We start from the raw sequence: 70825 nt of genomic DNA, 5'->3' as shown, positions 1-70825 counted from the left end.
CAGGTCTTCAACTGATTGGATGAGGTCTACCCACATTATGGAACATAATCTTCTTTACTCAAACTCCACTGATTTAAATATAAATCTCATCCCAAACACTCTCACAAAAACATTTAGAATAAAGTTTGACCACGTATCTGGGTACTGTAGTCCAACCAAGTTGACACAAAAGATAAAATATCACAAGTATCTTCCATACTGAAATTTAGATGTTGGGCACAGTGGTTCATGCCTTGTAATCTCACTACTTTGGGAGGCTGAGGCAGGAGGATCACTCGAGCTCAGGAATTTGAGATGAGTCTGGGCTATATGGGAAGACTGTGTCTCTATTAAAAACCAATAAAATTAGCCAGGTATGGTGGTATGCACATGTAGTCCCAGCTGCTTGGGAGGCTGAGGCAGGAAGTTCATGGCATCATGCATTACTGCAGCCCCGACCTCGCTTGAGGCAGGAGCTGTAGGATGCAGTGAGTCATGATGGCGCCACTGCACTCCAGCCTAGATGACAAAGTGAGACCCTGTCTCAAATTTTTTTTTTTTTTTTTGAGACAGAGTCTCACTCCATCGCCCAGGCTGGAGTGCAGTGGCATGATTTCGGCTCACTGCAACCTCTGCCTCCCGGGTTCAAGCACTTCTCCTGCCTCAGCCTCCTGAGTAGCTAGGACTACAGGCGCACACCACCATGCCCGGCTAATTTCTGTATTTTTAGTTAGAGATGGGGTTTCACCATGTTAGCCAGGTTGGTCTTAAATTCCTGACCTCAGGTGATCCACCCACCTCAGCCTCCCAAAGTGCTGGGATTACAGAAGTGAGCCACCGTACCCAGCCTCTAACAAGTCCCTTTCTTTCTCTAAATCTCAATTTCAGTATGTAAATTGGAGGTTTTAATACCCATCTCACAAAATTATTGGAAAAATTAAATGAGACAATGCAAGTGAAAAAATGGCAGATGCACTCTATAGCCCAAACAAATATTAATTTCTTCAGTCAGTCATTATGCATTTTTTCCATTTATTTATTTTTCACACAGATGGGATCTCACTATGTTGCCTAGGCTGCTCTCAAGCTCCTGGGCTCAAGCAGTCCTCCCGCCTCAGCCTCCTAAAGTGCTAGGATTCACCATGCCTGGCCTTTGAGGTGAGTATTTTATTTTATTTTTTGAGACAGAGTCTTGCTCTGTTGCCCAGACTGGAGTGCAATGGCCACTCTCGGCCCACTGCAACCTATATTGTCTATGCCTAGTAGTGTATCTACCATACAGTAGGTATTCAATAAATAGTTGACGAAAAATATCATGAGTTCAGGAGTTCGAGACCAGCCTGACCAACATGGTGAAACCCCGTCTCTACTAAAAATACAAAAATTAGCTGGGCATGGTGGCAGGTGCCCATAATCCTGGCTACTCAGGAGGCTAAGGCAGGAGAATCACTTGAACCCAGGAGGCGGAGGTTGCAGTGAACCAAGATAGCACCATTGCATTTCAGCCTTGGCAACAGAGTGAGGCTCTGTCTCAAAAAAGAAAGAAAGAAAGAGAGAGAGAGAGAGAGGGAGGAAGGAAGGAAGAAGGAAGGAAGGAAGGAAGGAAGGAAGGAAGAAAGAGAAAGAAAGAAAGAAAGAAAAGAAAAGAAAGAGACTTGTTTGAATGTGTAAACTCTAGTTCATGCTCCAGAGCTGGGCTTCACATTTTTCTGTTCTGACGTCCAAACCTCTGCTTAGTCAACTACACCAAACTGTAAAAATTCTCTCTCCTACCAATTTTTTTCCAGTATGACAATAAGAGGAAATAAAGTAATAATGCCAAGTCTCAGATCGTCTCATATCTTTTACATTCTGCTGCGTGTTAAAGAGGATACACAATGAGTCAGGGGAATATTTGTGCAGCCCTGCCCAATGTTAACAGGCAGTTGTGATCAGCAAGGGGAGGTGTCAGAGAAAGAGCTTCTGCTTTAGAGTAGATGGTCATTTCAGGGAGGCACTGAAATACTCTGCAAGGAGTGTCACTTGTTTCTCCAATCCTGGGAAAAAAACTGTTATTAAAACACTGGAGGCCGGGTGCGGTGGCTCAAGCCTGTAATCCCAGCACTTTGGGAGGCCGAGACGGGCGGATCACGAGGTCAGGAGATCGAGACCATCCTGGCTAACATGGTGAAACCACGTCTCTACTAAAAAATACAAAAAACTAGCCGGGCGAGGTGGCGGGCGCCTGTAGTCCCAGCTACTCGGGAGGCTGAGGCAGGAGAATGGCGTGAACCCGGGAGGCGGAGCTTGCAGTGAGCTGAGATGCGGCCACTGCACTCCAGCCTGGGCGACAGAGCGAGACTCCGTCTCAAAAAAAAAAAAAAAAAACACTGGAGAGAGTCTATAAATACAAAGACTTTGCTTTGCACTGCAAGTCTTTCAGAATTAGTTTGGCATACAGGGATTGAGGAGATTTGGGGGCCAAATTGTGGGCAGCTGTTGTATAAGGTAGTGGTTTTTTGTATGGTAATTGTGACATATACATTCACTTCCCCCTCTTAGTAACCAGGTTCTTCCTTTTTTCTCAGGTCTTCCTTTATCAAGTATAATGATTGACTTATCTTTCTTGACATTGATTAGAGCATATTCAGACATTATTGATTCTTAACAATAATATATGCGATGTTATAGTATGGTAGAACCATTTTAATCTCTGCTAAGTATTAAAAACTACTTGTGGCCGGGCATGGTGGCTCACGCCTGTAATCCCAGCACTTTGCGAGGCTGAGGTGGGTGGATCATGAGGTCAGGAGATCGAGACCATCCTGGCTAACACGGTGAAACCCTGTCACTACTAAAAATACAAAAAATTAGCCGGGCGTGGTGGCAGGTGCCTGTAGTCCCAGCTATTGGGGAGGCTGAGGCAGGAGAATGGCTTGAACCTGGGAGGTGGAGCTTGCAGTGAGCCGAGATCGTGTCACTGCACTCCAGCCTGGGCAATAGAACGAGACTCAGTCTCAAAAAAAAAAAAAAAGTACTTGTGCCAGGAAAGGTGTCTCGCACCTGTAATCCCAGCACTTTGGAAGGTCAAGGTGGGCAGATGATGAGGTCAAGAGGCCGAGACCATCCTGGCCAACATGGTGAATCCCCATCTCTACTAAAAATACAAAAATTGGCTGGATGTGGTGGTGCTCACCTTTAGTCCCAGCTACTCGGGAGGCTAAGGCAGGAGAATCGCTTGAACCCAGGAGGCGCAGGTTGCAGTGAGCTGAGATCAAGCCACTGCAGCGAGACTCCATCTAAAAATAAAAAAGTACTTGTTTAAAGAAAAACAAAAATAATTACTTAGAAGTAACAAGCCAGGCCAGGTGTGGTGGCTCACACCTGTAATCCCAGCACTTTGGAAGGCTGAGGTGGATGGATAGTTTGAGGTCAGGAGTTTAAGACCAGTGTGGCCAATGTGGTGAAACCCGTCTCTACCAGAAATACAAAAATTAGCCAGGCTTGGTGGCATGGGCCTATAATCCCAACTACTCAGGAGGCAGAGGCTCAGGAATTGCTTGACCAGGGAGGCAGAGGTGGCAGTGAGCTAAGATCACTCAAGCCTGGGCGACACAGCAAGACTGTGACTCAAAAATAAATAAATAAAATAAAATAAAAAGAAGAAACAACGCATGGGAAATAAAATGGCTAGGCTTGGTGGCTCACGTCTGTAATCCCAGCACTTTGGGAGGATGAGGCGGGTGTACTGCTTGAGCTCAGGAGTTCCAGACCAGCCTGGGCAACATCTCTGCAAAATCCCTATCTCTACAAAATATTAGCTGGGCGTGGTGGTGCACACCTGTGGTCCAAGCTACGCAAGAGGCTGAGATGGGATGATTGCTTGGCCCAGAAGGCGGAGGTTGCAGTGAGCTGAGACTACACAACTGCACTCCAGCCTGGGAGACAGAGTGAGACCCTATCTCAAAAAAAAAAAGAGAAAGAAAGAAAGAAAAAGGCGGGGCGCCGTGGCTCACGCCTGTAATCCCAGCACTTTGGGAGGCCGAGACGGGCGGATCACGAGGTAAGGAGATCCAGACCATCCTGTCTCACATGGTGAAACCCCGTCTCTACTAAAAAATACAAAAATTAGCTGGGCATGGTGGCGGGCGCCTGTAGTCCCAACTACACGGGAGGCTGAGGCAGGAGAATGGTGTGAACCCGGGAGGTGGAGCCTGCAGTGAGTGGAGATCGCGCCACTGCACTCCAGCCTGGGCAACAGAGCGAAACTCCGTCAAAAAAAAAAAAAGAAAGAGAGAGAGAGAGAAAGAAAGAAAGAAAGAAAGAAAGAAAGAGGGGAGGGAGGGAGGAGGGAAGGAAGGGGATCACCTTTTTTTTTTCAGACGGAGTCTAGCTCTGTTGCCCAGGCTGGAATGCAGTGGCAGGATCTCGACTCACTGCCAGCTCACAGCCTCCTGGGTTCACGCCATTCTCCTGCCTCAGCCTCTTGAGTAGCTAGGGTTACAAGCGCCTGCCACCACACCTGGCTAATTTTTGTGTTTTTAGTAGAGATGGGGTTTCACCTTGTTAACCAGGATGGTCTCGATCTCCTGACCTCGTGATCCGCCCACCTCAGCCTCCCAAAGTGCTGGGATTACAGGCATGAGCCACCGCGCCCGGCCGGAAGGGGATCATATTAATTGGCTTATCATGCCGCATCTACCTACATTCCTAGAAGGATTTACTTATCTAAGGGACATTTTTGACCCTTATAAAAATAATTTTATTAATGAATCTTTCCTATAATTATGTTATCTAATTAGGTTCTAGCTTATTTAGATATTAGCAGTCCTAAGGATATACTTTGGACGTGTTTTAGTCCCCTAATTAGACATTTTGATCACCTATTTATTAGGCACTCTGAATCTAGAGATAGGTAAAATCCAGTCTCTGCCCCTAGAGTGCTCACAGCTTAGAGAGGTAAGCAAATACTTGCCATGGGATTCAGTAAGTACTGAGTGACGGGTGTGTTTGAGATGGTTGGTGGCACAAAGGAAATCAGATCTTCTTAGGTTTTTCTGGGAAAGTTTCACAAATGACAAGAAATGCTGGTTATTGAAGTATGATCAGGAGTTAGCTGATTGGAAAGAATATTCCAGATGGAAGAATACAAAGGAGTGAATCTCCAATAACATGGTGTTATGGACTGAATTGTGTCCCTAAAATTCAATACTACTGCCCTATTCTGGGAATAGGGTTCACTAAAAACCCTGGTATTGGAGACTAGTAATATTAAATTATAGTATCTTAAATTTCAGCCTCTTAAATTTTATTTAAAGATGTTATTTCTTCTAAAGAGATAACTTTTTTTTTCTTATTTTTTTGAAACGGAGTTTTGCTCTTGTTGCCCAGGCTGGAGTACAATGGTGCAATCTCGGCTCACGGCAACCTCTGCCTCCGGGGTTCAAGCAAGCGATTCTCCTGCCTCAGCCTCCCAAGTAGCTGGGATTACAGACATGTGATACCACACCCAGCAAATTTTGTATTTTTAGTAGAAATTGGATTTCGCCATGTTGGTCAGGCTGGTTTCGAACTCCTGACCTCAGGTGATCCACCAGCCTTGGCTTCTCAAAATGCTGAGATGACAGGCATGAGCCGACGTGCCCGGCCTGCTCAACATTAAAATAAGTATCTACTTTAACAATTTCAGGCCATGGGTTTTTTTGTTTGTTTTGGGTTTTTTTGTTTTTGTTTTTGTTTTTTGAGACAGGGCCTTGCTGTGTTGCCCAGGCTGGAGTGCAGTGGCATGATCACGGCTCACTGCAAGCCTTGACCTCCTGGGCTCGAAAGTCTCCCACCTCAGCCTCTCCAGTAGCTAAGACTACAGGCACACACCACCACGCTCAGCTAATTTTTAAATTTTTTGTAGACACAAGGTCTCACTTTATTACCCAGGCTGGTCTTGAACTCCTGAGCTCAAGCAATGCTCCCACCTAGGCCTCCCCAAGCCATGTTTTAATACCTATGAGTGACAAAGATGGCTATTGTAAAACAGAAGAACCTATGACTGGCAGAATTGAAGTCCTATGGCAATTTATTATAAAAAGGAAGAAAGACGGGCGCCTGTAGTCCCAGCTACTCGGGAGGCTGAGGCAGGAGAATGGCGTGAACCCGGGAGGCGGAGCTTGCAGTGAGCTGAGATCCGGCCACTGCACTCCAGCCTGGGCCACAGAGTGAGACTCTGTCTCAAAAAAAAAAAAAAAAAAAAAAAAAAAAGGAAGAAAGATCCAGATTGTTTCTATACCCTCTGTAATTAATTCAACAATGATTAAGCCTATGTGCAAGAAACTTACACATTTCAAAAGTTTAAAAATTACCCAGAGAGTTGATGAGAATACTGTATTAATACAATGACCAGATGCCCAGATTTTCCAAGGCAATCCTAGTTTCAGTATTTTGTCCCAGTTTCAGACTGTGTGGAATGATATAAACATGTCAGTTATGAACATGATGAGTTTGTTGTTTGAAGTTTTCCAAAAGTCCTATATTATGTATTCAAGGCTAACATACAAAATAGAGTAAAAGTAAACTTCACATACTTGGTTATGGGTTAATGTACTCCTTGGCCAAGTGTGGTGACTCACACCTATAATCTGAGCAATTTGGGAAGCTGAGACAGGGGAATAGCTTGAGGCCAGGAGTTTGAGACCACCATAGGCTACCTAGCAAGTCCCTGTCTCTATAATTTAAAAATAAAAACAATGTACTCCCTAACCTTGGTTTCACTGTCAGCTGTGCCCTGTTTGTGTGGCCTGCAAGCAAGACTGTATGACCTTCCTAAACCAAATGCTTTAGGGGGAACTGAAGTGTTCATAAGTTTTAGTTTGTTCATTTGTTCTGAGAAATACAGTAAACTTTTGTTTTGTTTCGTTTCGTTTTGAGAGAGGGTCTTGCTCTGTTGCCCAGGTTGGAGCACAGTGGCGCAATCTCGGCTCACTGCAACCTCCACCTCCCAGGTTCCAGCGATTCCCCTGCTTCAGCCTCCCAAATAGCTGGACTTACAGGCATGTGTCACCACGCCCAGCTTATTTTTGTATTTTGAGTAGAGACGGGGTTTCCCCATGTTGGCCAGGCTAGTCTCCAACTCCTGACCTCAGGTGATCCGCCTGCCTTGGCCTCCCAAAGTGCTGGGATTACAGGTGTGAGCCACTGTGCCTGGCCGACAATAACGTTTTTCATCTGAGGAATCTGAACCCCCTTTAAATTACCAGGTCCAGAGAGGCATTTAAATGAGACTGCAGTCACTTCCCATCCCTGCTTGAGCCAAGTAATTACTTTGAAGTGGCCTTCTGTATGAACTCCAGATCAACAGCTATAAATTAACATGGGCATGGTGGTGCATGCCTGTAATCCCAGCTACTCAGGAGACTAAGGTAGGAGGATCACTTGAGATTGGGGTGACATAGAAAGACCCTGTCTAGAAGAAAAAAAAAATGAATTGAATGATACAGTATATTGGACACCATAACTCATATTCTGTAGTTGAACTAGGTGTAGCCAATCACTGATCAATGTTCTTTCTTTTTTTTCTTTTGAGACAGAGTCTCACTCTGTCGCCAAGCTGGAGTGCAGTGGCGTGATCTCAGCTCACTGCAACCTCTGCCTCCCAGGTTCAAGTGATTCTCCTGCCTCAGCCTCCCGAGTAGCTGGGACTACAGGCACTCGCCACCATGCCCAGCTAATTTTTGTATTTTTGATGGAGACGGAGTTTCACCATGTTGGCCAGGCTGGTCTTAAACTCTTGACCTCCGGTGATCCGCCTGCCTCGGCCTCCCAAAGTGCTGGGATTACAAGCGTGAGCCACTGGGCCTGGCCGATCAATGTTATTTCTGTAAACCTGTGAGAATTCCTGCAACACAACGTTGGTTTTCACCATTCTCCTGATTAATCCTTTTTTCTTTAAAATCTCAAGGTTCTCCTTTGTTCTCTGGAGCACTTCTTAGTGATTTCTAGGATACAATCTTCAACTTTGGCCCAAATATACCCTCTACCTATATTAATTTTGCCTGTTTCTTCCTTTAGGTCAACATGTCATTCAGTTGACGGTTCATTCACGTGTACGTCCAGGACTATGTGAAGTGCCTGCGAACAGAAAGACACAAAATCCCTGCTCTTAAGGGATTCACATGTGAATTAGGGTGACAAAGAAGACAATTAAGGTGAGACTCTGAGGAGCATGGAGTGTGCCCGTAGTCCCAGCTACCAGGAGGATCACTTGAGCCCAGGAGTTACAGTCCAGCCTGGGGTAACACAGCTAGATGCTGTCTCTTAAATTAAAAAGAAGAAGAAAATTAAAAGACACTGGCCAGGCACGGTGGCTCACGCCTGTAATCCCGACACTTTGGGAGGCTGAGGTGGGCAGATCACCTGAGGTCAGGAGTTCGAGACCAGTCTGGCCAACATGACAAAACCCCGTCTCTACTAAAAATACAAAAACATCAGCTGTGTGGTGGTGGGAGGCTGTAATCCCAGCTACTTGGGAGACTGAGGCAGGAGAATTACTTGAACCTGGGAGGGGGAGATTGAAATGAGTGTACCATTGCACTCCAGCCTGGGCAACAAGAGCAAAACTCCATCTCAAAAAAAAAAGAAAATTAAAATACATAAAAACAGGTTATGAGGGATCAAGTTCCTGGAAGAGATGATGTTTCATCTAAAACTTGAAGGTCGCCGGGTACAGTGGCTGACACCTGTAATCCCAGCACTTTGGGAGGCCGAAGCAGGCGAATCACGAGGTCAGGAGATCGAGACCATCCTGACTAACACGGTGAAACTCCGTCTCTACTAAAAAAATACAAAAAATCAGCCAGGTGTGCTGGCAGGCGCCTGTAATCCCAGCTACTCAGAAGGCTGAGGCAGGAGAATGGCGTGAACCTGGGAGGCGGAGGTTGCAGTGAGCCGAGATCGCACCATTGCACTCCAGCCTGGGCGACAGAGCGAGACTCCTTTAAAAAACAAACAAACAGGCCGGGCGCGGTGGCTCAAGCCTGTAATCCCAGCACTTTGGGAGGCCGAGACGGGCGGATCACGAGGTCAGGAGATCGAGACCATCCTGGCTAACACGGTGAAACCCCGTCTCTACTAAAAATACAAAAACTAGCCGGGCGAGGTGGTGGGCGCCTGTAGTCCCAGCTACTCGGGAGGCTGAGGCAGGAGAATGGCGTAAACCTGGGAGACGGAGCTTGCAGTGAGCTGAGATCCGGCCACTGCACTCCAGTCCGGGCGACAGAGCGAGACTCTGCCTCAAAAACAAACAAACAAACAAACAAACAAACAAAAAAACCTGAAGGTCTTCATCAGGTTTTTCACTACCCTCAACTTCCACATATTCCTATAACTTCTACATACAACCATTCATTGATTCAACTAACATGTTGTGGGTTTCCATTCTATTCTGGGCCTGCTCAAAACAACTAGGCCAGATTGTGCTCCCATGGAGTTCCAACCTAGATACCTACAATTCAAGATAAAATATAGTATTATAAGACATGCATGATCTTTGGCTGGGCACAGTGGCTCACACCTGTAATCCTAGCACTTTGGGAGGCCAAGGCAGGTGGGTCACCTGAGTTCAGGAGTTTGAGACCAGCCTGGCCAACATGGTAAAACCCCATCTCTACAAAACTTGGCTGAGCGTGGTGCCACATGCCTATAATCCCAGCTAGTTGGGAGGCTGAGACAGGAGAATCGCTTGATCTCGGAAGGCAGAGGTTGCAGTGAACTGAGATCACGCCACTGCACTTTAGCCTGGGTGACAGAGTGAGACTCTCAAAAAAAAAAAAAAAAAAAAAAAAAACACCACACCAAAAGATATGCATAATCTTCAAATGTATGTCCTTTGGCCAGGAGGATCTTGCATTAGAATTGACCCATAAAGGATGGGAAAGATTTGTACAAGCAGCAATGAAAGGGATTTATTTTTTAAGACACAGTAAGACAAAGTAAAAACTATGAGGCAGGGAATGGGGCCTGTTTGAAAACTGACAAATAGTTAGATTGGCTGAGGCAAAGGGTAGATAGTAAAAAATTACTTCTAATTTTTTTTCTTGGGTGTATATTTTAAGTATATTCTAAGCCTGGCATCCTAAGTTGGGATCATGCTGAAGAGTCAAGATATATCTCATTGATAATTATATATATTAATTTCATGCTGAAATGAGAATTTGGGGGTATATTAGGGTATATAAAGTATAATTTTTTTTTTTTGAGGCGGAGTCTCGCTCTGTCGCCCGGACTGGAGTGCAGTGGCCGGATCTCAGCTCACTGCAAGCTCCGCCTCCCGGGTTTACGCCATTCTCCTGCCTCAGCCTCCCGAGTAGCTGGGACTACAGGCGCCCGCCGCCTCGCCCGGCTAGTTTTTGTATTTTTAGTAGAGACGGGGTTTCACCGTGTTCGCCAGGATGGTCTCGATCTCCTGACCTCGTGATCCGCCCGTCTCAGCCTCCCAAAGTGCTGGGATTACAGGCTTGAGCCACCGCGCCCGGCCTATATAAAGTATAATATTAAAATTAATGTATTTCTTTTTATTTTCTTAATGTGGCTACTGAGTTTTTTTTGTTTTGTTTTGTTTTGTTTTTTGACTCAGGGTCTCACTCTGTCACCCAGACTGGAGTGCAGTGGCACTGTCTTGGCTCACTGCAACATCTGCCTCCTGGGTTCAAGTGATTCTCATGCCTCAGCTTCCCAAGTAGCTGGAGTTACAGGTGTGTGGACACACCTGGCTAAATTTTTGTATTTTTCATAGAGACGGGGTTTTGCAATGTTGGCCAGGCTGGTATTGAACTCCTGACCTCAAGTGATCTGCTCACTTCAGCCTCCCAAAGTGCTGGGATTACAACAGGTGTGAGACCCCATGCCCAGAAGAAAAATTTTAAGTGACATATGTGACTCATATTATATTTATATTGGACAGTACTGGTCTAGGCTTTATTCAATAATCATTGAAGATATTTGAGTAGGAAATTGATACAATTTAAATTTTGATTTAGGATAATTCATGTAGCACTGATGTGGAATGGATTCATTTTTGAAGAAGGGAGAGGGAGGAGGAAGGAAGACCTTCCTGAAAGTGGGACAGGCCTGAGAGCTGGGAGTAGGCCCTTCAGGATCGATGGGAGTGATGGAAGGATGATTTAAACCCAGTTTAGACAGGAAAATCAACATTTCTCAAATGTTTTCTTTCTTAATCTTGAGGACTTATTTTCTACAGTGTTTTCAAATTCAAGTGAACTAACCTAATAAAGGAAGATTAAAAAGTAACATGCTTTAACAAAAGTTGTTCTTTATGAGGAATATTACGGATACAAGGAAAGTTTTAGAGCAGTTACTAGCTTTTTTGTTTCTGTTTTTGTTTTTGTTTTTTTTTAGACAGAGTTTTCGCTCTTGTTGCCCAGGGTGGAGTGTAGTGGCAGAATCTCGGATCACTGCAACCTCCGCTTCCCAGGTTCAAGTGATTCTTCTGCTTCAGCCTCCTGAGTAGCTTAGATTACAGGCACGCACCACCACTCCCAGCTAATTTTTTAGCATTTTTAGTAGAGACAGTGTTTCACCATGTTGGCCAGGCTGGTCTTGAACTCCTGACCTCAGGAGATCCGCCTGCCTCCGCCTCCCAAAGTGCTGGGATTACAGGTGTGAGCCACCGCGCCTGGCCCAGTTACTAGCTTTTTAGTGTGTCTTGAAATGCCTCTTATATTGTTTTATGAAAGAGACAGTTTTCCCTGTCTTGACCTCAGTGCGTTTAAAGCCTTGTATTCCTTGACTTTAGATTTTATGTTTGTTTTCCACTTGGTTATCATATTAGCAAGCATCCATCCCACAAAGCTGAATGAAACTAGGATTGAGATTTACATTATGCAGATGTAGATTCTAGGATTGAGATTTACATCACAACTCTTCTCTAGTGACCAGGGTGAAGGACTATCTAAGCTTGGACATCTATGTTGCTTTGGGGGCCAGCCCACTCCAGAACTGGTTTTTGAGCATCAGCTTCCTCCTAGGTCCCGTTTGCTCAAGGAATACTTGTCTCAATACGCTCAACACACTTTTTTTTTTTGAGACAGAGTCTCACTCTGTTGCCCGGGCTGCATAGCTCACTGCAGCTTCTACCTCCTGGGCTCAAGTGATCCTCCCACCTCAGCCTCCCAAGTAGCTGGGTCTATAGGCGCCTGCCATTACCACACCCAGCTAATTTTTTTTTTTTTTTTTTGGGTAGAGAAGGGGTCTCACTGTGTTGTCCAGGCAATGCTTGATATACAATTTAAAATATTTTCCTGATAAACACAACTTTGTTGTTTTGGTAGGGCTACATATTGCTTTAATTTGTTTTTTGTTTTTTGTTGTTGTTGTTTTTTTTTTTTTGAGACGGAGTCTCACTCTGTCGCCTAGGCTGGAGTGCAGTGGCCGGATCTCAGCTCACTGCAAGCTCCGTCTCCCGGGTTTACGCCATTCTCCTGCCTCAGCCTCCCGAGTAGCTGGGACTACAGGCACCCGCCACCTCGCCTGGCTAGTTTTTTGTATTTTTAGTAGAGACGGGGTTTCACCGTGTTAGCCGGGATGGTCTCGATCTCCTGACCTGGTGATCCGCCCGTCTCGGCCTCCCAAAGTGCTGGGATTACAGGCTTGAGCCACCGCGCCCGGCCTTAATTTGTAACTTTAAAATATACAATATGTTTCAAAGACTTAGTACAAAAAAGTAAGCTATTAATAATTTTTATATTGAATGCATGCTGAAATGACAATGTTTTGGCTATATTGGGTTAAATAAAATAATTATGAAAAAAATTTCTCTTTTCTTTTAAAATCTTTAATGTGGCTACTAGAAACCATAATGTGACAAGCTCACATTATATTTCTGTTGCACAGCACTGCTCTTTGGGATATCCTTTTTCCTTTAGATGCCAAATTCAGTTGCTGTGGTGACTAAAGGGGCCTCTGGCTCAGCATTTCCTGGAATGCAAGGGTTAGATGGGGGAGGGGAGTTGTCATCAAATCAGATTTTAACAATATCCTCATTAAAGCAAAGGAAGCAAGAGTAATCTAGTTTTCTCGGGTACAGCAGTATCAATTTGAATTCTAGGCCCTCAACCAAAACCCTAAAGGAAGATGCACTTTCTCCAGTTCACCACTGGGAAAAAGTTTATCTCTTTACCAAGCTTCCTTCACCCAGCCTGCCACCTCCAGTACTGAAAGGGTTGTTAGCTACAAATAAATGGACATTAGGAATTTGATAGTTGATATTCCTCCTCCAAAAAAGCCTAGATACTATCTCCCACTTACCCAGCTGTTTAAACACAAACTAAATTGTTTTGCTTTGTTTGCTCTTACCCTGGAGCCACTCTTCTCTCTCCCCATTATCCCTCCCTCAATTCTCATTCCTATTTTCTTCTCCTACTTAGCTTGTTCAGTTTTCCTGTATAGCTTAGTAATCAGATACTTATCTCACACTTTTCTTTCAAGAAACTCACAGTCCATAACTACTAGGGTATTCATTATCTTTTCCAGTTATGTGAGAATTGCTTGCCCTAATCCCTTCTTATTAAATACAAAAAGGTTAGAAGGGAAACACTATAAATGCCTTGTGGGTCAGAACTCTTTTGTCCTATTATCATTGTTACTATTATTATTATTATTATTATTTTGAGATGGAGTCTCGCTCTGTTGCCCAGGCTGGAGCGCAGTGGCGCGATCTCAGCTCACTGCAAGCTCCGCCTCCCGGGTTCACACCATTCTCCTGCCTCAGCCTCCCGAGTAGCTGGGACCACAGGCGCCCACTACCACGCTCGACTAATTTTTTTTGTATTTTTAGTAGAGACGGGGTTTCACTGTGTTAGCCAGGATGGTCTCGATCTCCTGACCTCGTGATCCGCCCGCCTCAGCCTCCCAGAGTGCTGGGATTACAGGCATGAGCCACCACGCCTGGCCTTTTGTCCTATTATTCACTGAAGAATCACCAGCTTCTTGGAGAGTACCTGCTACATAGCATGTACTCAGCAAACATCTGCTTAATTGAACTCGATATTTATTGCATTTCTAGATGCTATAAGCTTGAGACTAGCAGAAAGTGATGCAGAATTCAGAATGGGTGATATGCCAAATACCTTATTAAAGAATATGGGGTCGGGCGCGGTGGCTCACACTTGTAATCCCAGAACTCTGGGAGGCCGAGGTGGGCAGATCACAAGGTCAGGAGTTTGAGACCAGCCTGGCCAATATGGTGAAATCCTGCCTCTACTAAAAATACAAAAATTAGCTGGGCATGGTGGCGGGTGCGTATGGTCCCAGCTACTCGGTAGGCTGAGGCAGGAGAATTGCTTGAACCCGGGAGGCGAAGGTTGCAGTGGGCCCAGATCGCACCACTGCACTCCAGCCTGGGTGACAGTGTGAGGCAACATATCAAAAAAAAAAAAAATAGAATATGGATTGTATTCCATAAACAGTTGAACCTCTTCTTGCTGCCCTGATAGTCTGGCTCCTAGAAATTCAGGTTTTCTTCCCTCCAGGTGAGATTATGCTAATCAGAGAACACTGGCAAAATTCTTTCCCTGATTTTCTTCTCTCAGGCTGTCTTTCCCTCCCTTTTAAGATTGTAGACTCCCTCTCAAAATAAAGAAAAAAAAAAAAGACTGTAGACCCACCCTATAAACAAAAAACGACTGATAAATTCATAGAATCAGGAATCCTTACTGCTTACACTCTTTCTAACAACCTTAAATCTCTGATAGTAACACCCACTTTGTTTTATATGGATAGATTTATTCTCATCTCTCTGTAGATTGTTTTAATCCCAAGCAGATTCAAGAGCAAAAAATAGTGTATTTGCCCTCCCTCCAGGCTTTTCTGGTAGCATTTTGTCTGTGAAACTAAGAGGCTGTAACTGCTATTAGAAGAGGGAAGGAGTAAGGATGAGCTTTTGAAAAAAAAAAAAAGAAAAGAAAAAAAACCCAGGGTGGAGAGAGTGGCAGGATGTGGTTTGAAGAGAGGAGGGGGAGGGAGGGCGTTATTGTCGGCATGGCGGGGGTGGGGATAGTTCTGAAGTTCTGATAACACAGAATTCCGAGAGATCACAAGATTATTTCAGGGGGGTGGGGTGGGGTGGGGTTGGGGGCTTGTCGCCCTTTCAGGCTCCACCCTTTGTGGAGATTATAAATAGTCATGATCCTAGCCAGACCCAGAGATGCTGTAATGGTGAGACTCTGGAGCTTTCCTGAGGACCTGGAGAAGACTTGCTGCTGAGAAGGACATTTTGAAGGTTTTGTTGGCTGAAAAAGCTGTTTCTGGAATCACACCCCTAGATCTTTCTTGAAGACTTGAATTCGATTCGGGCCATGGGGACACAGAAGGTAAGAGTGATATAATTACTGGTTATTTTTGCTTGTTTGGGGTACACTCAGAAAGGCAAATATTAATAATGTTAATTGCCTTGTTCTATTTTCTCCTAAATCACCAAGCCATCTTAAGGCCTTTTCATTTCTTACCTAGCCTGCACTGCTGCCGCTTCATCAGTTCTCTTTGAATGTCAGTTCTGTTCACCTTCTTATCATAGGAAAGTCACCGGGAGAAGTTGTGTTTACTTCTCAGGTTTATTTTAGGTAGCCATATACCACTGAGGATGAGATGGTTGAGCGTTTAGAGGATCGGGCTGCCTGGTTGTATAGATTAAAAGTGTGGGTCTCAGAGCCAGTGTGAAGACTTCTGGAAGCATTAGACCTTGAAAAGGTCTGTGTTTGGGCACACAGGCCAGGGTCCAGCCATCTGTTGGGGCTCGTGAAAGAATTACAGTTGTCCTTCCTATTAGGGTTAAAATTGTGATTGCAGGACATACTAAAATATTATTGAGTGCTGTAGTGCAATATTTGCAGGGAGAAAGGCTTTTTTTTTTTTTTTTTTTTTTCTGATTGAGTTTTGCTTTTGTTGCCCAGGCTGGAGTGCAATGGAGAGACCTCAGCTCATCACAACCTCCGCCTCCCGGGTTCAAGTGGTTCTCCTGCCTCAGCCTCCTGAGTAGATGGGATTACAGGCATGAACCACCACGCCTGGCTAATTTGTATTTTTAGTAGAGACGGGGTTTCTCCATGTTGGTCAGACTCCTGACCTCAGGTGATCCGCCCGCCTCGGCTTCCCAAGGTGTTGAGATTACAGGCGTGAGCCACCGCGCCCAGCAAGAAAGGCATTTTTTACCAAGATAAATTTAACTAAAAATAAGGGGCCGGGTGTGGCGGGTCACGCCTTTAACCCCAGCATTTGGGAAACCAAGGCAGGAGGCCTGGAGTTTGAGACTAGTCTTGGGCAATATAGTGAGATCCCATCTCTATAAAGCAGGAAGAAAGAAAATGTAGGAAAATAAGAGGGATGGAAAATTGAGACTAAAGAAAAGGCTCTCAAAGATAGCAAATGATGAGAGGAGGCAGAAGAGATTTTTACTAAAAGGAAAAAGATTTAACAGAGAGCATTGTACTGGCAGGGCCCTCCGGGGTACTGACGCTTAGCTGTGACTGAGACATCTGGGAGACTGCAGGCAAGGTCACTTCTGCTGAAGCTCCTAGCCTGCTGCCTAATCTGTCCGACCTGAAAGGAAATGAGTTCAAGATGTGAAAGATTGAAGGGATTTTTGGTGGGGTGGGGTGGGGTGGGGAGGAATGGCATAGAAGATGGCCTCAGGCATAAAAGTTGAGCTGCCAGGAGGTGGAAATGTAAAATGTCTTCCCCAGCTGAATTATTCCAGGCAAGGTGAAGATGACTGGTTCTCCCCACTAGGAAATGTCTCTTATATGTTGGGTTCAGAGTTAAGAGTGTTCTTTCTTGCCCTACGTGGGGGTTAGAGATAGCAGAACTGTATTTAATAAATGAAGCCTGAAATGGGGCCAGGATGCAGTGGGTAGATCCCGTAGCTTACATGGTCCTGAGAGATAGAGACTCAAAGAGCTGCCCAGCAGTGAAGACACAAACTACCACGCCCTCCCCCCCTACCACCACTGGGCTTCTGTGGAGTCTGGGTACAGATCAGACTGCACTGTGTTTGTTTCCAAAATGATCAATTCTTAGTGATCCTACCCAGGGCTGTGTTGTCCTCTGCCCCCCCAGTTCTTGAATTGAATTCTGTGCCTACTTTCACCTGATGCAAGTTTTTAAATATTTCCAAACTGACCAACCCAGTTTCTCTTAACTTCTTCCTTCCGCAATTTTCTTTCCACTTTCACCAAGTTAACTTCACATTCTTATCTCCAGATAAGTTCTTCAGTATAATCTATTCCTTTGTCTTCCCCATTAATTACCTAAATCTCATGTGATGTTTGTCCTTTTCATACCACTCATAGGTCAAATTCTCCTAATGCAGCTCCATAATTAATAAGAAACAGTCACCAATCGCAAGTTTTAATGACCGCTGTCTCCTCCCTGTCTTCCCTCCCTCCAGGTCACCCCAGCTCTGATCTTTGCCATCACAGTTGCTACAATCGGCTCTTTCCAGTTTGGCTACAACACTGGGGTCATCAATGCTCCTGAGAAGGTGAGTGCCAGGCCACAAGAATTAGAATCTGGAATAGGGAAGTTACTCCTTTAAGTAGAGTTTCAAGAAATCAGAATTTAAGGCCAGGCACGGTGGCACCTGCCTGGAATCCCAGCTACTCCGGAGGCTGAGGCCTAAAGATCACTTGAGCCCAGGAGTTCAACACCATCCTGGGCAACACAGTTAGTGAAGGTCCCTCCCCAAACTAGGGGATTTTAAGACAAACTTTGTATCTATCCTGTCCAAGACTGAAGATGGAGACAATATTGGTGGGGAAAATTAGTGGGGTCATTTAATCAAAGCAGAAAGCTCATTTACTCCCTGAACCCTGGGCGGTGCTGTTCTTCCTCCCACTCTTTCACCCATCGTGATAGACTTCCTGTATTATCCCGTAGGGGTTAGTTACCAAGAAGCTGGGTTCCCTTAGCAATAGGGCTGGGGTAGACTGAACATCGGTGCTGCCACCTACTGGGATTTTCAGGACAAATTTAAAAATTACTATTCCAGGGAGAGTTAACATTAATTCCAATATGTTATCTGCCTCTTCCATTCCCGTCTATTTATTCCCTTGATTCTCTAGGAAGGACATGATCCTTAATATTTGTCTTTTTTTCTCATCCAACTGTAACAGTCTGTTCTACCACCAACGCTTTTATTTTGCAGATCATAAAGGAATTTATCAATAAAAGTTTGACGGAGAAGGCAAATATTCCTCCCTCTGAGGTGCTGCTCACGTCTCTCTGGTCCTTGTCTGTGGCCATATTCTCCGTCGGGGGTATGATCGGCTCCTTTTCCGTCGGACTCTTTGTCAACCGCTTTGGCAGGTATTGACTAGAAACTGGGCAAGGAAGTGGGCTCTACAGCTGCACTGAGGACAAGTGTGGAGAGTTAGGGCAGGGAGGTGATGATGCCTTTGAATAAGAACACCTTGAATTCTAATCAAGGGAAAGCTAGTCCAGCTGGCCCCGAATATGACTGCCCTTGCGTGGAGCTCTACTACCTTCCGTAGCTCCCGCCCAGCTGGGCAAGAGATGAACTGTGTGAGTGATTGGCCTTTGCAGTCCAGCTAGGGCTAGTTCAGAATTATTCCCTAGTAAGCTCAACTATGGGGTTTCCAGAAACATAATTTACAAGGTCTGAAGTTGTTTACTTTTATTAAAAAAATTGGGGTTTCATATAAATGTTTTTATTATTTTACACAGGATAGGTAGGAATTATTTTTGTAATTCTTAGTCTATGGCAAATGTGGATAATGGTAAAAAGTCTTCTTATTCTATAGGAGCTTAACAATATGTTTTAGAAGGTAGAATATATTTTCAGTTATGACTAATAAAGGAACTGTTAGTTCCTGAACCCTGGGCAGTGCTGTTCTTCCTCCCACTCTTTCACCCATAGTGATAGACTTCCTGTATTATCCCTTAGGGGTTAGTTACGAAGAAGTTATATGTTGGGTTCAGAGTTAAGAGTGTTCTTTCTTGCCCTACACAGGGGTTAGAGATAGCAGAACTGTATTTAATAAACGAAGACTGAAATTGGGCCAGGATGCAGTGGGTAGATCCCGTAGCTTACATGGTCCTGAGAGAGAGACTGTTAGTTCCTTCATTAGTCATTTAGGCAATTAGGCCGGGTGCAGTGGCTCACGCCTCTAGTCTTAGCACTTTGGGAAGCCGAGGCAAGTGGATCAGCTGAGGTCAGGAGTTCGAGACCGGCCTGGCTAACATGGCAAAACCCCGTCTCTACTAAAAATACAAAAATTAGCCAGGCGTAGTGACAGGCACTTATCATGTCAGCTACTCCAGAGGCTGAGGCAGAAAAATCGCTTGAACCTCGGGGGTGGTGGAGAGGTTGCAGTAGGCTGAGATCTGGCCACTTCACATCAGCCGGGGTGAAAGAGCGAAACTCCATCTCAAAAAAAAAAAAAAAAGCCAGCACAGTGGCTCACCCCTGTAATCCCAGCACTTTGGGAGGCTGAGACGGGCAGGTCAGGAGGTCAAGACCATCCTGGCTAACACAGTGAAACCCCTGTCTCTACTAAAAATACAAGAAATTAACCGGGCGTGGTGGTGTGCGCCTGTAATCCCAGCTGCTTGGGAGGCCGAGGCAGGAGAATCTCTTGAGCCCGGGAGGCGGAGGTTGCAGTGAGCCGAGATCCCGCCACTGCACTCCAGCCTGGGTGACAGACCAACACTCCGTCTCAAAAAAAAAAAAAAAAAATTGCTAATTGGATATTCTAGAAATGCAATTGGAATTCACATTTAAAAATGGATAAGGCAACCTATTTTACTTGATTCTGTTCTTTTTTTTTTTTTACACCCCAAGAAAGAGGGGCTTGCTCTGTCACCCAGGCTGGAGTGTAATGGTTCAATCATAGCTCACTACAGCCTCAACCTCCCACCTCAGCTCCTTGAGTGCCGGGGACTGTAGGCGGGCACTGTCATGCCTGGTTCCCAACTAGAAATGTTCTGATAGTAGAAAGTGAAAAAGAAAAGTTAGATCGAAAAAAGGAGATGATAGGAGCCTGGAGAAGAGCAGAATAATGAGGATAGAAGAGAGGTTAGGAGCCTCTCACTTTGCTAATTCCATTTTGTCTTTGATTAACCTTACAGGCGTAATTCAATGCTGATTGTCAACCTGTTGGCTGTCACTGGTGGCTGCTTTATGGGACTGTGTAAAGTAGCGAAGTCAGTTGAAATGCTGATCCTGGGCCGTTTGGTTATTGGCCTCTTCTGCGGACTCTGCACAGGGTTTGTGCCCATGTACATTGGAGAGATCTCGCCTACTGCCCTGCGGGGTGCCTTTGGCACTCTCAACCAGCTGGGCATCGTGGTTGGAATTCTGGTGGCCCAGGTACTCTAGAACTTCTCATACCTGATGAGTGTTAGTTTCATGGGTCATTAAAAAAGTTAACATAGATAAAGCACTGAAGGATATCTGGCACATGTTCAATTATATGTGGAAGTTTTAGATATTGTTACTATAACTCATAGATAGTAGCTCAAGAAGCAGGCTGAGTAGAGAAAGGAAAAGAAACACAATTTGTTGATTTTTTTTTTTTTTTCCCATGGTAAAAGAATGTATGATTTTCTGAACTTTTCGTTTTTTAATGAACTTGTGGCCTACGAGGTATGGGGTTTATAGCATTATCTTTGTGTGGTTTCTAGATCTTTGGTCTGGAATTCATCCTTGGGTCTGAAGAGCTCTGGCCATTGCTACTGGGCTTCACCATCCTTCCTGCTATCCTACAAAGTGCAACCCTTCCATTTTGCCCTGAAAGTCCCAGATTTTTGCTCATTAACAGAAAAGAAGAGGAGAATGCTAAGCAGAGTGAGTATCCTTCACACCTTCATGTGAATATAATGTGAATTATATGGTTGTGGTTTGTTTGAGGGATGAGGGTACTGGACCTATTTTCTGTTATACTCTTTCCCTGCCCCTCAGAATCCAAGTGAGGAGGTTCTGATTACTCCTGAGGAAAATTTTCAGCCCCTAAAGAATGAGGGGAAAAGGCAGGTTTAGGAATGGATGCTATCAGGCCGGGCATGATGGGTCATGCCTGTAATCCAGCACTGTAATCCAGGTGGCCAAGGCGGGTCACCTGAGGTCAGGAATTCAAGACCTGCCTGAACAACATGGTGAAACCCCGTCTCTCTACTAAAAATACAAAATTAGCCGGGAATGGTGGTGCATGCCTGTAATCCCAGCTACTCGGTAGACTGAGGCAGGAGAATTGTGTGAACCCGGGAGGCGGAGGTTGCTTGAGCCGAGATCATGCCATTGCACTCCAGCCTGGGCAACAAGAGTGAAACTCCGTCTCAAAGAAAAAAAAAAAAGGAAGGGATGCTATCGATCACCTCATCTCATGCAGCCCTTTCCTGGCTGCTTTACAGGAAGAATGAATTTGGGGCAGCACATTATCTTTATCCTTTCCTCTTTCTTCTTTTCACCAGTCCTCCAGCGGTTGTGGGGCACCCAGGATGTATCCCAAGACATCCAGGAGATGAAAGATGAGAGTGCAAGAATGTCACAAGAAAAGCAAGTCACCGTGCTGGAGCTCTTTAGAGTGTCCAGCTACCGACAGCCCATCATCATTTCCATTGTGCTCCAGCTCTCTCAGCAGCTCTCTGGCATCAATGCTGTGAGTATGATACTTTAGGGTCAAACATGTCTTACAGTATTTCACTTAAAATGCCGGGCCGTGTGCCTGTAGTCCCAGCTACTCAGGAGACTGAGGTAAGAGGATCACTTGAGCTCAGGAGTTTCAGGCTGCAGTGAGCTATAATTATGCCACTGCATTCCAGCCTGGGAGACAGAGTGAGACTCTGTCTCTGAAATAGGGAAAAAAAGACCCTGGAAGGACACTGGCAACTTGAGAGTGAACTGACTTTACCAGTCTATGTTTTTACAACAAGAATAGTGAGCATGATAGTTTAAAGAGGGCAGCAAAACGGAAGCTAGCATTTGGCAGATAGCCCTTGTATTCCATGCAAATATCGGCTTCCTGCATTTGATTAGATTGTAGGAAGAGAGTATTCCTGTGCCTTTTAGTCAATATGGATATTAAGAGCACCCTTGTTCCATCTTTTAAAATATCGATTCATCCCCTAAGGGTTTTCAGATAGTCTTTGATCAATGGGATTAAGTTATTTTGTAACAAAGCATTTTGCATGTAATAGAGCGTTTTGATGCTCAAAATAGTAAGTTGGTTCTTGAACTTTTTTCTTAGCTAGCACACCAGGATATTTGTATTTGAAGTGGCAGTGCTTCTTGGGAGGGGTTAGAGGCTGTTTTGTCAGAATCTATGAGGAGCCAGGTGTGGTGGCTGCTCATGCCTGTAATCCCAGCTACTATTCTGGAGGCTGAGGTGGGAATATCACTTAGGCTCAGGAGTCAAGCCTGGGCAATATAGTATGACCCTGTCTTTAAAAAAAAAAAAAAAACGGCCGGGCGCGGTGGCTCAAGCCTGTAATCCCAGCACTTTGGGAGGCCGAGACGGGCGGATCACGAGGTCAGGAGATCGAGACCATCCTGGCTAACACAGTGAAACCCCGTCTCGGCCGGGCGTGGTGGCTCAAGCCTGTAATCCCAGCACTTTGGGAGGCCGAGACGGGCGGATCACGAGGTCAGGAGATCGAGACCATCCTGGCTAATACGGTGAAACCCCGTCTCTACCAAAAAATACAAAAAAACGAGCCGGGCGACGAGGCGGGCGCCTGTAGTCCCAGCTACTTGGGAGGCTGAGACAGGAGAATGGCGTGAACCCGGGAGGCGGAGCTTGCAGTGAGCTAAGAGCCGGCCACTGCACTCCAGCCTGGGTGACAGAGCAAGACTCCGTCTCAAAAAAAAAAAAAAAAAAAAAAAAAAGAAACCCCGTCTCTACTAAAAATACAAAAACTAGCCGGGCGAGGTGGCGGGCGCCTGTAGTCCCAGCTACTCGGGAGGCTGAGGCAGGAGAATGGCGTAAAACCCGGGAGGCGGAGCTTGCAGTGAGCTGAGATCCGGCCACTGCACTCCAGTCCGGGCGACAGAGCGAGACTCCGTCTCAAAAAAAAAAAAAACTTGGGAGGAAATACACAGTAGTTAGAAAAAGCCTCCTAGGTGATTGGTGATTTTGTTGAATCCCAATTTCAAATTCCTCATTTGGAAATGATAATGTAGGCCACACGTATTGCTGGAGAAAAATGTGCTCCCGAGACCTTCCAGAGCAGCAGAGCTGAGACTCAGCAGGTGAGGCAGCTACGTGCAAGTGTAGCGCTGAGAATGAGCACCTCTTTAAAGAATGTACCTTGCATTAGTTCTGTGCCTGTTTAAAAAAAGAATGCATAAAAGAATGCACCTGAGGCAACTCCCTAGCTGCCTCACCACAGTTCTGGCCCTGCGAAACAGGATCAGGAAAAGATCACCTGTGGGAAATTACAAATGATTAATGAGCACTCTGAGGGACAGACTCCTACCACTTCAGGATACGGTGTGTGCATTCTCTTTCTTTTTTTTTGAGTCTCACTCTGTCACCCAGGCTGTAGTACAGTGGCACAGTCTTGGCTCACTGCAAGCTCCGCCTCCCGGGTTCAAGTGATTCTCCTGCCTCAGTCTCCCTAGTAGCTGGGATTACAGGCGCGCACCACCACACCTAGCTAATTTTTTTGTATTTTTAGTAGAGACGGGATATCACCATGTTGGCCAGGCTGGTCTCAAACTCCTGACCTCAGGTGATCCGCCCACCTCGGCCTCCTAAAGTGCTGGCCTTACAGATGTGAGCCACCATGCCCAGCATGTACGTTAATTATTGTTGGACGAAGCTGGCTCCCAATTTAGTCAATGAGTAGATTTTGCTCCAGGTATAATCTCACCCAAAAGCTGGCTGCACCAGACTTATGGGGGTTGGGATTCCTGAGTCAGCTGAATTTGAGAATCTCTGTGTAAGAGGCCTGAAAATTGTCTGTAAAAAAAAATCAGATGCACAGCAGGCTTGGAAATCGCTTTTCCAACCTACTTTTGCGCAAACGATGATTTCTAATTTCCCCTATGGGCAAATGGGTAACAGGTTGCATTGTATCATGTTTACCTAGCAGAGTCAACTATTTAGGTGAGATGACAGGGTTAGCTTATCTTGCTTGGTGACAGACACTAGATCGCAAAGTCATTTTACTATAAGAAGTTTTATTGAGATGTGTACATGTACATTAGGTTTTTGACGTGTAGACATTATGTTAAGGAAGAGAATTGGCATACCTATTTATTGCTTGTTTAAGCTGCTCAAGTAATTACTTTTGTGCTAGCCTAATATCTTTCCCCACAAGCTTGATGTCATCATATAATATGTTGAGTTTTTTAACAGTCTTAATTAGCTCTAGAGCAGCAGGGTTTTCAATAATGACTCTACAAATCTCAGTTTCAAAAAACAGTCATAATCTTATTTTAGAAAATATAAATATATAGTTTATATCTTATGTACTAGGAATTTAAAGAGTTGCTTCTTGAGAAGGTAAATCCCAATGCAGAGGTCCATATTCATCAAAAAGACTAATAAATATTGCTATGGAGGCAAATACTCTGGGTGAAATAAACTGAAGCGAACCTGGGTAACCTAGATAATGTTCCCTTGTCATTATTACCTTGTAACTTGAGGTCTGAGTCCAATATTTTAATATCTCTTAACTATGGTAGTGGTAGCAACCTTACATTTTAGCACAGTGCCTAGCAAACAACATAATTATTTAATATATATTAAATTATGGCTGGGCGTGGTGGCTCAAACCTGTAATCCCAGCACTTTGGGAGGCCGAGACGGGCGGATCACGAGGTCAGGAGATCGAGACCATCCTGGCTAACACGGTGAAACCCCGTCTCTACTAAAAAAAATACAAAAAACTAGCTGTGCGCGGTGGCGGGTGACTATAGTCCCAGCTACTCGGGAGGCTGAGGCGGGAGAATGGCATAAACCCGGGATGCGGAGCTTGCAGTGAGCTGAGATCCGGCCACTGCACTCCAGCCTGGGCGACAGAGCGAGACTCCGTCTCAAAAAAAAAATATATATATATATATAAAATTACAATAATAGCTGATATTTCATCAAACACTTCAAAAGGGCCTAGGCCTAGGAAATAAAGCCCAATCCTTGCTTATTCAATGAGCAGGATAAGGTTATTCAACTAGTTCACTATCAAATTGAGACATCTATGTGCCTATTAATGTTTTGAGGGTTTGAGGAAGAGCCAATTAAAAAAGCATTTAGCTGGGCCTGATGGCACATGCCTGTAATTCCAGCAACTTGGGAGGCTAAGAGGCAGGAAGATCACTTAAGACCAAGAGTTTGGGACCAGCCTGTGGGTAACAGTGAGTTGCTGTCTCAACTTATTAAAAAGAAACCAGTCAGTAGGACTTACACCTTCATATAAGTTAGTGAAGTGGACATAAGCAAGACCAAATGGAACAGTGGGAATAAGCATTTTTAGAAGAAACAATGGAAATGAGTAGCTAGAATTAAGAACATTTAGAAGGAGAAAGGAGGGCCAGGTGCGGTGGCTCATGCCTGTAATCCCAGCACTTTGGGAGGCCAAGGCCAGCAGTTCGCTTGAGGACAGGAGTTTGAGACCAGCCTGGCCAACATGGTGAAAACCCATCTCTACTTAAACTACAAAAATTGGCCGGGTGCAGTGGCTCAAGCCTGTAATCCCAGCACTTTGGGAGGCCGAGACGGGTAGATCACGAGGTCAGGAGATCGAGACCATCCTGGCTAACATGGTGAAACCCCGTCTCTACTAAAAATACAAAAAACTAGCCGGGCGAGGTGGCGGGCGCCTGTAGTCCCAGCTACTTGGGAGGCTGAGGCAGGAGAATGGCGTGAACCCGGGAGGCGGAGCTTGCAGTGAGCCGAGATTGCACCACTGCACTCCAGTCTGGGCAACAGAGCGAGACTCTGCCTCAAAAAAAAAAAAAAAAAAACTACAAAAATTAGCTGGGAGTGGTTGCAGGCACCTGTAGTCCAGCTACTCAGGAGGCTGAGGCAGGAGAATCGCTTTCATCTGGGAGGTGGAAGTAACAGTGAGCCCAGATCATGCCACTGCACTCCTGTCTGGGTGACAGTTCGAGACTCCCTCTCAGAAAAAAGAGATAAGATACAGAAGATAATTCATTTGCAGAAGGGATATGAGTATTGAACAAAAACCCTAGAAAAAGGACGTCTTACACCCTGGGCCTTTTAAGTTTATTTTTGAGGATTCTGTGTAACTGGTATGCAGAATTGTATCAACGTTGCACGTTTTCTTTTCTACTAGGTGTTCTACTACTCAACAGGAATCTTCAAGGATGCAGGTGTTCAAGAGCCCATCTACGCCACCATTGGCGCGGGTGTGGTTAATACGATCTTCACTGTAGTTTCTGTAAGTTGGATGGTTTGATAATTTTGCGGGGGGAAAAGAATCCTTGCTACAGATGTTCAAAGATGAATTGCATAACCCTACTATCATTTAGTTACCTTTCTGTTGCTTAATTTTCCTTTGGGAAAAAGATACATTTAATGTTGGATGTAGTCTTTACTCTTCGAGCAAATGTGGATGGATGGGAAAGGAGGAAGGGATTAACTATATAGTACACTTTAAACTTGGAATTGGAGGAGAGGTGTTTGGAAAAACTCTCAACTCTGTGATTCTACTGTTTTTAAACTAAAGAAACAATAATCAACAGAAGATGTCTGTGACCCCCAGAATGTGTGAGGATTTTTCCCCATTAGGTAGGCAATCAGTTCTGTAGTGGACACCATCTATGTGTCCTGCGATTTAATTCTGACACGATTTACCTGGAGATAGCATCAGATCTCACAGGTTGGTGGCATAGTTCCCAAGACTGCCCCCCACTCCTGATGCCCATCACAGGCTCCAGGTTGTTTACCTGTGCTTCTGACCCACCAGCTATAGATCGGGATTCCTACCACGCCCTCTTTGGGTTGGATTAATTGCCTGTTGTGGCTCACAGAACTCAGGGAAAATGTTTCCTAGTTTGATTTTAAAGGATATTTTAAAGCACAGAAATAAACAACCAAATTGATTCACAGGGCGAGGTCTGGAGGGACCCTGAGCGTGGGAGACTCTGTCTCCGTGGAGTTGGGGTGCACTCCTAGCGCATAGATGATTTGTTGCTGACCTTCCTGTCAGCTTCCACGGGTTCAGATATCTGCAAGCTCCCCACACCCTGCCTTTTGGGCCTTTTATGCAGACTTAATTGATTCTCCATGATTGAAGCATGGACAACTGTTCTGAAATGTGATTGGACAAAAAGGGAATGATCTGAACCCAGCCAGGCCTGTCTGTTTGGATTATTTTGGCCTCTCTGTAGCGTTTCTTCCTCTAAGGGGTAGGGCAGGACCCCCTCTGAAATGAGGGTTTTATGACTCAGTCAGACTAGTGTCCTGCCAAGTGGGAGGGCAGGAGAAAGTCAGAGAAGGAATTGTATTTTCTGAGGCCTGCAGCATCCCAACATTATGACAAAAGACTCTACCAAGGGCTAGGGGGATTTTGAGCCAGGACCTGTGAATGGAACACAATATGTATGTATATAAAATCGTAAATCACAGGAGGTGTATTCGTAACAAGTGTCCTGCTGTTGGTAAGGCAGATTTCAAGTAGCTCAGACACTTTTCATTCATGGAAAGGAAAACTGAAGTTTCATGTCCCATTCTTCTTCCAGCTATTTCTGGTGGAAAGGGCAGGAAGAAGGACTCTGCATATGATAGGCCTTGGAGGGATGGCTGTTTGTTCCACGCTCATGACTGTTTCTTTGTTATTAAAGGTGAGTGCTCTTTGAGTGAAGAAAAGCGAGGGAGGGGGAAAGGAGGAGAGAGGTTACAGTTGACTTCTGTGACACAAGGGGTGGGTTGTTAAGGTTGCAGTTTGTCAACAAAGTCAAAGGGGAGAAGCAGGATGCCCAGAGTTTTTAAGAAACGTGGGTCTTCAGAGAACTGGAGGTAAACTGTTAGAATCCTTACATTTATAGAACATTCTTATAGCTTATAAAATAAATTATCTAATTTAATTCTTAAAATAATATCAAGATAATCACACTTAATAGATGATGACATGGTCTCAATACAAAGTGACATACATGAGATCACATAGATGGGATTCAAAAATCCAAGCCTCGGCCGGACGCAGTGGCTCACGCCTGTAATTCCAGCACTTTGGGAGGCTGAGGTGGGTGGATCACCTGAGGTTGGGAGTTCAAGAACAGCCTGACTAACACCGTGAAACCCCGTCTCTACTAAAAAATACAGAAAACTAGCCGGGCGAGGTGGCGGGCGCCTGTAGTCCCAGCTACTGGGGAGGCTGAGGCAGGAGAATGGCGTAAACCCAGGAGGCGGAGCTTGCAGTGAGCTGAGATCCGGCCACTGCACTCCAGCCTGGGTGACAGAGCGAAACTCCATCTCAAAAAAAAAAAAAAAATACAAAATTAGCCGGGAGTGGTGGTGCATGCCTCTAATACCAGCTACTTGGGAGGCTGAGGCAGGAGAATCACTTGAACCCAGGAGGCAGAGGTTGCGGTGAATCAAGATGGCACCATTGCACTCTGGCCTGGGTAACAAGAGCGAAACTCCCTCTCAAAAAAAAAAAAAAAAATTCCAAGCCTGGCTGAGTGCAATGGTTCATGCCTGTCATCTGCAACTTTGGAAGGCCAAGGTTAGAGGATTGCTTGAGCCCAGATCAAGACCAGCCTAGGCAACATGGCAAGAAACTATCTCTATAAAAAAACAAAAATTTGTTTTGTTTTGTTTTTGTTTTTGGTGACAGAGTTTCACTGTGTCAACAGGCTGAAGTGCAGTCGCATGATCTCAGCTCACTGCAACCTCCGCCTCCTGGGCTTAAGTGTTTCCTGTGCCTCAGCCTCCCAGGAAGCTGGGATTACAGGCATGCGCCACCATGCCCAGCTAATTTTTGTACTTTTTAGTAGAGACAGGGTTTCACCATGTTAGCCAGGCTGGTCTCCAACTCTTGACCTCAAATAATCCACCTGCCTTGGTGTAAGCCACAGCACCTGGCCAAAAAAATTTTTTTAATTAGCCAGGCATGGTGGCACATGCTTCAAGTCCAAGCGATTTGAGAGGCTGAGGTGGGAGGATTGCTTAAGCCCTGGAGATCGATGATGCAGCAAGGTGTTTTAGCGCCACTGCACTCCAGCCTGGGCAACACAGTAAGATCCTGTCTCTAAACATAATAAAAATAAATCCAAGCCTGTTGATTCCACAGCCACTCTTTGTATTGTGCATCAGGGACAGGAGAATCTTGCCGTTAATTGCCTCTGGGAACCTAGATCCTAGGTTACACTGTCTTTAAATTGTATTAAATTGTATTTTCTCTGTTCCTTCCTCTTACAGGATAACTATAATGGCATGAGCTTTGTCTGTATTGGGGCTATCCTGGTCTTTGTAGCCTTCTTTGAAATTGGACCAGGCCCCATTCCTTGGTTTATTGTGGCCGAACTCTTCAGCCAGGGCCCCCGCCCAGCTGCGATGGCAGTGGCCGGCTGCTCCAACTGGACCTCCAACTTTCTAGTCGGATTGCTCTTCCCCTCTGCTGCTGTAAGTAAACTCACCTTATCTTAAAACCAGCCTATGTAAGCTGACATGTTGAAGATACTCCTTAATAATAGAGTAGTCTAGGCCTGACATTGTGGCTCACGCCTGTAATCCTAGCACTTTGAGAGGCTGAGGCAGGCGGATCACCTGAGGTCAGGAGTTCAAAATCAGCCTGACCAACATGGTGAAACTCCTGTCTCTACTAAAAATTCAAAAATTAGCTGGACATGGTGGCACATGCCTGTAATTCCAGCTATTTGGGAGACCGAGGAAGGAGAATCGCTTAAACCTGGGAGGTGGAGGTTGCAGCGAGCCGAGATCACGCTACTGCACTCCAGCCTGCTTGACGGGAGCAAGACTCCATCCCTCAATAAATAAACAAATAAATAATACCGTAGTCCCTCCTCATCTGCAGTTTCAGTTACCTGCAGTCTAAAAATACTAAGTGGAAAATTTCAGAAATAAACAATTCGTAAGTTTTAAATTGCGGCCGGATGCAGTGGCTCAAGCCTGTAATCCCAGCACTTTGAGAGGCCAAGGTGGGTGGATAACTTGAGGTCAGGAGTTGGGGACCAGCCTGACTATCATGGTGAAACCCTGTTTCTACAATAAATACAAAAATTAGGCCTTGTGTCATGGCTCACTGTAATCCCAGTGAGCAAGATCATGCCATTGCACTCCAGTCTGGGCAACAAGAGAAACTCTGTCTCAAAACAAGAAAAAAAAAGCTAGGCATTGTAGCACACACCTGTAGGCCTAGCTACTCAGGAGACTGAGGCAAGAGAATCACTTGAACCCAGGAGGTAGAGTTCATTGTGAGCTGTGATCACGCTACTGCTCTCTAGCCTGGGTGACAGAGCGAGACCCCATTTCAAAAAAAAAAAAATTGTAAAAAGAGATGGAGTCGAAGGCATGGCGCGGTGGCTCAAGCCTGTAATCCCAGCACTTTGGGAGGCCGAGACGGGTGGATCACGAGGTCAGGAGATCAAGACCATCCTGGCTAACACAGTGAAACCTCGTCTCTACTAAAAAATACAAAAAACTAGCCGGGCGAGGTGGCGGGCGCCTGTAGTCCCAGCTACTCGGGAGGCTGAGGCAGGAGAATGGCGTAAACCCAGGAGGCGGAGCTTGCAGTGAGCTGAGGTCTGGCCACTGCACTCCAGCCTGGTGAGAGAGCGAGACTCTGTCTCAAAAAAAAAAAAAAAGAGAGAGATGGAGTCTTGTTATGTTGCCCAGGCTGGTCTCAAACTGCTGGGTTCCGGTGATCCTCCTACCTTGACCTCCCAAAGTGCTAGGATTGTAGGCGTAAGCCGCCGTACTCGGCCCAGAAACACAGATTTTAAAAATAATACTCAAAAGTCCAAAAATACTCAGTAGACATTTGGAAGCATCTAACTGTAATGAAAAGGAGTGACAAAAAACTACCGAGAACTATAGTAAGTTAGCAATAGGATCTTAAGTGAATCGCTGAAGAAACCAGTTTCCGTTAAATATGGAAGGGTTATAGCTTGAAGCCCACTGGAAATATGAATGTGAAGGAAATTGAGTTTGTCAATGACCAGATTTTTATATTAACCTTCCTTTTTTGTGTCCTTTCACTAGCACTATTTAGGAGCCTACGTTTTTATTATCTTCACTGGCTTCCTCATTACCTTCTTGGCCTTTACCTTCTTCAAAGTCCCTGAGACCCGTGGCAGGACTTTTGAGGATATCACACGGGCCTTTGAAGGGCAGGCACAAGGTACAGATAGATCTGGGAAGGACGGTGTCATGGAAATGAACAGCATCCAGCCTCCTAAGGAGACCACCACCAATGTCTGAGTCATGCCCCTTCCACCTCCCTCCCAGCATGGGAAAGCCATCTCTCCCTGAACACAGGAGAGACCTCATCAGGATGAACCCGGGACTGCTTCTGAATGCTGCTACTTGGTTCCTTTCTCATCCCACGCACTCCATGAGCACCCCAAGGCTGGGGTTTGTTGGACTTTCAATGGCTTTTTAAATATTTTATTTCCTGGACATTCTCTTCTGCTTAGGAGAGACCGAGTGAACCTACCTTCACTTCAGGAGGTACTGGCCACTTGGCATATGACAACTTTGCCAGCTTTTCCTCCCTTGGGTTCTAATATTGCCACATTAGGGGATATAGGAGAGGAAAAGTAAGGTGCGGTTCCCCCAACCTCAGACTTAACAGAAAGCAGATACACATATGAGTGTGGAAGGCAGAGGGGGTTTGTGTAAGAGCACCTTCCTCATTTCCACACAGCTTTACACGGCAAGTAAACTTGAGTTTTATTTATTTTATCCTCTGGTTGAATTACATATATATATATTTTTTACATTAAGTTCCAGGATACATGTGCAGAATGTGCAGGTTTGTTACATAGGTATATATGTGCCATGGTGGAAATATTTATTTTTTTAAGCATAATTTTACCAAATAATAAAAACAGAAGGAAATTGAGATTAGAGGGAGGTGTTTAAAGAGAGGTTATAGAGTAAAAGATTTGATGCTGGAGAGGTTCAGGTGCAATAAGAAGAATTTAGGGAGAAATGTAGTTCATTATTGGAGGGTAAATGATGTGGTGCCTGAGGGCTGTATGTTACCTCTTAACAATTTTTGTCCTTCAGATGGAAACTCTTGAAGTTTAATTTTTCATAAAAGTCATATACTTATGTAATAAAGCTACTGATTTCCTTTGGAATTTTTTTCTTTAAGATAATAGTTTACATGTAGTAGTACTTGAAGTCTAGGATTATTAACTAATATGGGCATTGTAGTTAATGACGGTTGATGGGTTCTAATTTTGGATGGAGTCGAGGGAAGGGAAAGTGATTTCTAGAAAGCCTGTTCCCCTCACTGGACGAAATAACTCCTTCTTGTAGTAGTCGCATGACTTTTGAAGTAATCTGCCACCTATCTTGTGGGAGCCATCCAAATGAGAAACCAAAAATAATTGGTTCTTGGTAGAGATTCATTATTTCTCCACTTTGTTCTTTAGTAGGTTTTAGGTGTTGATTTTCTGTTTTATTTTAACTCTTACCTTTAAAGGAATTCCCCAAAGAATGTTTATAGCAAACTTGGAATGTGTAACCTCAGCTCTGGGAGAGGATTTTTTTCTGAGCGATTATTATCTAAAGTGTGTTGTTGCTTTAGGGTTAGGGCACGCTTGCGTATGTCTGTTACCATGTCACTGTGGTCCGATGCCGAGTGCCCTTAGGGGACTTGAATCTTTCCAATAAACCACGTTTGAGATAGTATGAGTCAATGTGCAGTGTAGCCACACTTGAGAGGATGAATGTATGCACTGTCACTTTGCTCTGGGTGGAAGTACATTTTTTTTTTTTTTTTTTGAGAGGGAGTCTCGCTCTGTCGCCCAGGCTGGAGTGCAGTGGCCGGATCTCAGCTCACTGCAAGCTCCGCCTCCCGGGTTCACGCCATTCTCCTGCCTCAGCCTCCCGAGTAGCTGGGACTACAGGCGCCTGCCTCCTCGCCCGGCTAGTTTTTTGTATTTTTTAGTAGAGACGGGGTTTCACCGTGTTAGCCAGGATGGTCTCGATCTCCTGACCTCGTGATCCACCCGTCTCGGCCTCCCAAAGTGCTGGGATTACAGGGTTGAGCCACCGCGCCCGGCCGGAAGTACATTATTGTTGACTTATTTTCTCGGTGTTTGTTCCCACAGCCCCTTTTTCATATGTTGCTCAATCTCCCTTTCCCTTCTTGGTGCTTACACATCTCAGAACCGTTAGCCAAACCCTTGCCAGTGACAGTATTTTGGTTCTCAGTTCTCACTGTTCTGTGGAGCCTTTGAATATAAACACACACAGCTGAGGCCGGGTGCGGTGGCTCTCGCCTATAATCCCAGCACTTTGGGAGGCCGAGGCGGGTGGTCAGGGATTCGAGAACAATCTGGCCAACATAGTGAAACCCTGTCTCTACTAAAAATGCAAAAATTAACTGGGCGTGGTGGCGGGCACCTGTAATCCCAGCTACTCGGGAGGCTGAGGCAGGAGAATCACGTGAACCCGGGGCGCAGAGGTTGCAGATCACCCTAGCCCAGGCCACAGTGCAAGACTCCGTCTCAAAAAAAAAAAAAAAAAAGACATAGCTATGGAGTGGGGTTTAGCTTGAAAAGATGACCTTGCAATTTCACATCAACTTCTGGCTCCTCAAACAGTAAGTCGGCAGTAAGGCAGGGTACCCTTTCTCACTGAGAAGATTGTGAATATTTCCATATGGATTTTCTATTACTAATGTTACTCTGATTCTTTGTTTTAAAATAAAAATTCTGAATGTACATGAAATTATGGCCTTATTACTTTTGTCCTTCCTGTGACCACAAAATCAGCTTTAAATCCTGATTTGGCTACTCAGTGCCTGTTGTGACTTGTATGAGACCCTTATAAGAGAATAGCCGTATGTGTTTATCGTGTAGATTAAATGAAAAAGCTTTCGTGCATTGCTTTTCATACTTGATAAATTATTTGTTTTGTTTCCCACTGATAATTAGTTGTTTTCAAAACTGCCCTACCTACCTAAAAGCCTTGCTTGTCCATTTTCACATCTTGTTATATGCATTTTTTTTTTTTTTTTTCGAGACGGAGTCTCGCTCTGTCACCCAAGCTGGAGTGCACTGGCCAGATCTCAGCTCACTGCAAGCTCCGCCTCCCGGGTTCACACCATTGTCCTGCCTCAGCCTCCCGAGTAGCTGGGACTACAGGCGCCCGCCACCTCACCCGGCTAGTTTTTTGTATTTTTTAGTAGAGGCGGGGCTTTACTGTGTTAGCCAGGATGGTCTCGATCTCCTGACCTTGTGATCCGCCCATCTCGGCCTCCCAAAGTGCTGGGATTACAGGCTTGAGCCACCGCGCCCGGCCCCTTTCTCTTTTTTTCTTTGAGACAGATCCTCCCTCTGTCACCCAGGCTGGAGTGCAGTCACATGACATGGACTCACTGCAACCTCCACCTCTCAGGTTGAAACAATTGTTCTCTGGAGCAGCTGGGACTACAGGTGTCTGCCACCACACCAGGCTAATTTTTGTATTTCTCGTAGAGATGGGGTTTTACCATGTTGGCCAGGCTGCTCTTGAACTCCTGACCTCTGGTGATCTGCCCACCTCAGCCTCCCAAAGTGCTGGGATTACAGGCATGAGCCACACCTGGCCCTCACTCTCTCTTTTTCTTTCTTTTCTCTCTCTCTCTCTTTTTTCAGAGACGGGGGTCTCACTATGTTTCCCAGGCTGGCCTCAAACACATGTGCCCAAATGATTCTCCTGCCTCAGCCTCTCAGGTAGCTGGTATTACAGTTGCAGACCTCCACACCCGGCACAATATCTGACCCTTTGATTTTAGTCAAAACGTGGATGGGGACCAGGTGCAGCGGCTCACACCTGTGATTTCCAGCACTTTGGGTGGCCGAGGCAGATGGATTGCTTGAGGCCAGGAGTTCGAGACCAGCCTGTCCAACATAGTGAAACCCCGTCTCTACTAAAACTACAAAAATTAGTTGGGCGTGGTGGCTGGCATGTGCCTGTAATCCCAGCTTCTTGGGAGGCTTAGGGGTGAGAATTGCTTGAACCCAGGAGGCAGAGGTTGCAGGGAGCCAAAATCGTGACATTGCACTCCTGCCTGGGCAACAGTGCAAGACTCTGTCTCAAAAAAAAAAAAAAAGTGTGGGCCAGGAGCAGTGGCTCACACCTGTAATTCTATCAGTTTGGGAGCCCAAGGTGGGCGGGATCACCTGAGGTCAGGAGTTGGAGACTAGCCTGATCAACATGGAGAAACCCCATCTCTACTAAAAATACAAAATTAGCCAGGCACGGTGGCACATGCCTATAATCCCAGCTACTCGAGAGGCTGAGACAGCAGAATCACTTGTACCCAGGAGGCAGAAGTTGCAGCAAGCCGAGATCGTGCCATTGCACTCCAGCCTGGGGCAACAAGAGTGAAATTCCATCTTAAAAAAAAAATTTTTTTTGATGTAATCAAATTTATCTATTTTTTTGTTGTTGTTGTTACTCAGGCCTCCTAATTGGCAAACCTTTAAATATCTGTACATATCAACTATGGGTGAGAATGAGAAGCAATGGGAGCTATCTTTACTGCTAGCAAGAGTATAACATTGCATCGCTACTTTGTTATTATTATTGTTATTATTATTATTATTATTATTATTTTACCTTTCCCAGTTCTCTTTATGTATCATTACTTTAGAAAGCAGTTTGGGCTGGGACAGATGCCGTGGCTCACGCCTCTAATCCCAGCACTTGGGGAGGCAGGAGTTTGAGACCAGCCTGGCCAGCATGGCAAAACCCCATATCTACTAAAAATACAAAATTAGCCAGGCGTGGTGGCACACGTTTATAGTTCCAGCTACTCAGGAGGCTGAGGCAGGAGAATCACTTGAACCCAGGAAGCAGAGGTTGCAGTGAACCGAGATCACACCATTGCACTCCAGCCTGGTTGACAGAGGAAACTCCGTCTCAAAAAAAGAAAGCAGTTTGGGCTGGGCACAGTAGCTCATGACTATAATCCTAGCACTTTGCGAGGCCAAAGCAGGCAAATCGCTTGAGCCCTGGAGTTTGAGACCAGCCCTGGCAACCGAGTGGGATCCATGTCTCTACAGATTTTTTTTTTTTAGTTAGCTGGGCACAGTGATGTGTGCCTGTGATGCCAGCTATTCAAGAGGCTGAGGGCAGGAGCCCTTGAGCTATGATTGAGGTACTGCGCTGCAGCCTGAGCGACAGAGCAAGATCCTGTCTCAAAAAAAAAAAAAAAATTGGCCGGGCGCGGTGGCTCAAGCCTGTAATCCCAGCACTTTGGGAGGCCAAGACGGGCGGATCACAAGGTCAGGAGATCGAGACCATCCCGGCTAACACAGTGAAACCCCGTCTCTACTAAAAGATACAAAAACTAGCCGGGCGAGGTGGCGGGCGCCTGTAGTCCCAGCTACTCGGGAGGCTGAGGAAGGAGAATGGCGTAAACCCGGGAGGCGGAGCTTGCAGTGAGCTGAGATCCGGCCACTGCACTCCAGTCCGGGCGACAGAGCAAGACTCCGCCTCAAAAAAAAAAAAAAAAAAAAAAAAAATTATAATAATAAAAAAAAGAAAGCAATTTGGCTTTATCCAGGAAAATTGAATGTATGTATGGCTCAAATTCTTTACCTCCTCATCCCATCCCCAATGCCATGCTTTTTGCTAAGTGGTCTTTGCAGTTCCTTCTATTAAAGGAGAGGGATAAGCTTTACTAAAGGAGAGGGATAAGTTTCATTTTAACCTTTTTTTTTTGAGAGAGTCTTGCTCTGTCACCCGGGCTGGAGAGCAGTGGCACGACCTTGGCTCAGTGCAAGCTCCGCCTCCCGGGTTCACGCCATTCTCCTGCCTCAGCTTCCCCAGTGGTTGGGACTACAGGTGCCAGCCACCACGCCTGGCTAATTTTTTTGTGTTTTTAGTAGAGATGGGGTTTCACCATGTTTGCCAGGATGGTCTCGATCTCCTGACCTGGTGATCCGCCCTCCTTGGCCTCCCAAAGTACTGGGATTACAGGCAGGAGCCACCGCTCCTGGCCATCAATTTTTGTGTTTTTGGGTGAGACGGGGTTTTGCCATGTTAACCAGGCCGGTCTCGAACTCGTTACCTCAGGTGATCGTCCTGCCTTAGGCCTCCCAAAGTGCTGGGATTACAGGCATGAGCCACCTTGCCCGGCCCACGTTTAACTTTAGGTTCAGTCACCTGACTTGAATTGGCCAATAAGGAATATCTGTTCTGAGCCAAGGTCTTAAGAGCACTTGTCTGTTTTAACTTGCCCTCTAGTATACCTGCTTTTGCTAGGTAAGAGCGTCTTCTGGCTTAGCTGTTGCAATCCTGGCCTGACCTCCAAAGTAAACAGGCAGCGATATCTTAGTACAAACCTCAGGGAGAAGCCTAGCTCAGCTAGATCTGTAACTTGAAACAGAACCAAACCCAGCCTGGACCTACTGACTCCCAGCCCATTCACCGATATGTCCAATCAATGTGGGCAGAAGGATAGATGTATATGCCTTCTGTTTTACCATACTAGGTAGGGGAAGCATTCCCCAGTCAGACACAGTATTCATCCCCATAATACATTCAGGTAAAGGGGACACAACTGTCTCACATAAAACCTTTTCAAACATACCAATTTCCATCCAAATTTTCACCTTGTCTTTTTTTAAAATTTTTTTTAGTTTTTGAGACAGAGTCTCACTCTGTCGCCCAGGCTGGAGTGCAGTGGCCGGGTCTCAGCTCACTGCAAGCTCCACCTCCTGGGTTTACGCCATTCTCCTGCCTCAGCCTCCCGAGTAGCTGGGACTACAGGCACCCGCCACCTCACCCGGCTAGTTTTTTTGTGTTTTTTAAGTAGAGACGGGGTTTCACCGTGTTAGCCAAGATGGTCTCGATCTCCTGACCTCATGATCCGCCCGTCTTGGTCTCCCAAAGTGCTGCGATTACAGGCTTGAGCCACTGCGCCAGGCCCACCTTAGTCTTATGAGTCTTTTGCACTCTTATATCCTCCCAACTTTACAGTAGCCCCTTAGAACTTCATTAGCAGGTCTTGGAACGACAGTGCATGGCACTCCTGTGTCAAGGTGTCCCAGAAATATCACTTCTCTACCTCTGATTATTTTATTCACTCATGTGCATATGTCTTTGAGTCCTCTACTGGAGGTCAGGCCAAGAGACCCAAACCCTCTCATCAGTTCTTTTTTCTTTTTTTTTTTTTTTTTTTTTTTTTGAGACGGAGTCTTGGTCTGCCACCCAGGCTGGAGTGCAGTGGCCGGATCTCAGCTCACTGCAAGCTCCGCCTCCTGGGTTTACGCCATTCTCCTGCCTCAGCCTCCCGAGTAGCTGGGACTACAGGCGCCCGCCTCGTCGCCCGGCTAGTTTTTTGTATTTTTAAGTAGAGATGGGGTTTCACCGTATTAGCCAGGATGGTCTCGATCTCCTGACCTCGTGATCCGCCCGTCTCGGCCTCCCAAAGTGCTGGGATTACAGGCTTGAGCCACCGCGCCCGGCCCTTTTTTCTTTTTTTTTGAGGAAGAGTCTTGCTCTGTCGCCCAGGCTGGAGTCCAGTGGCTCAATCTCGGTTCACTGCAAGCTCCACCTACCATGTTCACGCCGTTCTCCTGCCTCAGCTTCCCAAGTAGCTGGAACTACAGGTGCCCGTCACCACGCCAGGCTAATTTTTTTTGTATTTTTAGTAGAGACAGGGTTTCACCGTGTTAGCCAGGATGGTCTCAATCTCCTGACCTTGTGATCTGACCGCCTCGGCTTAACATAGTGCTGGGATTACAGGCGTGAGCCACCATGCCTGGCCCAGTTCTTCTTTTGATTAAATTGCAGGACCATCATCCCGGATGACTAGAGGTCAGGTTTGATTTTCTTTTTTTTTTTTTTTGAGAAGGAGTCTTGCTCTGCAGTGGCACTATCTCAACTCACTGCAACCTCCACCTCCCAGATTTAAGCAATTATCCTGCCTCAGCAGCCTCCCGACTAGCTGGGATTACAGGCATCTGCCACCACCCCCAGCTAAGTTTTCTTTGTATTTTTCATAGAGATGGGGTTTCCCATGTTGACCAGGCTGGTCTTGAACTCCTGACCTCAGGTGATCCACCCACGTTGACCTCCCATAGTGCTGGGATTACAGGCGTGAGCCACGACGCCCGGCCTGGTCAGGTTTCTTGAATTCCTGATAAGCAGGGTGAATACGGCAGGTTTGTTTAAGGCCCTTCAATGCTGAGTGACTAGTAGGAGTCTCATCAGTACAGCAACTTCTGAGAGTGCTGTATTAAGGCCTCTGTTTTGGCCCTATCAGTGTCTCCTTTATTGGTCCAATTTCTTGGGGTTTTTTTGTTTCATTTTCTTTTGTTTTGTGCTTGTAGAGACAGGGTGTTGCTCTGTCACCCAGGCTGGAATGCAATGGTACAATCACAACTCACTATATCCTCAAACTACTGGGCTCAAGTGATCCTCCCACCTCAGCCCACTGAGTAGCTGGGACTACAGGTGCTTACCACACATGGCTAAGTTTTTAATTCTTATTTTTTGTAGAGATGAGGTCTCACTGGGTTGCCAGGCTGGTCTCGAACTCCTGGGCTCAAGTGATCCTCCTTCCTGCCTCGGCCCTGCAAAGTGCTGGGATTATAGGAGTGAGTCACCGTAACCAGCCTATTCATCCCATTTCTTTTCTCTTTTTTTCTGAGAAGGAGTCTTGCTCTGTCACCCAGATGGCAGTGGTGCAATCTCGCCTTATTGCAACCTCTGCCTTGCAGACTCTAGTGATCCTCCTGTCTTGGCTCTGCAAAGTGCTGGGATTACAGGAGTGCGTCACTGTGAGCAGCCTATTCATCCCATTTCTTTTTTTTTTTTGAGACGGAGTCTTGCTCTGTCGCCCAGGCTGGAGTGCAGTGGCCAGATCTCAGCTCACTGCAAGCTCCGCCTCCCGGGTTCACGCCATTCTCCTGCCTCAGCCTCCCAAGTAGCTGGGACTACAGGCGCCCGCCACCTCGCCCGGCTAGTTTTTTGTATTTTTAGTAGAGACGGGGTTCACCGTGTTAGCCAGGATGGTCTCGATCTCCTGACCTTGTGATCCGCCCGTCTCGGCCTCCCAAAGTGCTGGGATTACAGGCTTGAGCCACCGCACCTGGCCTTATTCATCCCATTTCTTTCTTTCTTCCTTCCTTCCTTCCTTCCTTCCTTCCTTCCTTCCTTCCTTCCTTCCTTCCTTCCTTCCTTTCTTTCTTCTTCTTTCTTTCTTTCTTTCTTTTCTTTCTTTCTTAGAAGGAGTCTTGCTCTGTCACCCAGGCTGGAGTGCAGTGGTGCAATCTTGCCTTATTGCAACCTCTGCCTTGCGGACTCAGGTGATCCTCCTCCTTGGCTCTGCAAAGTGCTGGGATTACAGGAGTGAGTCATTGTGATCAGCCTGTTCATCCCGTTTCATTTTTTCTTCTTTTTTTTTTTTGAGAAGGAGTCTCACTCTGTCACCCAGAGTGATGTGCAGTGGAGCGATCTCGCCTCATTGCAACCTCTGCCTGCCGGGTTCAAGTGATTCTCCTGCCTCAGCCTCCTGAGAAGCTGGGATCACAGGCGTGCACCACCGCGCCCAGCTAAATTTTGTATTTTTTTTGTGTGTGTGAGACAGAGTCTTGCTCTGTCGCCCAGGCTGGAGTGCAGTGGCCGGATCTCAGCTCACTGCAAGTTCTGCCTCCCGGGTTCACACCATTCTCCTGCCTCAGTCTCCCGAGTAGCTGGGATTACAGGCGCCCGCCATCTTGCCCGGCTAGTTTTTTGTATTTTAATAGAGACGGGGTTTCACCGTGTTAGCCAGGATGGTCTCGATCTTCTGACCTCGTGATCCGCCCGTCTCGGCCTCCCAAAGTGCTGGGATTACAGGCTTGAGCCACCGCGCCCGGCCAAATTTTGTATTTTTATAAAGACGTGGTTTCACCATATTGGCCAGGCTGGTCTTGAACTCCTGACCTCAGATAATCCACCTGCCTTGGCCTCCAAAGTGCTGGGATTAGATGCATGAGCCACTGTGCCCAGCCACTCATCCCATTTCTTAATAACAGGTTGAGAATTGATGTACTGATGGATGAGTATTTCCACACTCTTCTCATTTTCTTTCCCCTTTGTTTTTTTTTTTTTTTTTTTGAGACGGAGTCTCGCATCGCCCAGGCTGGAGTGCAGTGGCGGATCTCAGCTCACTGCAAGCTCCGCCTCCCGGGTTTACGCCATTCTCCTGCCTCAGCCTCCGAGTAGCTGGGATTACAGCGCCCGCCATCTTGCCCGGCTAGTTTTTTGTATTTTAATAGAGACGGGGTTTCACCGTGTTAGCCAGGATGGTCTCGATCTTCTGACCTCGTGATCCGCCCGTCTCGGCCCCAAAGGCTGGGATTACAGGCTTGAGCCACCGCGCCCGGCCAAATTTTGTATTTTTATAAAGACGTGGTTTCACCATATTGGCCAGGCTGGTCTTGAACTCCTGACCTCAGATAATCCACCTGCCTTGGCCTCCCAAAGTGCTGGATTAGATGCATGAGCCACTGTGCCCAGCCACTCATCCCATTTCTTAATAACAGGTTGAGAATTGATGTACTGATGGATGAGTATTTCCACACTCTTCTCATTTTCTTTCCCCTTTGTTTTTTTTTTTTTTTTTTTGAGACGGAGTCTCGCATCGCCCAGGCTGGAGTGCAGTGGCGGATCTCAGCTCACTGCAAGCTCCGCCTCCCGGGTTTACGCCATTCTCCTGCCTCAGCCTCCGAGTAGCTGGGATTACAGCGCCCGCCATCTTGCCCGGCTAGTTTTTTGTATTTTAATAGAGACGGTTTCACCGTGTTAGCCAGGATGGTCTCGATCTTCTGACCTCGTGATCCGCCCGTCTCGGCCTCCCAAAGTGCTGGGATTACAGGCTTGAGCCACCGCGCCCGGCCAAATTTTGTATTTTTATAAAGACGTGGTTTCACCATATTGGCCAGGCTGGTCTTGAACTCCTGACCTCAGATAATCCACCTGCCTTGGCCTCCCAAAGTGCTGGATTAGATGCATGAGCCACTGTGCCCAGCCACTCATCCCATTTCTTAATAACAGGTTGAGAATTGATGTACTGATGGATGAGTATTTCCACACTCTTCTCATTTTCTTTCCCCTTTGTTTTTTTTTTTTTTTTTTTTTGAGACGGAGTCTCGCAGTCGCCCAGGCTGGAGTGCAGTGGCCGGATCTCAGCTCACTGCAAGCTCCGCCTCCCGGGTTTACGCCATTCTCCTGCCTCAGCCTCCCGAGTAGCTGGGACTACAGGCGCCCGCCAACTCGCCCGGCTAGTTTTTTCTATTTTTTTAGTAGAGACGGGGTTTCGCCGTGTTAGCCAGGATGGTCTCGATCTCCTGACCTCGCGATCCACCCGTCTCGGCCTCCCAAAGTGCTGGGATTACAGGCTTGAGCCACCGCGCCCGGCCTCTTTCCCCTTTGTTTTACTCATGTTCATACAAATCGTTCCAACTTTCTTTGCTATTTTTTGTTTTTGCATAATTTTTCCTTTTTTTTTTTTTTGAGGCGGACTCTTGCTCTGTAGCCAGGCTGGAGTGCAGTGGCTCAATCTCGGCTCACTGTAACCTCTGCCTCCCTGGTTCCAGCGATTCTCCTGCCTTAGCCTCCTGAGTAGTTGGGACTATAGGCATGCACCACCATGCCCAGCTAATTTTTGTGTTTTTAGTAGAGACGGTTTCACCATGTTGGCCAGGATGGTCTCGATCTCTTGACCTCGTGATCCGTCCACCTCGGCCTCCCGAAGTGCTGGGATTATAGGTGTAAGGAACCGCACCAGGCCAATTTTTCCCTTTGGAAGCAATTCTGGCTACCAGCTGTAACTCAGGCTGACTGGAATCCAAGTTTGGCCTAGTGACAAGATATGTCCCAATGTGTTCCTTTGGTAGGGCCCCTGAGGCTAGAGGCTAGAGTTCCACTGGGCCAAGATTCAAGCTTGGCTCACTGTCAGGATCCACCACAACAATTTCTTTTCCCTTTAACTTTTACCTGTTGGTAGGGGTCCTGTGGCTAGAGACTAGTTCAGTCTGGCCAAAATCCAAGGTTGGCCCAGCATTCTCATGAATTTTTCGTTTTAGCTTTTACATACAACAATAACCAAGGAACTGTATATTTTGCTTGTTTCTTGTTACTCTGCATTTCCTTTTGCTTTCATTCAGTAACACAAGTTCCTGGAAATTGATCCATCATTTCTTTTTCTTTCTTTTTTTTTTTTGAGACAGTGTCTTGCTCTGTCACCCAGGCTGGAGTGCAGTGGTGCAATCTTGGCTCACTGCAACCTCCACCTCCCAAGTTCAAGCAATTCTCGTGACTCAGCCTCCCAAGTAGCTGTGACTACTGGTGAGCACCACCACACCTGGTTACTTTTATTTTATTTTATTTTATTTTTTTGAGACGGAGTCTTGCTCTGCCACCCAGGCTGGAGTGCAGTGGCCGGATCTCAGCTCACTACAAGCTCCGCCTCCCGGGTTTACCCCATTCTCCTGCCTCAGCCTCCCAAGTAGCTGGGACTACAGGCGCCTGCCTTGTCGCCCGGCTAGTTTTTTGTATTTTTAAGTAGAGACAGGGTTTCACCGTATTAGCCAGGATGGTCTTGATCTCCTGACCTCATGATCCGCCCGTCTCGGCTTCCCAAAGTGCTGGGATTACAGGTTTGAGCCACCGCGCCCGGCCCTACTTTTTTTAGACATAGAGTTTCACCATGTTGGCCAGGCTGGTCTCAAACTCCTGACCTCAGTTGATCTGCCTGCCTTGGCTTCCCAAAGTGCTGGGATTATAGGCATGAGCCACTGTGCCCAGTGTGATCCATCATTTCTAAATTCCATTGATAACTTTTCATTTTCAGTAACTGATTGCAGCACATTTGTATTTCCATGCCTTGAATGCCCCTGTGACCACCCAGGAATCAAAGTTTCATCAACTCGGCCAGGCATGGTGGCTCACACCTGTAATCCCAGGAGGCAATACACTATTCCAGGAGAGGACACCCTAAAATCAATCAACGTAGGCTGGGCGTGGTGGCTCACACCTGTAATCCCAGCAGGAGGCCGAGGCATGCATATTACTTGAGGTCAAGTGTTCAAGACAGACCAGCCTGCCCAACATGGTGGGCATGCCTGTAAGCCCAGTACTTTGGAGGCTGAGGCAGGAAAATCACTCGAACCTGGGAGGCAGAGGTTGCAGTGAGCCAAGATAGTGCCACTGTACTCCAGCCTGGGCAACAGAGCAAAGTTCTGTCTGAAATAAATAAATAAATACAATTTTATTGTATTTTATTATTATTATTATTATATTATTATTATTTTTTTGAGACGGAGTCTCGCTCTGCCACCCAGGCTGGAGTGCAGTGGCCGGGTCTCAGCTCACTGCAAGCTCCGCCTCCTGGGTTTACGCCATTCTCCTGCCTCAGCCTCCCAAGCAGCTGGGACTACAGGCGCCCGCCATGTCGCCCGGCTAGTTTTTTGTATTTTTTAGTAGAGACGGGGTTTCACCATGTTAGCCAGGATGGTCTCGATCTCCTGACCTCGTGATCCGCCCGTCTCGGCCTCCCAAAGTGCTGGGATTACAGGCTTGAGCCACCGCGCCCGGCCGTTTTATTATTATTATTTTTTGAGACAGAGTCTCACTCTGTCGCCCAGGCTGGAGTGCAGTGGCGTGATCTCAGCTTACTGCAACCTTCACCTCCCGGGTTCAAATGAGTTTCCTGCCTCAGCCTCCCAAGTAGCTGGGATTATAGGTGTGTGCCACCATGCCCGGCTAATTTTTGTATTTTTAGTAGAGACAGGGTTTCACCATGTTGGCCAGGCTGGTCTCGAACTCCTGACATCAAGTGATCCACCCACCTTGGCCTCCCAAAGTGCTAGTATTACAGGCATGAGCCACTTCCCCTGGCCATTTTCATTTTTTTAATTTTTTCAAGACATAGTCTCGCTCTGTCACCCAGGCTAGAGTGCAGTGTCATTATCTCGGCTCACTGTAACCTCTGCCTCCCGGTTTCAAGTTATTCTCTTGCCTCAGCATCCCAAGTAGCTGGGATTATAGGCATGTACCACCATGCCTGTCTAATTTTGCATTTTTAGTAGAGGTGGGGTTTCTCCATGTTAGTCAGGCTGGTCGTGAACTCCTGACCTCAGGTGATCTGCCCGCATCGGCCTCCCAAAGTGCTGGGATTACTGGCATGAGCTACCACGTCCGGCAGATATATATATATATATATTTAGATAGAATCTCCCTCTGTCACCCAGGCTGGAATACAGTGGTGCGATCTGGGCTCACTGCAACCTGTGCCTCCTGGGTTCAAGCAATTCTCCTGCCTCAGCCTGCCAAGTAGTGGGGATTACAGGTGCCCACCACCACGTCCCGCTAATCTTTTGTATTTTCAGTAGAGACGGGGTTTCACCATCTTGGCCAGGCTGGTCTTGAACTCCTGACCTCATGATCCACCCGCCTTGGCCTCCCAAAGTGCTGGGATTACAAGCATGAGCCACCACGCCTGGCTGATATGTTTTTAAAAATTAAAAGATGCCATTCTTTATATTCCTGCACACTTCATGGCTAAATGAGAACTAATCACTAACTACTGTTAGCCAAGTGATTAAAAGATAAAAAACAGAAGCTCTATGTTGTCTTTATGGTCCAAAAACTTAATGCCTAAGAAGGTGAAAGATCAGCAAATAAACATTAAAGCAAAATTCACTATACCTAAGACACCTCACGAAGAGGCTTGAAAAGTTGCCAATAAGAACTTGGAGATGTGCCAACCTAATTTAAGGCTTTTCAACTTATCCTTTTTGGGTCACAGGATCACCAAAAATATAAACAAATATAATAATAGGAGATTAAGTAAAAAGGAAATTATAAGTTCACGTGTCAGGCTCTCCTTTTTACATCTCTTCCTTTCCCCTAGAAAATTCTGCTTTCTTTGTTCTTTTCCCAAAAGGAGGTGTGTGTTACTTTCAACATTATATTGTAGTAACTTTACAATATTTTAGTTTTTAAAATTCATTTTCTTGATTTTTCAGATTCCATTTCCATTTCAGTTTGTACCTGAAGGGGAGAAGCATGGATTCAATTTGCCTGGGTTTTCTGAATTTCATAATATAAATTCAAAGCTCAGAAGTGGTAGGAATGCAGGCTTTGATTAGTGAATTTCAAGCACCCATTTCTCAGGGTGAAGGACAAGGTTAATTTTACTCTAAATAATTCTACCATTCAGAAAACCTGGTGTGTCTACAGGAAAAAAAAACAGGCTGTGACTACAAACCTGAAAGTAAAGGCAAACAACTGCCAGACAGAGGCAGGAAAATGGGGGAGGACCCTTGGTAAATATCGCATGCCTCCTGGGGCCCCCATGGGCTTTGACTCAAGGGGGAGATGAAGGGTATTTGTTAAAGAAAGAAGTCACTGGGACAGACAAAAGCTTCTGGCACAGGAAGTTAGTTTGACTAAGGACACCGAAATGTAGGGAATTTGAATGTAGGAATTCCTGGGTGTGAGGTTGAAGTGAAACTTGTTTGAAAAGAAGCTGGGGGTAGTGAATCTCTCTTTAAGTATTCCTGGCTTCTGGATAGTTGGTGTAAACTCTGTGGTACTCGAAGAAAATGTCCTTGAGAATTTTAAAAGGTTAAGCACCTGGAAAATTACTGGGCTCAAAGGATCCTCCCACCTTGGCCTGCAAAAGTGCTGGGATTGCAGGTGTGAGCCCCTGCCCCAGGCCAGCAATCATACTTAGCCCTCAAGCTATGTAAGCCTCTGTAGGTTCCTTCAGTGCCATCCACACAACTGTCACACACAGATCCTGCTCCGTTGCTTGCTGGTCAATTCCTATCTCATTAGGTCAATAAAAATGACTCCTTTTTACTCAGAGTTTCTGCCCCTCTGTTGGGGGAAAAAGACCATGTTTTAAGTATCTGTCATGTCAGTTTTGTTTGTTTGTTTGTTTGTTTTTGAGTTGGAGTCTCCCTCTGTCACCCAGCTCACTGCAACCTCTGCCTCCGGGGTTCAAGCAATTCTCTTGCCTCAGCCTCCTGAGTGGCTGGGATTACAGGCGTGTGCCCACCATGCCCGGCTAAGTTTTGTATTTTTAGTAGAGATGGGGTTTCACCAAGCTGGTCAGGCTGGTCTCACACTCCTGACCTCATGATCCACCTGCCTCAGCCTCCCAAAGTGCTGGGATTACAGGCGTGAGCTACCACACCTGGGCTTTCAGCAACTTTTGAAATAAAAAAATCCCAGCACTGTGGGAGCCCAAGGCAGGCGGATCGCCTGAGGTCGGGAGTTCAAGGCCAGCCTGACCAATATGGTGAAAGCCCGTCTCTACTAAAAATACAAAAATTAGCTGGGGTGTGGTGGTGTGTGCCTGTAATCTCATCTACTCAGGTGGCTGAGGTGGGAGAATCACTTGAATCCAGGAGGCGTATGTTGCAGTGAGCAGAGATGGTGCCACTGCACTCTAGCCTGGGCGAAAGAGGGAGATCGTGTCTCAAAAAAAAAAAAAATTAAGATTAGTGCAGAAGCTGGGTGCGGTGGCTCACGCCTGTAATCTCAGCACTTTGGGAGGACAAGGCGGTGGATCACTTGAGGTCACGAGTTTGAGACCAGCTGGCCAACATGATGAAACCCCATCTCTACTAAAAGTACCAAAGATTAGCCAGGCATGGTGGTGGGCAGCTGTAATCCCAGTTACTCAGTAGGCTGAGGCAGGAGAATTGCTTGAACCCAGGAGGTAGAGGTTGCAGTGAGCTGAGATCGTGCCACTGCACTCCAGCCTGGGAAACAGAGAGAGACTCCATCTCAAAAACAAAAAAACTAAATTAAACAATATAAAAGGTCAATGAAACAAAAATTGGTTTTTTAAGAAGATAAAATTGACAAGTCTCTAAGAAGAAAAAAAGAGAGAAAATCCAAACAAATAAAATCAGAGACAAAAAATTACATTGATACTAGAGAATACAAAACATCATTAGAGACTACTATGAACCAAGAAACTGGAAAGCCTAAAAGAAATAGATAAATTCCTGTACATATACAACCTAGCAAAATCAAACCATAAAGAAACAGAAAACCTGAACACCCTGTTGGTTGGTCATCTAAAAAAAGAAAACGAAGGCCGGGGGCGGTGGCCCATGCCTGTGGTCCCAGCACTTTGGGAGGCCGAGGCGGCCGGATCGCGAGGTCAGAAGATCGAGACCATCCTGGCTAACATGGCGAAACCCCATTTCTACTAAAAAATACAAAAAATTAGCCGGGCATGGTGGCAGGCTCCTGCGGTCCCAGCTACTTGGGAGGCTGAGGCAGGAGAATGGCATGAACCCGGGAGGCGGAGCTTGCAGTGTGCCAAGATTGCGCCACTGCACTCCAGCCTGGGCGACAGAGCGAGACTCCCTCTGAAAAAAAAAAAAAGAGAAAGAATACCTGAACAGATAAATAACGAGTAACAAGATGGAAGCTATGATAAAACGTCTCCCATCAAAGAAAAGTCCAGGACCTGATGGAGTCACTGCTGAATTCTACTAAGCATTTGAAGAAGAATTAAGGCCAAGTCTATTCAAACTATTTATTTCTATTTTTTTTTTTTTTTTTGAGACGGAGTCTTGCTCTGTCGCCCGGGCTGGAGTGCAGTGGCCGGATCTCAGCTCACTGCAAGCTCCGCCTCCCGGGTTGATGCCATTCTCCTGCCTCAGCCTCCCCAGTAGCTGGGACTACAGGCGCCCGCCACCTCGCCCGGCTAGTTTTTTGTATATTTTAGTAGAGACGGGGTTTCACCGTGTTAGCCAGGATGGTCTCAATCTCCTGACCTCGTGATCCGCCCATCTTGGCCTCCCAAAGTGCTGGGATTACAGGCTTGAGCCACCGCACCCGGCAAGAGGGAGATTTTAAATCAATAAGTATAGTTATGATGAACGCCAGAAAGAAGAATGTGTGTGATGGGGAGGTAACCTAAGTTATTGTCTATATTTTAGCGCTTTCATAGGCAATAACTAAAAACTTAGAAGCTTAAAACAACACACACCTTTAAGCCAATTTTGGCAAGCTAGGAGTTGAGCACATTTTAGCAGGTCCTCTGCTTGGGATCTCATGCTAAGCAGCTGGGTTGCATCCTCATCTGAGGCTCAACCAGGGCAGAATCCATTTCCACGTCCACTGAGGTTATTGGCAGAATTCATTTCCTCGGACCCGCTTGGCAAGGGCCCAGCTTTTTGCTTCCTTGCCTACGGGGTCCCTCCAAAGGTCCTTTCTCAGCACAGCATCTCCCTCCGGCAGCGCCTGCAGGAGGAACCTCACTCTCTAGTGTGTGAAGGTGATGCACCGTGACAGTGACATTGCTTTTTCCAGGCTCTGTGGGTTAGAAGCCAGTCACCGGTTTTGCTCGTACCCAAGGTCAGGAAGACTATAAAAGGGCATATGTCATTGGGGAGTCAGTCACTTTAGGGTGTGGCTGCCACTACTGAACTTGGTGAGACTTTAAGGGTTGGTAGGAGCTGGCCAGGTACAGGGGAGAGGGTGTGTCAGGCAGGGGTGAGGACATGGAGGGAGATGCAGAGGCCTGCATCCTGGAATGTCCTTTGACTCCCTGAGGTTTTGTTCTCCTGATCCCTGAGTACATCCCAGAACACAGTGGGGCCCTAGCAGGGGAGACGTAGGGAAGCATGTGTTGTTCATCCGGGGACCTTGTTAGGCAAATCAGATTAGGGGTCAGGCTTTCAGTGGTGGGTGCCAGTGTGGGGGTGATCAGTGTGCAGGTGTGTGTGGGAAGAGTGATGGGGATGGGGTCAGCCCCAGCCACCATGAAGACCTTAACTGTGCATCCACCCATCCCAGCACCCTCCCTGAGAGAGTGCCTTCAGGGTGCAGATCCTGTTTTACACATGGAAGTGAAACAGAGTGGGACACTGCCTTGCCTTAGAGAGGTCACACTTCTTCTTTCTTCTTCTTTCTTCCTCTTCTTTCTTCTTTCTTCTTTCTTCTTCTTCTTCTCTTCTTCTTCCTTCTTCCTTCTTCCTTCTTCCTTCTTCCTTCTCCTTCTCCTTCTCCTTCTTCATTCTTCTTCTTCTTCTTCTTCTTCTTCTTCTTCTTCCTCCTCCTCCTCCTTCTTCTTCTTCTTTTTCCTCCTCCTCCTCCTCCTCCTCCTTCTTCTTCTTCTTCTTCTTCTTTCTTCTTCTTCTTTCTTCTTTTTTTAATTTGCAACAGTCTCTCTCTGTTGCCCAGGCTGGAGTGCAGTGGTGTGACCTTGGCTCACTGCAACCTCTGCCTCCCAGGTTCAAGCAATTTTCCTGCTTCAGTCTCCTGGATAGGGTAGCTGGGATGATACACATTACCATGCCTGGCTAATTGTTGTATTTTAGTTTCACCATATTGGCCGGGCTGGTCCCAGTCTCCTGGCCTCAAGTGATCTGCCCACCTAAGCCTCCCAAAGTGCTGTGATTACAGGCGTAAGCCACCACACCGGGCAAGAGGTCACACTTCATGCCAAGTGGGAGGCAGCCACTCAAGACAGCACCCCAGCTAGTGCTGGGAGTGAGGGGTGCTCAGCATCCTAGGAAGGCAGAGGACTACTGAGAGGTTCGGGGAGGAAGGACTGGAGGAGGATTTGAGATTTTCTCCTGAGCAGCTGGGTGGATGGAGGGGCTGTTTACAGAGAATCAAAAGAATGTGGATGAACAGGTTAGGGCACTAATAAAGCACTCTGTTTTGGCCCGCAGAAAATTTGAGATGCTTCCCTGTGTCCAGCTGGGGCTTTGGGAAAGGTGAGGGCTGGGCATCTGACTGGGATGGATGTCTCTGGCAGGCAGCAGAGCATGTGGATGGTTTGTGAAGCCCGGAAGGGCATGAGATTTCCTGTAGCAGTGCCCACTGCAAATGGAAGGGCATTTGGCCTGAGCCCAGACATATACAAGTTGGGAAGAGAAGGGGGTGGGTCCCCGGTACCCACAGAGGAGCAGCTATGGAGGTACAGGAAAACCAAGGGTGTGGGGGCACATGAAGCAGGAAGCTCAAATAAGATGAGGAAAGAGGTTTTAAAGAAGATCAGGGCTGGGGACAGTGGTTCATGCCTGTAATCCCAACATTTTGGGAGGCTGAGACGAGAGGATAGCTTGAGGCCAGGAGTTTGAGACCAGCCTGGGCAACATAGGGAGACCCCATTTCTATAAACAAATAAATACCATCGGTACTTGGCATTTCAGGCGGGGAACAGCGAACACATGAAAGCTCTGAGGCAGGAAAGGGAAGTGATTAGTGCTCACTCCTAGTTCCTTTATCAGACCTTAAAGAGATGCAGAGACATTTCAGGTACTCCTTGGCCTAGCTCCTTCAGGGAAGGCCTAAGTTCGCTTCTACTTCCCATCTATTAATTTTCTTTTATTTTGGAGACAGAGTCTCACTCTGTCGCCCAGGCTAGAGTGCATGCAGTGGTATGATCTCAGCTCACTGCAACCTCCACCTCCCGGGTTCAAATGATTCTCCTGCCTCAGCCTCCCCAGTAGCTGGGACCACAGGTACGTGCCACCACGATCGGCTAAGTTTTTGTCTTTTTAGTAGAGACAGGGTTTCATCTTGTTGGCCAGGCTGGTTTCGAACTCCTGGCCTCAAGTGATCCACCTGCCTCGGCCCCACAAAGTGCTGGGAATACAGGCGCGAGTCACCGCGCCCGGCCCTACTTCACTCCTAACGCCCACCATACGTGCTTCCAAATGTTTGCTGAAATGACAAGGTGAACGAGTGAATGGGACTACGTGACTTTGGGCAGCAGGCAATCCTATTCCTTGGACCTCAGTTTCCTTTTTTTTTTTTTTTTTTGAGACGGAGTCTTGCTTCTTGCTCTGCCGCCCAGGCTGGAGTGCAGTGGCCGGCTCTCAGCTCACTGCAAGCTCCGCCTCCCGGGTTCACGCCATTCTCCTGTCTCAGCCTCCCGAGTAGCTGGGACTACAGACGCCCGCCTCGTCGCCCGGCTAGTTTTTGTATTTTTTAGTAGAGACGGGGTTTCACCGTATTAGCCAGGATGGTCTCGATCTCCTGACCTCGTGATCCGCCCGTCTGAGCCTCCCAAAGTGCTGGGATTACAGGCTTTTTTTTTTTTTTTTTTTGAGACGGAGTCTCGCTCTGCAGCCCAGGCTGGAGTGCAGTGGCGGGTCTCAGCTCACTGCAAGCTCCGCCTCCTGGGTTTACGCCATTCTCCTGCCTCAGCTCCCAAGCAGCTGGGACTACAGGCGCCCGCCATGTCACCCGGCTAGTTTTTGTATTTTTTAGTAGAGACGGGGTTTCACCATGTTAGCCAGGATGGTCTCGATCTCCTGACCTCGTGATCCGCCCGTCTCGGCCTCCCAAAGTGCTGGGATTACAGGCTTGAGCCACCGCGCCTGGCCGGCGGATTACAGGCTTGAGCCACCGCGCCCGGCCCAGTTTCCCTTTTTGTAAAGCAAGCCTGTATCTCGCTCTCTGCCCTAAAAGCCTGAGTTCTGGGCTTGAGATGAGCGCGTCCTGTAGAGCAGACTCCCGGTGGACTTTGAGCTGGGTCGTCTAGGAGGGCAGAATCCCGTCAGCTCTTGGGTCCGGTTCTCCCGCTGGATCCCGCACGCCCAGTCCCAGCGCCGCCCCGCCCAACTTCCCTTTGTTCCCCCAGGCCCCGCCCTCTCCGCGCAGCTCGCTCCCTATTGGCCGAGGGACGGGCCCTGGGCGCAAGGCTCCGCTGGGGGCGGGGCGGCGGGCGGGGCCGTGTGCGCCTGCGCGGTGTGTGTCCCCGCCGCAGCCCCGCGCCGGCCGCATGTCAGGGATCCCAGCCGGATCCTGAGTCGGGAACACGGGCTGAAGCGGCGGCGGCCGCCCCGCCCCGGGGCTTCATTGTTTTTTTTTTTTTTTTTATTTTTTTTTTTTTTTTTTATTTTTTTATTTTTTGAGGCAGAGTCTCGCTCTGTCGCCCAGACTGGAGTGCAGTGGCGCAATCTCGGCTCACTGCAAGCTCCGCCTCCCGGGTTCACGCCATTCTCCTGCCTCAGCCTCCGGAGTAGCTGGGACTATAGGCGCCCGCCATCTCGCCCGGCTAGTTTTTTTTGTATTTTTTAGTAGAGACGGGGTTTCACCATGTTAGCCAGGATGGTCTCGATCTCCTGACCTCGTGATCCACCCGTCTCGGCCTCCCAAAGGGGCTTCATTGTTGAGGCTGCTGCAGCTCTGTCCGCTGCTCAGCTGCGCTCCAGTAGGCCCAGGCGCCGCGGCTAGGAGCGAGCGCTGGGAGGCGGCGGCCTGAGGTGAGACGGCGCGATAGGCGACCCGGTCTCCGGACCGGGCGGGGGTCTCTGCCCCGGACGTGACGGCTCCGAGCTGGGCTCCGCAGGGCCCGGGGTCGGGATCGGGGGTCCGTGCGCCCGGGCTTTGTCTCGGCCTCGGGTGCCACCGGGGGCTTCGCGCCTGCTGCGACACTGCGTGGGCCCGCCCGGGCATCCCGGTTGCCCTGCGGGTCGGGGCCGGTCCCCACTGCATCCCGGCTCCCCGCGTCTGCCGCGGGGGGGACGGCATGGACCTGGGCGCTGGCTTCTGCCCGGTCCGCCCGCGGCGTGGCTGGTCCCCGTGTGCGGCAGAGGGGGTCCTGCGAGGACCCACTCATGGGGCGGGATTCCGGTCACCGCAAGTAGGAGACTTCGCCTCCCTCCCCGCCCTCCCTCGCTGCCAGACTGCTCGGCCAGACTCACCGGGGGGACTGTGCGGACCCTCGGACGAGGGGTCCGTGACTCTGGGTGGGGACTCTTTCCCGGCCCGCATGACGGCTTCCTGAGTGTTTTGTCACCTGTAGGGCGCTGCGTGGACCCGCGCGGGTGGGTCCTGGCCGCTCTGCTAGTGGGGCTGTGCGCCGCCCCGTGGCTCGTCTGGGTGGACCCCGCCTGGGACGCGGGTGTAGTGGGGGATCTGTGCGCGAGGGGCGCGGTTGGTGGGGGCGCACTGTCCCCTCCCCGTGATTTATCCTCTCACTTGCCGGGCGGGAGGAAGCGAGAGGCGCGGGCCGGGAGCTGTCGCGCAGCGGCCGCAGGGACCTCTGCCCTGTCCAGCGGGTCCCGGGGGGGCGAGGGGCTGTCACCGCGCGTCCCACCGCGGAGCTTCCTGCTCTGGCCCCGGGCTGGACTCTGATTGGAGGAAGCAGGGCCCTTTTGCCCGGCGCTTCTTGATTTCTTCCGTTAGTAATGGGAAGAAAAAAAAATCTGGAAAGCCAGATTAAACTTTGTAGCTCTCAGCGCCTGGAGAGTAGAAGAAACTCCCAAAAATTTGGCAGGCCGGAAAATGCGTTTCAAGCAGGAGCATCCACACCCAGGGAATGAGGCCAAGGCAGTTACAGTTAGAGGTCAGATTTATGAGGGGAGAGCGAGGGTGTGGTCCGTGGGTGGGGAGACTCCGACCTCAGCTTGATGGGAAGACCTGATGCTGCCACTCAGACGCTGTATTGCTCAGCCACCAAAGAAAGTGGAATCAGTCCTTAGTGAATGCTTTCATCAAACCTTTGAAAAACCTGTAATGTCCCAGGAAGCAAAATCGAACTGGTCAGTTTTCCCCTTTTAAGAGTGTTAAACGTCCTGGAGACAAACAGCAGAAGGTTCAAGGAGTCCAAATACTCAACCTGAAGTTCTTTCTGAACAAGAGATGGTGTATAAGTAACAGGCATACAAGAGAAAACTGAACTAATCACCACAGCTGTGGCTCCTAGCCCTGTAGCGTCTCATGCAGGCCCTTTTGCCTTCTCTGCCCTCCGCTGTCCCAGACCCCAACACTATCGCGCACCTCCAGTCATCAGCTCCTGCCCACCCATTGCTATGAACTCTGTTAGGTGGCTCCCTTCTCTCTGAAGTTTTGCTTGTTCTCCTGAAGTCTTGCTCTTTTTTTTTTTTTTTTTTTTTTGAGACGGAGTCTCGCTCTGTCGCCCAGGCTGGAGTGCAGTGGCCGGATCTCAGCTCACTGCAAGCTCCGCCTCCCGGGTTTATGCCATTCTCCTGCCTCAGCCTCCCGAATAGCTGGGACTACAGGCACCCACCACCTCGCCCGGCTAGTTTTTTGTATTTTTTTAGTAGAGACGGGGTTTCACCGTGTTCGCCAGGATGGTCTCGATCTCCTGACCTCGTGATCCGCCCGTCTCGGCCTCCCAAAGTGCTGGGATTACAGGCTTGAGCCACCGCGCCCGGCCTAAGTCCTGCTCTTAAAGAGCTTATGATCTGCAGGGACAGATTGACTTTGGGCAGTACATAGTTAACTGTAGCACAGCTTGAAAAATGCTCTGATAGATAGAGGTGGGCAGGCAGTTTGTACATGCAGGTAAATGGGAGGTCCTTTCTCAATACCATGAATCCAAGTATTCATGCTATTTTAAATCTGCAATTCTTTGACTCTCCAGAGGGCTTTTAGATTAATTTTTTTTCTATTACTTCCTAGTGTTTGTTGCATAGTTCAGAGTGCTTGATTAAAACTTACCAGGTCTGCCGGGCGCGGTGGCTCACGCCTATAATCCCAGGACTTTGGGAGGTCTAGGCAGGCGGATCACTTGAGGTCAGGAGCTCCAGACCAACCTGGCCAACATGGTGAAACCCTTTCTCTACTGAAAATACAAAAATTAGTTGGGCGTGGTGGTGGGCTCCTGTAATCACAGCTACTGAGGAGACTGAGGCAGGAGAATAGCTTGAACCCAGGAGGCGGAGGTTGCAGTGAGTGAAATGGCTCCACTGCACTCCAGCCTGGGCCATAGAGTGAGACTTCCTCTCAGAACAAAAACAGAAACAATGTACTGGGTCTACCTCCAGCTCTGGAATTTTCCTGGAAGGCCTTCTCTTCTGGGCTTCATTTTTCTCACTTTTGAGGATGGTAAACTACATAATTTCCAAGAATCTTTGCCCTACACCTTTAATTCTTTCAAGCAGATATAGCAGAGAAAAATTCTCTTCCCAGAAATGGTGTAAATAATGTGGATTCTAAAGTGGAAGTTTTTTTTCTTCTTTCCCTTTTTTCCTTTTAAACGAGTTTAGTTACATGAGTGTATATTTTATCTCAGAGTTAAGGACAAGTATCTATGATGCAACCTTAAGCAGCTTTTTGGCAATATCTTGCATATTCTTCACAATTGTGTTTTATGTGCAGCATCTTCACTATATCCAGTTGGTTTTTTTTTTCTCATTAATGGAGTTGTTGAGCTCAGAACTTTTCAGGAGCGTTTTGTTGATCTTTTAAGTGTCATGTGAAATATGTTCCAATTTAACATTTTATTTGGTTGAGTAAAATGGGAGTAAATGGAAATTTGAGAGTGCCTTGAGTAGCTGTACTTGGCTTTGTGTAATGGTTTGAAGCATAGTTTAAAATTACCACTTGTGCCCGGGTGTGGTGGCTCACACCTGTAATCCCAACACTTTGGGAGGGCAAGGCAGGGAGATCACGAGGTTAGAAGATGGAGACCATCTTCGATAACATGGTGAGACCCTGTCTCCACTAAAAATACAAAAAATTAGCCGAGTGTGGTGGCACACGCCTGTAGTCCCAGCTACTCCGGAGGCTGAGGCAGGAGAATCACTTGAACCTGGGAGGTAGAAGTTGCAGTGAGCCGAGATTGCACCACTGCACTCCAGCCTGGGTGACAGAGTGAGACTCCATCTCAAAAAAAAAAAACCACTTGTAAAAAATTGCATCACATGTTGAATGACCTATAAAGGAGCTACAATTCTAAGGAATATAGTAATTAATTCTTTAAAATAGTAAGGCCGGGTGCTTGGTTTACACCTGTAATGCCAGCACTTTGGGAGGCTGAGGTGCAAGAATCACTTGAGCCCAAGATTAGAGGCTGCAGTGAGCTATAATCATGCTACTGCACTCCAGTCTGTGTGACAGAGTGAAACCCTTTCTCTAAAGGGTTTTATTTTATTTATTTTTGAGACAGAGTTTTGCTCTGTCGCCCAGGCTGGAGTGCAGTGGCGGGATCTCGGCTCACTGCAAGCTCCTCTTCCTGGGTTCACACCATTCTTCTGCCTCAGCCTCCCAAGCAGCTGGGACTACAGGCGCCTGCCACCACGCCCGGCTAATTTTTTGTATTTTTAGTAGAAACAGGATTTCACTGTGCTAGCCAGGATGGTCTCCATCTCCCGACTTTGTGATCCACCTGCTTTGGCCTTCAAGAGTGCTGGGATTACAGGCATGAGCCAGTGCGTCTGGCCGACAGAGGATATATTTTTGAGCTTTACATTTCAGAGTTCTTTTCTCTAGCCCTGGCCAGGGTCCCAAACAGGGAACTTAATTCACTCTTTCACTGAAGTATACTCTTGCTTTGATGCCATTGGTATGTTGTCCTAGAGATTTGCTGTGGCTGCCAGGAGTGTTTCATAGTTAAGAACTGATGCAACCTCTCTTTTGTCAGTTTATGAGTCTATACACCATCTTGTTTCCTTTAGTATTATCTCCCTGGAACTGCAAGGTCAGAGATGAAGTTTTCTTAGATTCTAAGTCTCAGTCTTTGCTATCTACCTTCCTCTGTCTCCCATGTCACCTGCTGTTTTTTTTTTTTCCCCACTGTTTTTCTTTTTAATGTTTTTATGGGATAGGTGTCTTATTGCAGGCTACCTCAAAACATTTTTGGATATTGACAGGATATAAGTATGAATAATATGTAAAAGATAACTTACTCTAGTTCTTTTGAGCAGAGGATTTGGTTTCGATATGTGGCCCTATTAAAGCTTTCGTTAAGTCCAAGTACTTTCTGAACTTCAGTTCCCTTACCTGTAAAATGGAGTTAGTTGTTAGTAATACCTGTTCTGCCTAACTCAGGAGATTGAGGATCAAATGAAATCATACATGTAATGGAATTTTGTAAATTTTAAATGAAATATTGTATTACCTAAGATTAAATAAACAAAAAACAGAACAACAACAAAAAAAAACCCCCGTATTAAGAATGGAATGAATCTGGGTTTTCCTTTGAAATCCCAAATGTTTAATGTACAGAGAAGTTTTTTTTTTTTTTTTTTTTGAGACGGAGTCTTGCTCTGCCACCCAGGCTGGAGTGCAGTGGCCGGATCTCAGCTCACTGCAAGCTCCGCCTCCTGGGTTTACGCCATTCTCCTGCCTCAGCCTCCCGAGTAGCTGGGACTACAGGCGCCCGCCTCGTCGCCCGGCTAGTTTTTTGTATTTTTAAGTAGAGACAGGGTTTCACCGTATTAGCCAGGATGGTCTCGATCTCCTGACCTCGTGATCCGCCCGTCTCGGCCTCCCAAAGTGCTGGGATTACAGGCTTGAGCCACCGCGCCCGGCCTAATGTACAGAGAAGTTTTAATGTGTCTGTTGGGGAGCTTCATTAGGATTGTTTTCTATCTTTAATTTGCCAGTATTGTTTTATATTTTAGCATTTTTGGGGACTATCAAAATTTGTGTTTCAGTTATCATTAATATTTTACAAAGTTATTGAATGTGCATGATTTAGTCTTTAACAATCTCTTCAATTATTTACATTCCCATGTAAAAAATGCAGTAATGAACGTCCATGTAAACATTCCCGTGCTTTAATGAAGCATAATTTCTTGACATTGCAGTTTCTAAGTGCCCTGTCTTGAGGTTGGGAAAGCTAAAGGGCAGTCAGAGGTCAAGGTCAGCAAAGCGTCACCTTTGACATTTGAAATCCAGCAGCAGGTATCACAGTGAACCCCATTCCAGCATCCAGGAAGTTTCTCTGCCCTGCCTCTCCTCCAGCCACCTCAGAATCTGTGTCTGCAGTGTTGGTCCTGCTTTCCTGTCTCTCCTCTGCCTTTTCTTTCTCTTCACCAACTTCTACCAAGTGCCTCTGATGTCCCAGACAGTGGCAGTGGGAGTACAAAGGCTAATAAACCTGGCCCTGGTCCTCAAAGAATTGATGTTTTCTGTGCAGATATTAAGTTATACTATCATACATAGTGTTGACAAACATTGATACAGATTTCCTGTGAAGTGCAGAAGCACCATTCTAGAAGCAGAGATGCAGAGGCAGCCTGGTGACTCACACATGGAGAGCTGGAGTTCTTGGTCTGGTGGGATAAACTGACCTGGACATCATTTCAGTGCAGCGGAGTGAGTGCTGGGATGGGCTCCCTCGGGGCATCTGGGGCTGGGTTTGTCTGGTGTTTCGTCTCCTGCCTGGTCCTTAGAGTTTATCAGTAAGATAAGCATTGGGAGGTTTCTTTCTTTCTTTTTTTTTTTTTGAGACGGAGTCGCCTGTAATCCCAGACTTTGGGAGGCCAAGGAGGGCAGATCACAAGGTCAGGAGATTGAGACCATCCTGGCTATAGTGAAACCCTGCCTCTACTAAAAATACAACAAATTAGCCAGGCATGGTGGCAGGTGTCTGTAGTCCCAGCTACTCGGGAGGCTGAGGGAGGAGAATGGCCTGAACCCGGGAGGCAGAGCTTGCAGTGAGTTGAGATCATGCCGTTGCACTCCAGCCTGGAAGACAAAGCAAGACTTTGTCTCAAAAAAGAAAAGAAAGAAAAAGAAAAAAAAAAGAAACCAGAATCTATAATCCTAAGGTTTTTTTTTTTTTTTTTGAGACGGAGTCTGGCTCTGTTGCCCAGGCTGGAGTGCGGTGGCCGGATCTCAGCTCACTGCAAGCTCCGCCTCCCGGGTTTACGCCATTCTCCTGCCTCCGCCTCCCAAGTAGCTGGGACTACAGGCGCCCGCCTCATCGCCCGGCTAGTTTTTTTTGTATTCTTTAGTAGAGACGGGGTTTCACCGTGTTAGCCAGGGTGGTCTCGATCTCCTGACCTTGTGATTCGCCCGTCTCAGCCTCCCAAAGTGCTAGGATTACAGGCTTGAGCCACCGCGCCCGGCCAATCCTAAGGTTTTTAACCTGGCTTTCAGAAATTTATGAAGTCCCCAAAATCCTGTGCAACAATTTTGTGTATATGCATCCATGTGTATTTATGGGGAGACGATTTATAGCTCTCCATACATTTTCAAAGTGGTTAGATTCCAAAAAATTTTAGATACACCACTTGGGCCTGGTGTGGTGGCTCACACCTGTAATCCCAGCACTTAGGGAGGCTGAGGCAGTAGGATCCACTGAGGTCAGGAGTTTAAGACCAGCAACATAGCGAGACCTCCACCTCTACCAAAAAAAAAAAAAAAAAATGCCGCGCGTGATGGTGCACACCTGTGGTTCTAGCTGCTTGGGAGGTTGATCACCTGATCCCAATAATTTGAAGCTGTAGTAAGTTAGAATTGCACCACGGCACTCCAGCCGGGGCAACAGAGCAAGATTCTCAAACAAAAACAAAAAACCATATCGCTTAATATACTATTGTTGTTGGTCAAGTATCAGATTTTGTTTAAAAATTAAATTTTTTTTTTTTTTGAGATGGAGTCTCGCTCTGTCGCCCAGGCTGGAGTGCAGTGGCGTGGTCTCAGCTCACTGCAAGCTCCGCCTCTCAGGTTCACGCCATTCACCTGCCTCAGCCTTCTGAGTAGCTGGGACTACAGGCGCCCGCCACCACGCCCGGCTAATATTTGGTATTTTTAGTAGAGACGGGGTTTCACCGTGTTAGGATGGTCTCCATCTCCTGACCTCGTGATCCGCCCACCTTGGCTTCCCAAAGTGCTGGGATTACAGGTAAATACTCATTTTTAGCAAAGGTGTACAGGCATACAGCTCTAAGAGTCAAAAAGTAACAAGGCTTAGAACAAAACCCAGCAATCCTCTACCTTGCCCTTCTCCACCCTGGTCCCTGCTCCATGGAGGTTACTGTGTTTATGTTTTAGCTTGTTCTTCTAGATTGTGTGAAAGACAGGGAGATGTCCTACTGTGGAAGACAAGGATTCAGGTTGCTTACCCTCCCCCATGCTCCTGTTGCCCACGTTTTTCTCCCCCATCCTCTCAGTATAATTATTGTGGTAGTGAGGCCAGGCATGGTGGCTCATGACTTATCTCAGATTTTTGGGAGGCTAAGGCGCGCAGATCACTTGAGGCCAGGTGTTGAAGGCCAGCCTGGCCAACACAGTAAAACCCCGTCTCTACTAAAAAATATATAAATTAGTTAGTTGTAGTGTTGCACACCTGTAGTCCCAGCTACTCAGGAGGGTGAGGCACAAGAATTGCTTGAACCTGGGAGGTGGAGGTTGCAGTGAGCTGAGATCGCACCACTGCACTCCAACCTGGGCAACAGTGGTAGACTCGCTCAAGAAAAAATTATCATGATAGTGGGATACATAGTACAATAGTGTATCTATTTAGTATTCTTCCTGGTTTTTGGCCCAGAGCTTCTAAAACCCTTGTAATATCCTGAGCGATAGGAACATCATTGGTTGTAATATTTGGTCTTAGGTTTCAATACCTGACACAAGAGCTTCTAAGACTTTTGGAACCTCTGGGGTGATAGGAGTGTCTTTTGTATGATAATGAGATGACAGGTGGCTTCGGGCCCCTGGACAGGTTCAGGATCAGGGCTGGTTGCCAGAAAGATGAGTCATGAGTAAAGAGTTGGACGTATCAGCCCCACCCCTACCTCTGGGAGGGGAGACGAGACAGGCTGGAGATTGAGCTAGTCACGGGTGGCCAATGACTTAATCATGTCTATGTTATGAAAACTCCATAAACCCCTCTAAATACTGGGTTTGGAGAGCTTCTGCTTTAGTGAACTTAGTTGGTGCTGGGGAGGTGGCACTTCCAGGGACGGCATGGGAGCCCCGAGCTCTCTGCCCCATGGTGTGCCCTGTGCATCTCTTGCATTTGGCTGTTCCTGTGTTCTCTTCTTTGTAATAAACCAGTAAGAGTAAGTAAGTGTGAAGCACTTTGCGTCTGTCACCTCTCTTACTTTTTCAGCAACACTGTGTGGCAGATAATGTCCTCATTTTGCCGGTGACAAAATGAGATTGATGCATTGAGTAACTTGCTCAAGGTCACATAATAAGTGGAATTGAAGCTCTGACTCTGAAGCCTGTGCTTTTAACCAGCATGCTGCATACACGGCCTCTTTATTTGTTAGGAGTTTTGGTGTCTCTAGGGCCTGACACCAAGTTGATCGTTGTGGCCTAGAGCTGTTATAAGGGAGCTTTTAGTGGCCCTGCTGAGAACAGAGCCAGCACCTCCAGATTGGCGGGGCAGGGGCTGTTCCTGCTGGGAGCTGCAGGCCACTCTCTGTGGCCCTTAGCTGATCTTGCTCATCCACTCCCTCCCTCATTCCGTAGTTCCTGAGTGCCGCCTCTGTGTGGAGAAGGAGGCAGCCTTCCAGCCCAGGTGGGGCCTGCAGGTACACACAGGGAGAGGCAGGTGTGCACTGAACTGGCTGTAGGCTGGGTCAGTGTGGCTCCACAGGTGGCGATAGAATGCTCTGGGACTGCAGAGGGAACACGTGCTTGTGAAAGGGAGGAAGGAGGCGGGCACCGCAGAGGAGGTGTACTTGAGTTAGACTTTGAGGGAGGAGTTGGATTTCCACAGTGGAACCAAGCAGCTTAGGCTTTCTCAGCAGCTGAAGATTACAGCCAGCCAGCCTCAAACGCTCAGCTTTTCCTGCATGCTGATTTTTAGGACAGTGCAGTAAGTTTTCAACAGAGATAAAGCAGTCATCTCCGTCTCATTCATGTTCTGCAAATCCTGTGTGTAGTTTTCGATCCTTAGCAGATGGGGGCAGCCTGGGCCATAAGAGAAGAGCTTGTGTGTCCACTTGTTTGGCCATCAGTCAGGTGTGGCACAGGGCAGTGATCACTGCCTGCCCCTGAGGAACTCAGTTGTACTTTTATGTGGAGAGGACAAAGAAAGCTGTTGTACAGGGGGCAGGAGACATTTCACCTGCAAAGCAAGGCACAGAATGCATAGTCTGTGCCCTCCATGAGAAACCTAGCAGAACTGTGTGCTGATTCCCACCCCTGCCTCCCCTCCTGAGAGCGAACCGTCCATTGTACCACGGTGGAAGGCATTTCTGAAGCCTCTGCAATCGGAGTGGTTAGTTGCCCACTGAGCCTTAGGGGTAGCAACCAGGTGGTGTGGCTGAAACACAGGCCTTGGCCAGACCTGGTTGGGCATGTTGGTTCTGCCACTGATTGTGAATTACAAAACCTTGGAGAAGTCATTGTCTTTCTCTGTGCCTCTCATTTAAGATGGGGAATACTGTGGCCATTGCAGAAAAGCCAGATAGGTGGAGCGAGTATGAAGTGCTTTGTATGTGTGTGTCATACGGTGAATGAAATGGCACTGATTGACATTATTGATAGTAATAACAGGTTTCATTCAGGAATAAAACTGGTAAAGTAGGCCAGGTGCGGTGACTCACGCCTGAAATCCCAGCACTTTGGGAGACCGAGGCGGGCAGATCACGAGGTCAGGAGTTCGAGACCAGCCTGGCCAATATGGTGAAACCCCCATCTTTACTAAAAATACAAAAATTAGCTGGGTAAGGTGGCACACCTGTAGTCCCAGCTACTTGGGAGGCTGAAGCAGGAGAATCATTTGAACCTGGGAGGCAGAGGTTGCAGTGAGCCAAGATGGCGTCACTGCACTGCAGCCTGGGCGACAGAGTGAAACTCCGTCTCAAAAAAAACCTGGTAAAGTATTTTGCCCAGCCTGGGTACGTGTGGTAGAGCTGAATGAAAGCTTAGAAAAAGATGACTTGAGAACTAGCCCAGCAGAGGAATCAGGCGGGATGTGTTGTTACTGAGTAAGTGAAATTTGCACCTGCTTTCTCCCAGGCCTCGCTGAGTTGTGTACAACAGAGAGCTCAGGTGTTGGGGTCAATTGCTATTATGTGAGGAACATTGGGCTTTGAAAAAGCAGAACTGGATCCACGTTCTTGCCTGGTAACTCTAACTATCAGCTAGTTTGTAAAGGGGAATATAGTTCACTGAAAAATTCTTATGACAGTGGGGAAAGGATTGGGGGGGTCTGCATTGGTTTGTGTTATATAGGTCATATGAAAGAGCATTTAGGCTGGAGGGAGACTTTTCATCTCTATAACTTTACTTTCACAGAACAATTCCATCATGATTTGAAGATTTTTGAGTCAAAACTACATTGCTCTGCTATGTGTTTTGGGGCAAATTTATACATACAATTGGCTTAAATATTTCAGATGATACAAGAATATATGTGTGGGGTAAAAAGCTGAAATTTGCATTCCCCCTTCTCTAAAAGTAACCATTGTGAATAGTTAAGTCTGTATTCCAGCTATTTTGTATATTATAAAAATACTGTCAATATATGAATGTATATAATCATATATGTTACACAAACACATTTTTAGAGATGGAATATTGCTGTGTTGCCCATGCTAGTTTCAAACTCCTGAGTTCAAGTGACCCTCTGGCCTCAGCCTCCCAAAGTTTTGGAATTACAGGCGTGAGCCACCGCGCCTGGCCTGCATGAGTATATTTACTAATTGCTAAGTTACTCTGTTCAATACGTGTCTGTTGAACTCCTCCATGTGCCAAGCATTGTTCTGAATACCTTGTATGCACTAATTGACTTAATTTTTAGAGCAGCTCTATTATTGTGGCCCTTTTACAGTGAGGAAACTGAACCACAGAGAGGCTGGGGACGTTGTCTAACATCACACAGCGAGTGCTGTTGGAATTGAGGTTTGAACCCAGACAGCTGGCTTCAGATCTCTTAGCTGTTATCATAGATGGCACACCAAAACCTGAGGGCCGCCTCCGAGAGCTGTGTATGTGAGGTTTTTTTTTTTTTTTTGAGCCGGAGTCTTGCTTTTGTGCCCCAGGCTGGAGTGCAGTGGCAGGATCTCGGCTCACTGCAAGCTCCGCCCCCCGGGTTCACGCCATTCTCCTGCCTCAGCCTCCTGTGTAGCTGGGACTACAGGTGCCCGCCACCACACCCGGCTAGTTTTTTGTATCTTTTAGTAGAGACAGGGTTTCACAGTGTTAGCCAGGATGGTCTCGATCTCCTGACCTTGTGAACCGCCCGCCTCGGCCTCCCAAAGTGCTGGGATTACAGGCTTGAGTCACCACACCCAGCCAAGTTTCTTTTTTTTTTTTTTGAGACGGAGTCTCGCTCTGCCGCCCAGGCTGGAGTGCAGTGGCCGGATCTCGGCTCACTGCAAGCTCCGCCTCCCGGGTTCACGCCATTCTCCTGCCTCAGCCTCCCGAGTAGCTGGGACTACAGGCGCCCGCCACGTCGCCCGGCTAGTTTTTTGTATTTTTAGTAGAGACGGGGTTTCACCATGTTAGCCAGGATGGTCTCGATCTCCTGACCTCGTGATCCGCCCGTCTCGGCCTCCCAAAGTGCTGGGATTACAGGCTTGAGCCACCGCGCCCGGCCCCAAGTTTCTTTCCTCTTTAAGAACACAAGTTGGGCCGGGCGCGGTGGCTCAAGCCTGTAATCCCAGCACTTTGGGAGGCCGAGACGGGCGGATCACGAGGTCAGGAGATCGAGACCATCCTGGCTAACGCGGTGAAACCCCGTCTCTACTAAAAATACAAAAACTAGCCGGGCGAGGTGGCTGGCGCCTGTAGTCCCAGCTACTCGGGAGGCTGAGGCAGGAGAATGGCGTAAACCCGGGAGGCGGAGCTTGCAGTGAGCTGAGATCTGGCCACTGCACTCCAGCCTGGGCGACAGAGCCAGACTCCGTCTCAAAAAAAAAAAAAAAAAAAAAAAACACAAGTCTTGGAATTGTCCCAGACCCTGGTAGGACCTCTTGAGGACCAAAAACAGGGATTCTTCAAGCCTGCCCCAAAGCCAGATCAGACCTCTGATTTAGCTACTTGGAAGGTTGACGTGGAAGAGAGTAATTTTGCCAGAATAAAAAGTCAGGATGGCTGGGCTGACTCGTCCAGATGTGGTGGCTCATGCCTGTAATCCCAGCACTTTGGGAGGCCGAGGCAGGTGGATCACCTGAGGTCGGGAGTTTGAGAGCAGCCTGGCCAACAAGTTGAAACTCCGTCCCTACTAAAAATATAAAAATTAGCTGGGCGTGGTGGTGGGCGCCTGTAATCCCAGGTACTTGGGAAGCCAATGCAGGAGAATTGCTTGAACCCAGGAGGCAGAGGTGGCAGTGAGCTAAGATTGCGCCACTGCACTCCAGCTTGGATGACAGAATGAGACCCTGTTTCAAAAAAAAAAAAGAAGAAGAAGAAGGAAGGGGGAGGGGAAAGGCTGGGCTGACTCATCCTAGGGAAGAGGCCCTACAGCAGCCGTAGGACCTTGGCCACGTGGGTGGAAAAGAAGGAAGGAAGAACTTCACCCATGGCGGTGACCTGGACTGCAGAAACCACACTAAACAGTCCACATTCTGGAGCCTGGCCACCCCATTTGCTTCTCTTCTCCTTGGGTAGAGGGTGTGGGGAACTTTCTACCCTGGAGGCTGAGCAGCGCAGCTTCTAACCAGGGTAGGCGTTTGTCTGTCCCTGAGAATACAGACAGCATTCTCATAACCAGCCCAAATACTCCTGAACAGCTTTTTGTAGGGTGGGGTGGGGCGGGGCAGAGGGTCATTTTGACTCATAGGTACCTTTTCCACTTTCACTGCTGACAACTGTGTTACAGATTCAAGTTTTGTTTCTGATACTGAAGAGGGCTTAAGAGAGTGAGCTATTATGGCACATCTAAGTCTGCTAAAATAGAACCGCAGGGTAGTGTAGGAAAATCTCTTCTAAATTATGGATCATATATGATGAACGTTAGAAGCCATGCATACCTAAGTTGAAAAATCAAAACATGTCTTGTATATGGGTGACCCCGGTAAGTCTGGATACCACTGCACCTTGTGTGAACACAGGATGCTGAGGTGTAGGGATCAACAGGCTTTTTCTGGATGTCTTGGGCTTCTCCCTTGGGGTAAAGTGGGGCGGCAGTAGGAGCGCGCAGCTGTTGTGCCCCTAATATTTGTCAGCTGTTTTACATGTGGGATTCCATTTAATGCAATCTTGGAGGTAAAATTATTTTATTGAAGATGAAGATAGAGGCTTAGAGAAGTTAAGATTATTCAAGGTCACGTCATTTTTTTGTTTTTTTGAGAGTTTTGCTCTTCTTGCCCAGGCTGGAGTGCAATGGTGCTATCTCGGCTCACCACAACCTCTGCTTCCCAGGTTCAAGTGATTCTCCTGCCTCAGCCTCCTGAGTAGCTGGGATGACAGGCATGCGCCACCACGCCAGGCTGATTTTGTATTTTTAGTAGGGACAGGGTTTTTTCATGTTGGTTAGGATGGTCTTGAACTCCCAACCTCAGGTGATCTGCCCAACTCAGCCTCCCAGAGTGCTGGGATTACAGGTGTGAGTCACCACGCCTGGCCAAGGCCATGTAATCTCTTAAGTGGAAAGATGAAGTACTTGATGAACTCAGAAGTTTGACTTCAAAGCCCTTGATCTTTCCATAACACATGGTTCCTTCCCTGGTTGGTGGGGAGTGACTGAAGAACTCAAGGAAGCTGTGTTTTGTGGAAAGAAGACCTGAGGGGTGTATGGTCTTTCCAGGCTTGGAATCTGCCGTGCTGGGCTTCTGAATTGTATAGCTTGGCCATATAGAGAGAAGCCACTCATTTAAGACTTATTCTTTGGGGGAAATAAAGGAAGGCCGCCCACATGAGACAGGCAGAGGCGACTTTCTCAGAGCTGCTTTGGCAAGGGAGTCGGCACTGTCACTTGCGTGTGGCAGAGACGTGCAAGTGAGTGGCGGATGAGGAGTGGGGAAGCTTCAGGATGGAAAAGAACGGCTCCCAGTGGAGGCTGTTGTGGGGGCTGGAGGTGGCTGTGCAGAAGTGGGGTGTCCTATGTGATTGGTTAGGGGGGTATTTGGCTTTCTCTGAATGATCCTACCTGGGAAACAGGTGCCAAAATTCGAGTGGCTGTTAGTTTTAAGTCAAGTCCTGGCCATGTGGGACAGAGTTGTGGTTTAGTTTCTGGGTTGTTGAGAGAGAGCAGTCTGGGTTCCTGTCTGATGTGCTAGCCTGGCTGGCCTCCTGGCTGTTTACTGTAGATAGGGGATTGGTTTCCTGGGTGGGCAGCTACTGGTTGTGGTGTGAGTTCTGTCTTTATACATATGATCAGGCACGGTCTGTTTGTATATTCAGTCCCTCATTTTTCTTGTCAGTAAAAATATCAAATGACAAATTGGATACATTGGGAACTTTTTAGATGTCCGTGATCCCTGGAGGAAGTTTTCAACTTCACATTTAATCAGAATGAATATAAACAATTAGGACGGCTGGGCGCGATGGCTCAAGCCTGTAATCCCAGCACTTTGGGAGGCCGAGACGGGCGGATCATGAGGTCAGGAGATCGAGACCATCCTGGCCAACACGGTGAAACACCGTCTCTACTAAATATACAAAAAATTAGCCGGGCAATGTGGCGGGCGTCTGTAGTCCCAGCTACTCGGGAGGCTGAGGCAGGAGAATGGCGTAAACCCGGGAGGCGGAGCTTGCAGTGAGCCGAGATCGAGCCACTGCACTCCAGCCTGGGCGACAGAGCAAGACTCCGTCTCAATAAAACAAAAAAACAAACAAACAAAAAATTAGGCCATTTATCTTGAAGATTTAAAACAGGAAATCTTCAGCAATACTACCTAGGCACCATTGCCTGTCTGTCCATCATTAGGGAATGTGTTTTTGTCCACTGCCGGCTCATCGTCCACCAGTTTGTGGTTGATCCACTTCTCTATACGTCTTGTCTTGTGTGCATCTCATTGTTTGCTAGTGTTAGCTTTCCCCCTCGTCAGTATAGTTTATTTGTGTAGCCTCTGTTGGTAGGAAGTAATTTGTGGAATTTGTGAATGGAAGGGACCTTGGAGGTCTGCTAGGTCAGCCCAGTGATTTTAGAGATAAATGGAAATACAGGGAAATGTTCCAGCTTTTTTGGTGGCAAAACCAGGAATAGAAAGCAGTGTTCTTTGTGCCACAATGTCATTGGAAGACAACTCAATGTGGGCCTAAAATGCAGAGTAACTAACTTTCATTTATCTCTGCTTCTGACTCTTGTTATCAGACATTTTAAATTGACAAATTGACCTTAATGTGTTAGCAGAAATATGAGAAGTCCTGACTTGTTTACATAGAAGGTACTTCTTCGCCTACTCATTTGGTTGTTTTTTCAACAGGATTGAAAAGACATTGTTATAAACTGAATGTTTATGTCTCCCCCAGATTCTTGTACTGGAGCCCTCACTGCCAGTGTGAAGGTATTAGGGGGTAGGACATTTGGGAGGTGATTAGGGTTAGATGAGGTCATGAGCGTGGGCCCTGGTCTGACAGGATTAGTGTCCTTAGAAGAAGAGAAACCAGGCCAGGTGTGGTGGCTCACACCTGTAATCCCAGCACTTTGGGAGGCCAAGGTGGGCAGATCACGAGGTCAGGAGATTGAGACCATCCTGAAACCCTGTTTCTTCTAAAAATACAAAAATTAGTTGCATGTGGTGGCACGTGCCTGTAATCCCAGCACTCGGGAGGCTGAGGCAGGAGAGTTGCTTGAACCAGGGAGTCAGAGGTTGCAGTGAGCTGAGATTGTGCCACTGCACTGCAGCCTGGTGACAGAGCGAGACTCTGTCTCAAAAAAAAAAAAAGAAGAGGAGAAAGCAGAGAGCTCCCACTGCTCTAGTGTGAGGAAACAAGAAGAAAGGTGGTGGTCTGCAAGCCAGGAAGAGGTCCCTGTCCCAGAACTGAGTTGGCTGACACCTTGACCTTGGACAAATAAACTAATGTTTAAACCACACAGCCTATGGTGTTTTTTATGGTATTTGCCTGTGGTATTATGGGCATCTGATTTGACTGATATAGAGATGGTTCCAGAATACTGTAGCCTGTATTTAAGTTGGTGATGCCATGAAAATAAATGTGGTAGTTCATTCCTTTATATAAAGATAGTGCTGTGAGCCCAGGGCCTTTGCTCATGTCTTAGTTGAGTCTTGTCTTCTTATAATAGCTTCCTAATTTCTCTTTTCCCCCTCTAATTTATATTATATATCTGGATTAAATCATATATGGTATGATTTTATATTTTATGTCTATACAAACTTTTACTGATTTTATTTCATTTTATTTTTGAGACATGCCCTTGCTCTGTTGCTCAGGCTGGAATGCAGGTGTGCCATCACAGCTCACTGTAACCCTAAATTCCTGGGCTCAAGTGATCCACCTGCCTCAGCCTCCTGAGTAGCTGGGATTACAGGTTTGCTATCCTGCCTAGCTAATTTTTAAATTTTTTGTAAGGACAGAGTCTTGCTGTGTTGTCCAGAGTGGTTTCAAACTCCTGGCCTCAGGCAGTCCTCTCACCTCGGCCTCTCAAAACACTGGATTACAGGCATGAGCCACCATACCCGGCCCAGTGATTTTTTGTTGTTAAGATCAAGGACGGGTTCCCTGGCTTGGCATTCAAGGCTCATGATCTGGGCGTGATATGCAAGTTTGGGTTTCAGTGTTTCCATTCCCGCCATCAGCCTTGCACTCCAGCTTGTTGCCTAAGCCCTGTTCTGAAGCCCAGCCTGAGAACTGCACGAGAAACAAAACAGCTGAGAAGAAACTGTTGGCAAGGAACTAGAAATAGGCGCCCTTACACATTGACAGTGAGATAACGGTATATCCTCCTGCCTCAGCCACCTGAGTAGCTGGGATTACAGGTTTGCTATCCTGCCTAGCTAATTTTTAAATTTTTTATAAGGACAGAGTCTTGCTGTGTTGTCCAGAGTGAGACAACATTTTATACCTTCTCAAGAATTTATACCTTCTCATCTCTTCATCGTCTTCACCTATGTTCTTATCTCCATCTGGGACATCATCTCCACACTTCT

General features: G+C 47.1%; 1 protein-coding gene across 1 annotated transcript; it reads left to right on the top strand.

Annotated features, from left to right (window-relative positions):
- The first annotated feature begins 15047 nt into the window (after positions 1–15047).
- Positions 15048–31847, top strand: LOC117090528 (solute carrier family 2, facilitated glucose transporter member 3). The gene is made up of 10 exons (XM_033222861.1): positions 15048–15335; positions 17408–17500; positions 18164–18324; positions 20107–20347; positions 20662–20824; positions 21448–21635; positions 26275–26379; positions 27683–27784; positions 29364–29567; positions 31167–31847. Exons 1-10 carry the CDS (start codon positions 15321–15323, stop codon positions 31383–31385), a joined length of 1491 nt encoding a protein of 496 aa, XP_033078752.1. The 5' UTR covers positions 15048–15320; the 3' UTR covers positions 31386–31847.
- Positions 31848–70825: the final 38978 nt, after the last annotated feature.

Source organism: Trachypithecus francoisi, unplaced genomic scaffold (assembly GCF_009764315.1).
Source record: "Trachypithecus francoisi isolate TF-2019V2 unplaced genomic scaffold, Tfra_2.0 Lachesis_group11, whole genome shotgun sequence".
Classification (NCBI taxonomy): domain Eukaryota; kingdom Metazoa; phylum Chordata; class Mammalia; order Primates; family Cercopithecidae; genus Trachypithecus; species Trachypithecus francoisi.
This window is presented reverse-complemented; position numbering and strand designations above follow the sequence as displayed.

What these genes read in the sequence shown, in the direction of transcription:
- LOC117090528 (XM_033222861.1), top strand. An exon ending in TTTGTCAACCGCTTTGGCAG is followed by an intron (nt 18,325 to 20,106) that starts GTATTGACTAGA and finishes TTAACCTTACAG; the next exon opens with GCGTAATTCAATGCTGATTG. An exon ending in AGCTCTCTGGCATCAATGCT is followed by an intron (nt 21,636 to 26,274) that starts GTGAGTATGATA and finishes CTTTTCTACTAG; the next exon opens with GTGTTCTACTACTCAACAGG.